The sequence below is a fragment of the Vicugna pacos genome, chromosome 25 (genome assembly GCF_048564905.1).
Source record: "Vicugna pacos chromosome 25, VicPac4, whole genome shotgun sequence".
In the NCBI taxonomy this organism is placed as follows: domain Eukaryota; kingdom Metazoa; phylum Chordata; class Mammalia; order Artiodactyla; family Camelidae; genus Vicugna; species Vicugna pacos.
The window spans coordinates 28,281,667-28,353,755 of NC_133011.1; the positions used below are offsets into that span (position 1 = coordinate 28,281,667).

At 40.2% G+C, this 72,089-nt stretch overlaps 1 long non-coding RNA gene and 1 other non-coding gene across 2 annotated transcripts; one reads left to right on the forward strand and one right to left on the reverse strand.

Moving 5' to 3' along the window:
* Positions 1-5,464: 5,464 nt before the first annotated feature.
* Positions 5,465-24,672, reverse strand: LOC116285389 (uncharacterized). The gene is made up of 3 exons (XR_012064219.1): positions 24,393-24,672; positions 22,239-22,429; positions 5,465-5,950 (listed from the first exon to the last, which is right to left on the reverse strand). It is a non-coding gene; the product is annotated as an uncharacterized lncRNA (long non-coding RNA).
* LOC116285430 (U6 spliceosomal RNA) lies at positions 7,483-7,585 on the forward strand. Its single transcript, XR_004195116.1, has one exon. It is a non-coding gene; the product is annotated as a U6 spliceosomal RNA (small nuclear RNA).
* Positions 24,673-72,089: the final 47,417 nt, after the last annotated feature.

Below are 72,089 nucleotides of genomic sequence, written 5' to 3' on the forward strand. Positions count from 1 at the left end.
AAGTCCCTCACAGCCCAGCACAGTTCCCTCTCCTCCTGCTCCCTCCCTCCTTTTCCAGAGCCCACACTTCACTGCGCGTACACTAGTGAACAGTCATTGTCACTTCATCAGTCGGCTAGGGAAGGAGAAAATCATTCTAATCTTAAATCTTAGTCACTGTTTTGACGGCTGTTATACAGAAAGCTGACATCTCTATTGAGTTATCTGCTTTGACATCTCACTCACTAGTTTTTGAGATATTTTAATTATCTCAAGGATGCCATGGGAATGCATGCACAGAATCATAAGCTCTTCAGAATCCACAATGCTCATGTCATTTATGTTATTCTTGACAACGCGAGTGACCTTATGTTCTTGTTCCCATGCTGTTTAATGTCTTGGTTTTCTTAGTTCTTCTTGTAGCCATCCTTCTTCCTGATTGACCTGAGTAATTTGGTAATCTGCAAATCAGTCTTATTAGCTACTGGCTCTTTCTTCCTGATAATTAACCCATATGTTGAACAGTCATGTCTCCCTTTTCAAGGTTAATGAGAATACTTTTATTTCCAGCTCTTAACCTTGCTTAAGTCTAAGACAGAACATTTTTTTTTCTCACAAATTTCCAAATATGGTCATCCTTCAGTATCCTCTGTGGGGCGTTGGTTCCCAGACCCCCTGACCACACCCCCTTACCGAAGTTCTGGATGTTTAAGTTCCTTAGTTCGCCATCTGTATCTGTGGGTTCTGCAGATTCAACCAACCGTAGGTGGTGTTCTAGCATCTTAGTTGGTTGAATCTGCCCCTATGGAACCCACGGATAACGAGAGCCAAGTGAACAGAATTTTATCAGACGCTCTTGTTGAAGGACCTGATCAGAAGTCATCTAGTTTAGGGAAACATAAACTATCTCAGAAGGAAGGATATTAGATACAGTATCTGAGGCATGGAGGTGTAATGAGTTTAGAATGGAGTTGTTTGAGAGCATTAATAAGGAACACAACTCAGAGATGACAATAAATAATAATATGAATGAAAAAGCCAGTACCTGCCACGTATTGAGTAATGAGTGTGTGATGAGACACTTTGATGGGCATTTTGACATATTAGCTCATTTAATTCCATATAAAGACAGAATTCTTAACTCCACATTTTAAATGAGAACACTAAAGCCAAGAAAGATTATTTAATGTGCCCAAAGTTAGTAACTAAAAGAGCTGGAATTTCAATGCAGAATCTTTAGTAGTGAAGTCTGATAAAAAAGAAATGTTGACTGAAGGATGTGAGAAGTGAGAAGAATGTTCTTGAGTCAATAGATTAATTATGGAATTCCTCCCTGTGGAAGTCTCAGGCATTTAGGAGACAGGCCATTGCTTATAAGTAGAAAGAAGAATGTAATTTACAGACTCTGATGTTGATATTTTATGACAGAACAATGCCACTGAGAAAACTCTCAAGACATATTCTTTTTTTTTTTTTAAATGGAGGTCCAGGACCTCATGCATGCTAAGCACACACTGTACCACTGAGCTACACCCTTCCCCCCCTCAAGACATACTTACTATTTTTAAGTGTTGACTATTTTTGGAATATCTAAGATGCATCAGTTTTGAACTCCTTTTACTCTGCTCATTGTATTAAGAAATCTGAAATGGTTAGGACGAGACTTCTAGGAGCTGTCAATACTTCCTCAGTGCAGGAATGATTCTAAAGATCATCTGATTCCATCTAGTTTTGAGAATGGGCATCCGAATACCACCTTTGTGGTGATGGTTCAAAGGAAGGTGACAGTTCTTTGCTGTTCCTAAATAAACCCATTTTGCTGGTTCTATTGTTTTAGGTCAATACTTGGGATTTTTTATATAAGAAACAGTGTCATTTGTGAATAAAGATAAGCCCAAGAGGTTGAGGACAGTGGAACAAAGAAGAAATTAGGGTAGAAAAGATAAGATGAAACCAGAAGTGGGTGATTACATAGGTCAGTGATAAAATTCTTGCTTCTTTTCTTACTTTAAAGAATTTCTAGTACATTAGTATAAATTTTACAGTTTTCCAAGTACCTTGCCACCCCTTATTTTGTTGTGTAAAGAGAATAACCATAATGTAAACATTTTAATTTTTTTTTTTTGGCAAGGTGGAAAGCCCAGATTCAGAATGTCCAGATACAGTGATAATTGAACAAAGAACGGAATCCCAGTGTGTGAAAGGTCAGGGTCATGTCACATATACTCCATTTCATTACAGGATTATAAAGTCTTCGTGGGGGCAAGGTGGGTTAATGAGAATTTAATGTGACAGAATAGGAAGACTCAACTTGTGTTTTGTTTCTCATCGCTGTGAAGATGTAGCTGTTCATCCTTGGGGACAGAAGACTAACTCACGCATTTTTCAACTGATCTTATTCTCATAAAAGATAAAAATGGTGTCTGTTAATTCTTGGATCTAAAATATTTTCTGCATCCTAGTTAATCATTAGATTTCCTTGTTAAAGGAAAAAGCATGGAGAAAGACAAGTGGACAGTGGTCCTACAGCTGAAAGTAAAGACTACTTTGCTTGATGGGTTAGGAGGAGGTTAGGGGAGCTCTCCTGAGATTCGAAAGAATGAATGCACTTCTAGGTTCCTTAAGTTAGTGAGAACTACCCCCAGTAGCATGCAGGGAGTGGAGCCTTAAAAGGATAGGTGTTCAGGATCACAGCCAAGGAGCCATAGACCGTCTACGGTGACACTGTGGCTTGTGCAAATGAGAACCAGTACAGAACATTGAGTAATGGTGATGACTGTAGGTAGCCTGAATAAAAGGCTCCTTTCTAATTTTTGAGTAATCCTGAGAGCTTCTAGCATGTTCCAAGGTCATACAAAATGGCTGATTCGCATAGTTAAGCAGGAGTTTGAAAGGACATAAATTGATTTGCAGATAGAGAGAAAAAGGATCATTCATGCTCCTTGGATATCAAGGAGCAATTCATGCCCATTACACCAGCTAAGTGCTGAATATGCCGGGTATCACGGACCTGAGAAATACGTGTCTCCTGAGGGGGCAGCGTGGTATACCTGGCTGTGCCTTATAATATCCCAAAACATCTGCTAAAGATCCAGAACTAGAGGCTCCATCCCAGATGTGCCGAGTCAGAATATTGGTGCTAGAATGGAACACGGACACGTGTATTTTCCGCTTCTTGTCAGCCCTGCTCTGATCTGTGGACCGCTACTTGAGAACTCCTCGTCAGGTGATAAAACATGGGTTTTGGGTTCAGACAATTCAGGCTTTAAAATGAAGCTCAACCACTAATTTTGGACAAGTTACCTAAATTCGATGAGCTACAGATGTTTACTTATACAGTAGAGATAGAAGTATCTACTTTTCAGATATATGCGGAGATTAAATGGGATATTGTATTTAGAGTTTTCACTTCAGTGCTTAGAATGTAGTAGATATTTCTACATAAACATTAATACCTCTGTATTTTTCTATTTGATTTCAGGACATCATTCTATTTAGGTAGCCAAGTATTCTTGGAGTTTCTGAGTTAGTCCAGGTCTTTGGTGTCTAATCTAAAAGCTATCCTTCATCATAAACCTACCGATGGCTTCATCTCAAGTTGTTCTAGATTCTGACTGCAGGTCAGAACACTGAGAATGACACATCTGAAATGACTACGTGTCCTAATCTTTGCTCCACTAGAAGCCGTCTTGGAGATAGCCCAACTGAGGGTGATTAAAAGATTGCTTTTTCTGAGCCTGAATCTTTTCTGACAGGCTTATATGAAAAGTCTCCTTTGTGTTTTCCAGAAATGATACCATAGACAGATTAAGCCATTAATCAGGTTGAGTCAGGAAGGAAATGTCTGTGTTGATTATGTTAACACCTGGTCCGGTGATCACAGATGGGTTGTTTCAGTGTCCAAAGATATATGGGGTGGTGGTTTTCTAAAATGGAAAGAATTTGGAGTTAAAGTTAGAGGATCTGGACTTGAGCCCCTTCCTTCCTTCCTTCCTTCTTCTTCTTTTCCTTCCTTCCTTCCTTCCTTCCTTCTTCTTTTCCTTCCTTCCTTCCTCCCTTCCTTTCTTCCTTCCTTAACTATATGGATTTGGATAATTAAAATTACTGCCCTTAGCTTTACTTTCTTTTTCCATAAAATGGAAATGACAACTCCTTCTTAAACTGCCTCTCAAGAACTTTTATGAGGATTAAATGAGATAGATAATGTCTCATTTTATAAACTATAAATTTCTATGCAAGAGTAAATACAGTGTTTATGTTTCACGTTTATGTCTTAGATGACTCTGGAAATGAGGATGTGTACGAAAGGGAAAAAAACATTTTTTTTTCTATTTATTGATTGCCTGTTCATGCAGTCATTTCTCATTAAGCAAATATGATCCTGAGAAGCCAGGATAAGAACATAGACTCTGTTAAGCCCTTACACTTGTACTGTTTCATTTAACTTTTACATCAGCCTTGAAGGTAGTTATTTTATCTGCATTGAGAAATTTGAGATCCAAAAAAAGATGAGTCATTAGACCAAGGTCACACAGCTAGTGGCAAGATGGAGACGCTAGCCTGGGTCGGTCTGATCGTAACAGGACCAAGCAGTATATGAACTAGAAGAGAAGTGATTTTTAAAATGTGTTAAAATCTTGAGGTGCTTTGGATGTCTCGGTAAGATCCCTTATTAAATAATAAGAATTTTTTGACTCTTATCACCTCTGCAAATTTGCATCTGGTAAAATTAGATATTTCTTAACCCTTGCTCTAAACCAGTGAAGTCACGCAGACCTATTTTAAACCTGTGTCTGATAAGATGGTAATTTAGATTCTTCTGTCAGTTACAGCCCACCCACCAGTCACGAAGTAGAACAAAATGTGGAGTGATTTAGTGAAGAGGGTTACAAAGATACCTGTGAGATGGGGGTAGCTGCTAAGGATTCGGTTGGTTTCTATCATCCTCAGAATGGCAGGAGCAGAAGCAGCTAGATTTTAAAGGCAAACATCACAGGATAATTGTGGCTTCATAAATAATTGTCACACCAAGGTCCTAGGAAAGTGAACTTCAGAATGACAACTTAGGTCCCAACCATGACCTGTACATCTGCAGAAGCAATTCTTTCTCTTCCCTTCTCGTCTAGTCCCTGTGTGTCTCGGGGTGGGATCATGTGGGAGGAGGTTCTCACATGAACTCATGTCAGTCTGCCCTGAATTTCCACTCTCACTTCTCCCCTGGGATCATGACACTGATTGCAGCTGCTTCTCTTCTAAGCTCTTAGCTTCAGCACCCTCTGGGCTTCTGACAGTAACAAAGTTGTCGCTTCTCTGCATGGGGTCTTCATGGTTCCTGCTTCCAAGGTCTGCCTCCTTTTCATCATCACTTAATGAATTTCTGGATGAATCCATTTATCCAAGACCCCATGGGTCTAAGAGAACCATGCTGGGGTTCTTGGAATTATAAGATGGAGGCAAAGAAAATGAAGCAATGGGTTCCGTCATTTATTTTTATTCACTTGATTGCACCTACTGAAAAGGATTCCATGGCATTTCTGCTTGAGTCCCAAGATTTTGTCACCCTTTGGTTTATATGCACACAGCCACAGAGGCTTGACTGTGATTACTTCCAGGAAAAATTCTCCGTACTGTACCCAGAAGCATTATTTTCTATTCTCTTAGGTTCCATAAAGTCACTTGGCTCCCATACATGGTGAAACAGAAAAGTGACATAGGTTTTAGAATGAGTTTTGACATAAGCAGGACCAGCTTCGTGGGTGTGCAACCTGTGTGGTAGACCGCGGCCCCTACTCAGAGGGGCCTGTGCTTGCTTTAATGCTCTGTGTATGTCTTGAAATTCTGCATAATCTTTTGACTAAAGAGGACTTGCATCTTCGTTTTGAACTGGGCCCTGCCAATTAGGTAGCTGATCCTTCTTTCAAGTTTACGACTGATTATGCTTCTTAACTTCTCTGAACCTCAGTTTTCTCATCTGTAAATCAGAAACAATGTCATCATACACATCTCAAAGTGTTCTTGAGCAGAATCAATCAGATACGATAGCAAATTGGCTAACAAAGATTTTGCCCAGGCACGAACCTCAATAAAGCATAACTTCTTTGCATCTAATCCAGGAGGGAGACATACTTATTAATATCATATTAGGTCAGCACTAAAACATTGGTTATATGTGTGCAGTTTCGCTTTGTGCTGGAGAAGATGATTATTTAGATTTTGCTGTTGTGAGATTAGATTAAATAAGAACGCTCCTTTTTCATGCACAGGTTACTGGTTTGAATCAATGTGCAAAGTGGTGAGGGAAACACTGCAGCAGAGGCAAAGGCCAAGATATCAGTCAGTTCTCATTATGGCCAAGCCAATACCAGGAGAACTCAGACTTCTCAGAGAAGCACTGAGCTTTATCAGCTGTAGTTGCCAGCCAAGGGTAAGGTGAGTGGTCAGAAAAAACTGTAGAGAAGAGTAAAGAATGAAGGAACGAAGGTTTAATGACATCTTAAAAACTTTGTGTCTAGTGCTGATCTAGCTGCTTCGAATGCATTATTTCATTTAATCTTCCTACAAATCCCATGAGGTAGATAACATTAGTAGTATCTTATAGATGAGAAAACTAAGCTCACAGAATATTTACAGTTCTAGAGAACACCCTGGAACTGATAATTGATGTCCGCAGTATTTAAAGACAGACCTAAATGGGGCAATGAAGATTATCTGGTAGCATGAGATTTCATCTCATGATGTAACTCTTAATTTTTTGGTAGGGCTGTGTTAAGAAGGATTCTGAGATTCTCATCTGAACTGGGAGGTATAGAGTGTCTTGCTCAATAACAATGCCGGCCTTGGGCTTTGGAAAAGTAGTGGTTGCAACTTAAGGCAGATATTTACCATCTTTGGTCTCATCTCCTCATTTTACAGAATACATCACGACTAAGAATATACTATAGTTACAATTTATGGTGTGAACTACTGCCTGAACCTGCTTTTAATCCTGAAGTCACTGACGCTTAGAACAAGGCTGTTTCATCAATCAAGCAACTAAATAACCAAAAAAAAAAAAAGCAAAATAAAACAAAAAGGAATAAATTTATTGACATTTCAAGTATTAGTAGGAAAAATATTAGAGCTAAGAGGGTTTTTTTTTTAAGATCCATAAAATCATAATGTAGAGAGTGTTTCCAACTTTAGTATGCATCCATAGCCCTTAGAAGGCTTTTAAAATACAGTTTGCTGGACCCAACCTGCAGAATTTCTGATTCAGTAAGTTTCTGGGGTGGGGCCTGAGAATCTACAATTCTAGAAAGTTCCCTGATGAGGCTGATGCTCTGGTATGGGACTATGCTTTGAGGACTCCATATTAGTAACTTTTCCTTCACCATTGATTCCTTTTAAAATGAAATCAACTATTCAAACATTTAAAAAGTAAATCTGGTAGACTCAGTCTGCCACCCCCATGGGATTTGTTAACAAGTTCTGAAAATTATCTCAGGTTTTAAAAAAACTTAATGGTTGCTTCAGCAGCATATATACTAAAATCAAAACAACACAGGGAAGGCAAGCATGGCCCCTGCACAGGGATGACATGCAGATTCTTGAAGCGTTCCATATTCTTTTGGAATCCCTCGTACACTGTTGATGGGAATGAAAAGTGGTACAGCCACTATGGAAAACAGAAGTGGAGATTCCTCAAAAGTTAAAAATAGAAATACCATGTGATCCAGTAATCCCACTACTGGGTGTGTATCCAAAGGAATTCAAAGTAGGCTCTCAAAGAGTTATTTGCATACTCAAGTTAATATTGAAGCATTATTCACTACAGATAAGAGGTGGAAACAACCCAACTATCCATTGATAGATGAGTGGATAACGAAAACGTGGTGTATACATGCAATGGAATATTATTCAGGTTGAAAAAAATGGAACTGCTGTCACACATGACAGCATGGTTGAACCATAAGGACATTATGCTAAGTGAAGTAAGCCGGTTACCAGAGGATAAACGTTTGCTTCCACTTACATGAAGTATCTAAAGTAGTCAAACTCATAGGAATAGAAAGTAAAATGGTGGTTGCCAGGGGCTGGAACGGCGGGAAATACGGTATTAGGGTATAGAGTTTGTTTTGCAACATGAAAAAGTTCTAGAGATCTATTGCAAAGCAGTGCGAATATATCTAACATTACTGAACTGTACCCTTAAAAATAGTTACAATGGTAAATTTCATATGTGTATTTTGCCATGATTAAAGAAAAATGGCTAATTTAAAGATAATATTTTCCCCAAAAGACACAGCAGTCCTTAGTTGGAGCAGTATCTACAGAGAAGTGGAGAAGCAGGTCTTCGTGGTTACTCAGATGCGAGCTGGGGACTTACCCTGGTTCCAGTGTTAGCAACTTTCCCCCTGCCTATAGATTTCTAACCTCTCATATATGATTCTTTAAAGCACTGGTACTTGTGTCCAATTCAGAGATTCTAATTTGGTCTGTGATGTGGCCTGGATGATAGGATTTTTGAAAGATCCTCAGATGGTTTGAATTGTAGCCAGAGCTCTAAAGCATTGCTTGGATCAATGATTCATAAATTACGAAAGGTTTAAAAGGATCTCTTTGAAAGTTTGTCCAACTATATATGCTCAGTACTCCTCCATCCTCTTCCTCACAGCCCCAGGTAATTCTGATTATCACCTTCCTCCCCAACCAGTTGGAGAAATATAGCATTAGATGATTTCTGATACCTCTTTCAGATAAAATATGTCGATGATTACTCTTTTCTATGGGAGATTCTTCTGCTCAGCGGACTGGGCTGGATCTTATTTAAAGACATTGCTTTTTTTTTTGAACTTTAGTTATAGGGAATTGAGTTCGTCATCAGCAGGGTTTGCACGTGGCCAAAGTTTCTATTGCTGTTAGTGGGACAGTCTTAGTTTCGGCTGTGTGTGTACACAAAGCCCTCCTATCCTTTTAAATCCCCCTCAGTCACACTTCACAGTTAAAACATAGCATTTCGGCGTAAATTCAAACTGCTGAACTACAACAAAATTCCAGTTTTTTGCTTATGCATTGTTTGGCAGGCTATGAATAATTTAGAAGATGATCTGAAGAACAAAGGGCTAAAATTTCATTGCGTTAACGTTCACATGGAGGGATTAGGCCCTACCAAGGGTGATTTTCCTTGACTCCCTAAAAACCAGTGGTAGCAAATCAGAGGATGCCCAGGCAATCCTAAGGAATCGTGGCTGAATTATCAGGGTGCGCACATTACCAGAGAATCCCAAATGGAAACAACGCCTCACATATTCAGCCATTTGTAAGCCAGTTTAGATACCCATGAAATCAGAAATCTGGCAGCACAGGAAACGGGACTTGCCAACTTACTGCTGTTTAATATTAATTAAACTTAACATAACTCAGTTATCTGTTTCTCAGATATTCCCAGGCAGAATGCCAGAGAAAAAGAAATAAAATTGCATTCATAATATGTGTATATTTAATTTATATAATCATAAATGTTTTCATAATTATATAATGTGAATTATCATATAGTCTAGATTTCCAAATACTTGTAGAATAACTGAATAGGAGGAATGGATAAGACAAATTAATCATTTCCATGAAATAATTGCCTGGGAAAGTTAACATGAGAATACACTGACACAGGTGTTATCCATACAAATACACATTCTTAGTATACTGTGAAGAGGGCTAATACTGCCATGTGCCCTGCACAGCAAGCATTCAGGAGTGAGAGCAATTAAAACTACCTAGAATTTTATGAGAAGACATCATGAGGGAGTGACTACCCAGCTGTGTTTTAAAACATGTCTAAGAGTGACCAGTGGCATTACTGTGGTGGCATTACCTTGGAAAGGTATCCAGTAACCCATGAAGGACAAAAGAGGATAGCAATCTTGGTGAATATTCACTGCATCCAAACTCTGATGTCTTTCCCTTTGTGAAGATGATTATTTATATAGTGGAACTATCATTGGCTTTTCCTCATCTGGTATAAGCATGCAATATTTAACGCAGGGCAAGAAACATCCAATTTCCATTGAGCAACCCAATTTATATTACAGTTAGTCTTTGGACTATTTAGATGTTAAGCGTTATTGAAATGTATAAAATGAAACAACACGGTTCTACTGTACAGCACAGGGAAATATATTCAATACCTTGTAATAGCCTATAACGAAAAAGAATATGAAAAGGAATATATACATATATATGTATAAATGAATAACTATGCTGTATACCAGTAATTAACACAAAATTGTAAATCAACTATACTTCAATAAATATAAATAAATAGATTTAAAAAAACAGAAATGTATAAAATTAAATTATCATTCCCAGAATCAGAGCTAATGTAGCAGACACTGACACTGGTTGTACATATAGGGAGGAGTAGAAGAAATCAGGGATAAAGGGGCAGAGAACCCAAGTTCAGAGTCCCAGTCATGCCCTGGAATTTACTCCACAGAGCTCAGGTTTCATTAGATATAAAGTAAGGATAAATCTGTACTCCCCAAGCCGAGGTTGTAAATAAATTCAGTGTTGGCAGGGGTGGGGGGGCTTTGAAAACATACATATTCTCAAGACCTAGTCCCTGAATTATGTGTCAAGTAAGGCCTAAGAATGTGCATGTGTGAAAACATCCCAGGAAAGATGGCTGCTTCCAATCAAGATAGAATAACAGGGACTATGTTAACTGTCCTGCAGCATCAGCTGAGGAACTGGACACAACATATGAAACAATGATTAAGACACTGGGCATCAGACAACAAAAGCCAATAATCCTTGAGAGATAGGAACAAATAAGGTGAGTCCTGCAATTATCCCAGGTTACTGCCTTGAGAGAATTTCCAGGTTGTGCTGCTGGCAGGAGAGACCCAGGCTGAGTCTGTTGGTCTCCCTGTGTTGGGGAAATGAACTTGGGAGTCCAAGGAAGTCAAAGCGGCTACAGTTTGTAGAGTAGAGAGCTGGAGAGAAAAAGAACATACAGAGAGAACTCCAAAACACTGCTGAGGGTGACGTCTTTACTCTTCAGCTGAGTTCTGACCAGTATATGCAAGTGAGAAAACTGCGCACGGCCAGAGAAAAATGCAACATCAATTCCTGATGAACACGCTCGGCAAACTAGGAAAAAAAGGGAACTTAACCTAGTAAAGAGCATCTATGAAAAAAAAATCTTACAGTTAACATTATACTTACTGGTGAAAGAATTATTTCCCCTTAAGATCAGAACCAAGACAGGGACATCTGTTCTTACCATGTCTAGTCAACATGTACTGGAGGTGCTAGCTGGTGCATTTAGGCAAGAAAAATAAAAATAATTGCATCCGGGTTGGAAAGGATGAAGCGAACTTGCCTTTACTTGTAGGTGGCCTTATGGTCTATGGAGAAAGCTTGATGGAATTTACCAGAAAGCTACTAGAACCAATAGATGAGTTTAGCGAAGTTTCAGGATACAAGATTAACAGACAAAACTAAATTGCGTTTTAATATATTAGCAATTAATATTTGGAAATTGCAATAAATGTCATTTATAATAGCATAAAAATTGGAAATACTTAGGGATAAATCTAACAAAAGATGGATAAAACCTGTACATTAAAAACTATAAAATATTTCTGAGACAAATTAAAGACCTAAATAAATGGAGAGCTATACCTTGCCTATGGGTTGGAAGATTCAATACTGTTAGGATGTCAGTTACCCTCAAGTTGATATAAAGATTAAACACAATTCCAGTCAAAATTCCAGCAGGCTTTTTGGTAGAAATTAGCAAGCTGGTTTTAAGGTTCACAAAACTAACGCAAAAGATCTCAAATAGCCAACAGTAACAATAACCACAAATTCTGGAAATGAAAAGCAAAGTCAGAAGGCTAACACTACCTGATAGGTAACAAAAACTTGGCTAGCTCAAAATTATATCCTGCATCAGACAATTAGGAATATCCTGCAACTATATTAAATCATTGTTTTCCTATTTAGTAAATGACTGGTTTGATGAGCTAAACGATATGCTGGAGATGTATGAGTTACAGCTTATTTGCCAAATTATATCCAGGAAGAGAGGAAATATGAAGTATAGGGCGCTAGAGTCGGGGTCAAACAACTTGTGTTCTAACAGAACTCATATTTATTAATGCATACAGGTGGAGAAGGAGTATTTACCTGCTTTCCCTTATTCTTTGTGAGGATTAAAGCATCTAATATTTTTTTTAACATTTTTTATTGATTTATAATCATTTTACAATGTGTCAAATTCCAGTGTTCAGCACAATTTTTCAGTCATTCATGGACATATACACACTCATTGTCACATTTTAAAAGGACAAAACACTATGCAATTTTGAAATTGTTAGCATGTGAATATAGATCTTTCATAATGTGTATTTGGAGCTCCCAAGGGATGCGGAGTATCTGATTATTGTCCATTTTGGGGGAAAAGAGCCCAAAAGATGGGGGATAAAATCAAACCCTAGACCACCTATAGGATGCAAAAGCTAGGTGCTCAACCCCACATCTTGTGGGTTTAGACATTAATTTAGAGGAGCAGCATGTGGGTAATATGGACGTATAATACAGGTATATACCAGTGAATACAATTAAACAAGACTTGTGTAGCACTTCTACTAGCCCAGTAGATATCAGGCTTTACTGGTGAGTGGTGAGGATTAAATGAGACAAAGCACATGCAAAGTATGCCACTTAACTTAAGAATTTTATAATGTTAATCAGAAATATACATGGCTTTCAAAAAACCCCACAAAACAATGTTAGAATTTAGGAGAGTAAAAGCATTCCTTTCTGTGAGGGATAAAGTACGCCAAGCAATGTGTTCCGTTTCCATTATTGCCATGGTTACCTGGAAGCTCAGAACCAATTATGAAACACAGTTCTAACAATTCTAAAATTCCCATCAACTTTTTATCTAATTTATCTTTCCTTTGATGGTAGTTTTCTGTTTCAGTTAACTTTCTCATACACTGCCTACTGCTTTTTGGAAAGAGGGAGAGAGCAGGAAAATGAATGAATGAATGAACGAATAAACTATATATATGTATATACATAACTTTTCAAATTCATTCAGTAAACACATATGAACTACTGAGGCCGACTCTGTGTAAACCCTGCCTGATAGTAAACTAGCTTCATTATATTATAATTAAATCCCAGCATCTGTGAGTGTGTGTATATGCCTATCTTGTGCGTCTGTGTGTACCTCGATTCTGTTGAATCTCATTCTTTAGGGACTTTGAGTTAAAGGAAAATCCACCCTTTTTTGGTGAAGGAGGATGAGGCGTTAGTTAATTAAATTCCCTGTAGGCATCTTTCGTGATGCAGTAATACTAAATCCAGAGATAAGTTGTCTTGGCAACTGCTTTGGTGACTGTTACCAGCCTGCTTTTTAGGCTTGTGGATAAAGATGTTTGAGAATGTAAATCACCAGCTGAGGTCTAACAGATTTTATCCTCGGTCTTCCCAGGGAAGCTGGACACTAATTGATAATACTGTACACTTTCATTTACGTTTGAATAATAAAGCAAAGTTCATAGCTCAGTCCTTGGACGATTACATATATTATTCATGCTTTCAAAGTGTAATAAAGATCCATACTTAATATCAGCTTTCCAATTAAACTTTATAACCAAGCTTGGTGATGGTTATAGTTTTTGGCAGAGATTTTTAATTTTCTTCAAGTGCTTTCTTGGGATTCACAATGCAGTTTGAAGCATAAACATGTTTAGGTTGGGAGAATGGGAGGGGCAGGAGTAACACACATGCACATGATGACAGCTATATGCAAAAATCTTCCAGGTGACGAATCTTGCAAAAACTGACGGCAGCCCTATTTTTCACAATAATTTCTTTTTAATTAAAAAAATCCTTTCAAGGCTCCACGTGCACTGGAGGAATTGGCTAGTGAGTAAATTTGTTAACTATCATTCTTTTTGGCTAGCTAACAGGCACTGATGTCCTTTCTAAGCACTAAAATAATATACGCCCATAAAACCATTTTTACTAGATAATAAACTAATCCTCACTTGGAGAGGCTTTACATTGAATACTTTACTTGATAGAAACCTAGGGTATTAAACAATTGTGTAGAGTTGAAAGGGGCCTAAGATCATTTGGTCCAACCTCTTTCCTTGACGGAAGATGACACTGAAATTCACAGAAACCATTAATGTGCTGAGCCTGTCGTAACTACAGTCATCGCCAAGGCAGTAGAGAAGGTTCTGTTCTTGTGGCTTTCCCTGTGCTTATGTCTGGCTAAAATAACCCTTTTAATGATATTTTTTCCTCATCATAGAGGCTGCATGGTATGATTTAAAAGTCTGGGCTTCTGAGTACATAGATCTGGGTTCAAATTCAGATTACTTAGCTGCTTTTTTCTTTTTTCCTAATCTCACCTCCACAATCTTGATTCTCTCATAATTCTTACAGTCAGGTAGCAGCCTCTCCAGCTACAGAATACATGGAGGGGTTCTTTAATCTGGAAGTTATAAAGATGACGAAGGAAATTTAGGAGAGGCTGATCCATCTCTGCCATGAGAACTTCACAGAGTGTACAACACGAGGTGAGAATCAGTTAGTTCTGCAGAACAAAGCACGTTTCAATATCAGTCTCCCTTTGGTGCCCACTGGCAAACGGTTCTCATTTGGGGTTGTTAAGGAAGAGGACTCTGGCTTGCCATGTCTGAGTCTTTCTCTGTGACCTAGCCTGTCCTTTTCCCAAACAGGTTAGTCTGCAGCAAAATACCTGCTTCTTGGTTCCTTATATGTCATAGCCAAGAAAGACTGCAAGATACGGTAGCTCTCTCTCTAGCACTATGTGCTCAGCTCTTTTTTTTTTTTTTTAAGCCCATCACTTCTGAAGCAGGTGATAAGGTCTTCTGTACGAGTCACTGTCAAATAGAAAATTTTTCTGGTGATGAAAATGTTCGGTCTACACTGACCAATATGGTAGCCACTAACATCATGGAGCTACTAAGCACTTGAAATAGGACTAAAGTGATGGAATAGCTGAATATTTTATTTTACTTAATTGAATTAATTTAAAATTTAAATTTAAATAGCCACATGTGCGTAGAGGCTGCCATATTGGACAGGCTGGTCTAGAGGATGGATGAGTAGGCACTGGGAGCCTGTCTGTCTGTCTTCCTTCTCTTTCCTCCTTTTCTTCCCACTTTCCTCAGTTCCTTCTACTTCAGGGTTTTTTCTCTGTACATGATAAAGTAACTCAAGCCGAGTAGAGCTTCTTCTAAGGAAACATACTTGCTTTTTAATAGATTCCTTTTGGGGACAACCTTTAAACTGGAGAAAAATAAGTATGTTAGACTTCATAGCATCCTGGTAGGGAAGTCTTTGAGGTTAAGGAGGTTTGTGGTTATCCTGTGCTCTTCAAACTACCTCATATAGGTAAGTATCCAGTCTGCCAGTTTGGAACAGAAGGCATCGTTGAGCATCTTTTGTGTTGCTGACCTTGACATTTCCTGATATGCTGTAGCAATGTCTTATCCCCTTTATAATAACCCTTCATAGAATTTAATACCAATAAATTTCACTGATCTGGGTAATTAAGTCTAGACTTTATTCTTAAAACAGGTAATAATTTCATTTTTAAGGACTTTGCTCATATATCTCTAGTCCCCCCATCCCCATGCGTTGTGTAAGCAGAGATAATGCTCATGTCACAACAGTTTCTTTATATTTTGTGTTCATTCATTGCATGAACATCATGCTTCCTTCATTCTACTAAGTCCTGGAGGGGAAAAAATGGAATATGATGGATACAAGCATTTATATCCTAAGATGGAAGGCAGACATAGCCCTTAGGAAGATTTCCTAGTTTAAGCAGAAATTTCCCTTTCCAGTATCCAGTGTCTAGTGTCCGGCTTGGAGATGTTTGGGGAAATCTTTGTCTCTCAGCTTCTGAAGTCAACAGTGATTTCTGAGTGCCTGGCCTCTGGTCACTGAAGCCCAGCTTCTTTCTGGATACCAGCTGACTCATGACCCAGTCAGGCAGAAACCGAAGAGCAGAGCCTTCTTGGCAGCTGAGTACAGGGCTGCCTTCTAAAGCTGTTGTTCCAATAAATTACTTCCTAAAACTGGATCCAAATGTGAAATTCAACCTACTATGACAATTGCTCTGATCCATTTAGCAAAGTTCTCAACTCCCCTGAGATCCTTAAAATATCCCTTGCATTTTTTTTTCTAATGATGTGAATGGTTTGTTTTTGAACCCTTATTAAACCCTGGACATCTGGAGTGGTGCAGCACCAAAAGAATTTGTATCCCTCTCATTAGCAATCTGATCAATGAGCCAAACATTCTAAGAAAATCATGGGATGAGGAAAATATTTTGGTGCTTCCTGTTTCAGGACCTCTGTCTGGGTACAGTCTTTCATATAACAGCAGTGAGAGTTATTAGTAAGTTGCCATTATAACTCTTTCTTGTAGATGAGGAAATGGAAGCTTAGGGTGTTAAAGAACATTCTGTAAGATTTCGCCTGTCTTTGTGGTAGAGCTGACACACAACCCCAGGTCTGTGTGTCCCCCGATTCAGCTCTTGCCACTTCTCATATATTTAGTGTGCTTGAAAAATCAGGCTGGTGTGAAGTAGGCAATTCATACTTCATATTTAGACCCCAGGTATCTTTACCGGTGAGTCTTATCTATTCATTACAGCAGGGCTGACAAGACTTGAAAATACAGATGTTTGCCTGAATCAGTTTATGTCTTTGAAAAAAAATGCATTTCTTTAACAGTATTACAAAGTATAATTTTTCATGAAGTAAAAATTCCTATCATCCAGTTGGTCCTCATTGTGAAGTTTTTGGGTTATTTTTAATGTGTAGATTATGTGAGTCTTGTTTCCCACAAACACATACTTTAGTCCAGTCTTGAAATCTGGCTTTTGTCCCTGAATTTTTCCTTCTAGGACAAAAAGAAATCTCATTTTCCGAAGCTGTTGATTTAAAAAGTTGCTTCCCAGTTTGGATTCATTTAGGAATTTGCCCTGCAATGTTGACAAAGACAACTCCTGGGGCCTCAGTCCCTTCACCTGTGAAATGGGAACTATGGCCACATTACTGTTCTACTTCTTTTTTTTTCTCATGGAAGCAAAGAGTTATAGTGGGTTTGACAGAACCAGTACTTTTCCCCTGGAAATGAAGCCTGGTTTCTTATTGAGTACACTGTTCTCTCCTGACCTCTGTCACTTGCTATTCAACAGTGACGGATAAATTACCTGCTCTCGTAACCTATATATCATGCCTGGTGTTAATATCTACAGCATTCTCTTCACCATGGATCATCCAGAACCCTCTCTCCCTTATCTCATGTTCCAGAAATATCAGAAGATATACCACTAGGATTTGCAGGTCATTTGAGGAGAGAAACCTTTGAAAGTCTCAGATGAGCCAGCTTTCATAAAGTTGCTATAAGGGTCAGTGCAGAGCGACCACAAGGGGGCAGCCTCCTAGGATATTAAGGCCAAGCAGAAGTCCTGAGCAATTTCTTTGGTGGTTGACCTTGCATTCATAGCTCAGCCACAGCGAGGTCAAGTGTCTGCCAAGGTGATAGCTGCCGAGAAGTCCCTCAGCCAACAGTCTAGAAAACCACTTCTTGACAGTGTTTTCTAAAAAGCGGTAATGACACCGCTCTTCCATTTTAGAATGCTGTAGGATTTTAGAACGCTTTATTGCACTCAAGGATCTAAATCCTACAGTGGTTAAAAAAGGGAAGGTGATGTCTTCCTTAGATTTTCTTACTGTTTAAAGTCATTGTTTCTCAACCTTCACCGTACATTAGACTATCCTGGAGAACTTTTAAATGTGTGGGGCAGAGTCCCAGAGACTGATTTTTAAAGGCACCCCAGTAATTCTAAAGTGCACTCAGAGTTGGGAACCATCTTTTTGGGTCTTCTCAATTTATTCATTCATTCACTCACCACTTACTGAATACTTTCTCATGTCAGCTTTGAGCAAGGTGACATAAAGTGAGATTCTATAATTGCCCTCAAAGGCCATGCCAGTTAGCAATTCAGTTCCATGGAACTCAATTCAGCAAACATGTGTCAGGTCCCTACTGTGTGACAGGTACTTGCTGGATATGGAGGAGGCTGAGAAGACAGCGGTTCCTGCTGCCTGGCATTTGCGTTCAAGTGGGCAGTGTGTACAAGTAATTATGAGAGACGGAATTTGGTATTATTAACATCTTACCTTTCTGTGACATTTCTCAGTAACACAAAGCATTTTCACCAACCCATATAACTTGAAGTTCGCTCAGTAATTCTTGAGACTGGTACACAGCCAGCTCTCGTTATAGGAAGTTCAAAGAGGAGACTGATGTGCTTTGCCAATGAGAAGCAGAGTGAGTCCTGACACCCGCATCTGTGGACTCTGTGGTCAGTGCTCATTGCCTCATTCCATGCGGTGTTGGGGGGCTCAGGAAAGAGTGTTGATTTTGACTGCAAGAGTTTTTGTCCAAGGGTGTATTTGTACATGAGTCTTGTGAATTTTACTTCCTGCAGAGTGAACAGGGGGCCGTTTCTGTGCACACATTTTCTGGGCTTCTTCCTCCACCCAGGCAGAGGCCTCTTCTGAGTCTGTCTTCATGCTCACGTCCTTTTTATAAATGATCTCCTACTTTTGTCAAATTTCTGATCTGTACAATTGTTCTGGATGTCTATAGTCTTGAAGGGAAAACTGAAAATACTTTGTTCCATCAGCAGATCTGCTTGTCACAAGCTTCTGTCAATCACAGAAAGATCTAATTAGGGGACTGTAAATTGGTCCAAACGTATATAAAGGAGAAGCCAGACAAGTCTCACTTTCAGAGATCTCCATTCTGTCAGCTAATAAAGTGTTAAGCCAAATGCCATCTGGATTGGGGCTGGCACATAAGGTGATTAATGATGAATGTGTGTTAGGAATTCACCTTATGGCTGACTTGGAGAGTTGACTCTTAAAGGAGTAAGATGTAGGTGAATATCTTCCTTATGTGCAGAAACAAAATGATATTAGCATCCTTCAGGGTCAGTAAACATAGCAAGATATTCCTGGGTCATTGTTTTATTTTCCCGTGATAGTAAAGAATCCACTAAGTGGATTCCCAAAGGACCCATGGCCTTTTCATTGCACAGAAGACTTTGTTACTGAAAATTCCACTGTGAGACTGTGGAATTATCTATCCTTTCCTTAAAGGCTTGGCACTGTTAAGACTGTCCAGATTTAGGTGCCAGTGCCTAAGAGAAACACTGAGAAACTGGAGTACATTCAGGAGAAGACATTCATATGATGAGGAATCTGAACATCATTTTAGAGAAGAACAGTTGATGAGCTGCAAAGTTTTAGGCTGAAGAAGCAAAGACCGGCAACACAAATGGAAGCATGAGAAATCTTTGACTATGCAGACATCTGTCTGTGGACGTGGGGTTGTGGTCACTCTCTCTAGCTCCAGAGACAAGGACAAATGACCAGAGGTGAAAGTGATAAGGGGAGCACATTTCAAATTACCCTGATATGGAAGAACATTGAAATTATTAAGCAGTGGTAGCAGTTGCTTCATAAACCCCCTCTTTTCAGGGATATTGTAAAACATTATGTTAGGAATGTGGAAATAGGGATTTTTCAGTTGGTTGAGAAGTTGGTTTTAGTGAACATTTCTGGGAATGTTTAACAGTTCTGGATATCCACCTGAAGTTTAATCCTCACATCTCTAATTATGCTTATCATGGTGTCTATGTCATTGAACTTCACCCTCTTAGGTGGGGGAAGACAGTTCACTGATGTCAGAAATTAGCCATGAAGGTAAAGTGGACAGATAATCCACTGCCCACACTTCTAGGCACATAGAACACTCTACTGTGTGTGACTGTTAAGTGAACATATGAGCACAAGTTAGGCTACCAGTTAGGACTAAAGAGTGAGGACTCTGGGAGAGCTGCCCCAGTTCACAACTATGGGCAGGACCGATATGGACCCTCAGGGAAAGGAGGTGCTGGGACTAAGAGCTGTGGGGTGCTGAGTACCAGCGCACAGTCCTAGTCACGGCTCCTGCCATCTGGAAGCTCCCCACTGAGAAAAGATGCTCCTCCCTTGGACTTCCATCGCAGTATGTTTGCAAGTTTCACTTAAAGGACCAGAGACTCAAAAGTGCGAGTGGACGTGTGGGAAAGACCTATCGAGTGGGAAAGGGGTTACACTTACTCTGCCCAGTTCCAGAGAAAGGACAATGACCCAAGGTGGGATGGACATTTCAAGGGGACCGGGTTTCAGTGTCATCACTAGGAGGGAGAACTTTAAAGCTATTGAACAATGGAAGCAGCCGCTTCACAAAACTTAATGGTTTGTAGAGATGTTTAAAGACAGGTTGTCACTTCATGGAAGAGGGTTCATCATTTGTTCAGCATTGAGGTGAGAATTTAGATTAAATGAATCCTTACATTGAGTAGGAAGTTGGATAACATGTATTTTCCTGAGACTTCAAGAACTGCAATATACTTTGTTGCTTCATTCAACATGACCCAGATAAGAAAAGTCTCCCAGTCCACACGTATCTAAGGATCCTCACTCTATTGTCTGTACCCGAAGGCACTGTCCATACTATTGCATCGGCTGAGAGCAGGGACTATGTGTTTTATTTACGTCTGAGTCTCCAGAGCATAAGACACTGCCTTCTATAGAGTAGTGTGCAATACATGTTTGTTGAGTGAATATCAAATTAATTTTGTTGATTTTAGGATTTGCACATGGACTGAATTCCTTTTGTGTACTAAGTATGCCTACTTGGAATAAATGTCACTAGCTATTATTTCTCAAGCTCCATTTGATTGTCCAGGTGCTAGGCCTGATACCTTACACGCATTGTCTCATTCAAACCCAACAGACAAATCCATTAAAAAGATCAAGCAGATGTGCTCATCACACTGTTTTTACAAATGAAGAAACTAAGGCACATAGAGATTAAATCGCTCCCCCATGGTTCCAGAGAGAGTAATTAGATGGCGCAGGATTGAAATTTAGGTTGTAGGATGTCAAAGCCAGCACAGTTCATCAGCGCACTAGACTTGAGTGAGGGAGTGATCATTAACAACCATTAATAGGGCCGTATGTGTTTAAAACTTGGCTGATAATTATTGAGTGCTTTCAACACACCGGCCCTAAGTATCTGCTCACTTAATCCTCTTAGCAGCCTCATAATGTAGGTACTAATATTGTGCTCATTGTATAGACAAGGCACAGGGTGCAGAATTTTTGGATCTAGGTTTATCAAACCCTAAAGCTTATCCTCTCAAGATTGTGTGGTCTTATTTCTTCTTTTGTGATACTGGAAGGAAAAATAATAGATCCCCTTCCATGAAGTGTATGTGTTGTTCTAAGAAAACTGTAGTTGGTTTGACCTCAAACTTGATCTCAACTCACCACATGCTTTGTTAGGATAGTAGTATTTCAAAATGTCCTTCCTGTTTGCACACTGGCCACCGCGTAGGTAAAGGTTTAGAGGCAGCTTAGAAGGTGGCAAAGAAACTCATCATAAAGGTAGTGATAGTAGAAAAAACTGAGAATTCAGCATCAGGTAGAGATGATTGCAGGGCTGGTTCACCATTTTACTGGCTATGGGATCTTGGAGACACTTAACCTCTCCATACCTTAGTTTCATCTTCTGTAAAGTGAGGATGATAATTATGTCTACTTCGTAGTGTTGCTATAAAGGTTAAAGGCTAACACCCGTGAAGCACTGGATTCCGTGCCTGACTCATGCTGCTGTTGCCTCTCCTCCCCAATCCTCAGCCTCCTGTCTTCCTTCTTTTCCCTTCCATGTCGCTCTTTCTGTGCCTCTTCATTCTCCCCTTTCTTCTTCTCCGTCATCTAATTGTTATTCACAGATTTTTAATGGGGATTAAATTCGTGCATATGGGATATAATTTGGTCCTTTTTTCATATTTTCACCTAATCAAAACCAGTCATATTCCAAAAATAACTCTAGACCTTGTAGTTGGGTTGAAACCAAAAGTTGTGAACCGTGTTCTCATTAAAGCAAGTGTGGCTTTATGGAAGGAGGCATAGCTGTCTCTCCCTTCCTCCTTTTGAGACCAAATGCCCTCCTGCTGGGAGAAAGGGACAGGGCTGACATGTGCAGGAGTGTAACACGTCTGCCTGAGACCGCAGCTCAGAGGGGGACGTTCTCAGGAGCAGCCAGGGTGTGAGACTCGGCAGGGGACCAGGAGGAAGCCCAGAACTCACCGCACTAACCTGGATGTCACCCGGCAAGCCAGACACTCGTTAAGGAAAAAGTCCCTCTCCCCTTGCCTGGGGATCCCTCCTGGATGCTTTTAGGTTGAGATCTTCAAACTGTCCTTTAGAGACGCTGAGCAGAAAGAAGATTTGCCATTTCATTTCTGGGCCATTGTTTCTCTCTCCGTGAGGCCCAGCGCTGCCTCCTCCTGGGGTGTTGTGGGGAAGATTAATGAGCTAATATTGGTAAAGGGCCTTTGATGATGACTGCTAAGTGTCTGCACCATGTAATTGCTATTTTCCCCAAGAAAATGTTCATATTGTTACTAATTAGGCATTGTCGAAGCACCTCATGCCCCATTATTTTACAGTTGTCATGCAATTAACTGGCATCAGGACCATTTCAAGTGACATTTATTGCCCATTTCCCTGGTTTAATTTTTGGAAATTTTATGGGAAGCCTGGGCATTGTTTCTTATTCACTGTAACTTAAATAATTAACGTAAATATGGCTTTGGGTGGTGATATTGTCAACTGAGGGTTTTTTAGAGGTTTTAATTAAGAAAACTGAACTTTATGTAGGAAAGCTTTTTATAGTGCCTGAGCCCTTAGGCACGTCCTCCCTGTGCGTCTGTGGCTCATACCTGGGTGTCTGCATGTGTGAAGGCATGTGTGTGTGTGGTTAACATGTGTGCATGTGCAAATGGATGAGTTTTGGAACCAATAGTGTCATATGAGATACTGGGACAAGAGCAAAGTCCTTCTTTGGCTTCACCTTCTCTAAGGCACGGACTAGAGATGCTGATTAATTAACTTTGCTCCATATTCTTACTACAACCTAGAGATTTGCATTGGCTTAGATCAAGCATCATTTGTTAAATGTCTACTGTGTCTTCCAGTATTGGACTAGATGCAATTTAAGCTTTGTAACAAGTCAATGAGGTTTCTCCCATTGATGAAATGAAGGTTCAGAGAGGTTAAGTAAGGTGTCCAGTGTCACACAGCTAGTAATAGATGAAGACAGGATTAAACCCAAGTCTGCCAGACTCTGGAGCTGAGGCTCCTTCCACTCTCTCGCAAGAACAGAATTGCTGAGCTTTCTCTCTGGCAGTGAGTCTGGGCACTCCAAAGGCCAACTCATGCCTTCTCCAGAGCCTTGCAGGATGCCCTGTCTCAGTGCACCTTCTCTCCTGGATCTGTTTTTACTTTCTATCCTTCTCATAGTCTGACTTTTATTTTAGCCGTGTACCAGCTGGGAGGACAATATAATATGACGGTTAGGAAAGCCCTGGCTTTGGAGACACCTGGAAGGTCTTCTCACTCTGCCTCTTCCCCTCTGGGTCATCTTAGACTAGGGGCAGCACCTAAGCTTCGTATTGTCAGTGTGAAGATGAAAGGAGAGTGAGTATGAAGAGTGCGTAGAAGGCCTCATGGCACAGAGAAAGCACCCAATCCCCAGTGGTTGGATGGATGGGTGTATTGGGGCTCAAGGTCACCTCCAAATAGGCCACAGTGGCGTGTTGATTACTTTGAATGGAAGTTGATCGAGAAACAGCCTCTGTCTCCCTGAAAGGCAGGAAATACACCTCTCACATGACAGGTGCACTCCCTGCATCTGGAGGAAGGAGGACACCCTTATCGGCAGGGACAGAGTTCGGAGCCGAGCAGCCTGTATAAACAAGCCTCGTCCCTTCTTTAATTTACTCCCCCAAGCCCAAACTCTGTTTAGAGTCTTCCCTAATCCAGCACCCAAAACCTAAGTTTCTTTGTTCTGTCAGTTCCTCACAGACTTATTGTTTCTTTGTCTAAAAATGATAAAAGCTGCCTGCTTGGACCACGTCTTAGGTCCATTTCTATGGAAGCGCCACGCATGTGAACTAAAGTTTGTTGCTTTTCTCCTGCTCATCCGTATTGTGTCAGTTTTATTACTGGTCCTGCCACAAGAACTCAGGAAGGCTAGAACGGGAAATTCCCTCTTCCCCAATGGATGTATGGATATATGGATTTTCTTTAAAAGTACGAATAAATGAAACCCCCATGAGGCTTCTTCCTGTGGCAGGGCTGGTCCAGGCATCCACTCTGTCCCCCTCTCTGACCCTGTCTGTGGGAAAAGGCAGGGCTGAACTCTGACCACCTCTCTCCCCACCTTTTTAAAAAAATACTTGCTCTTACCTGCCTGGGTGTCCTCAGGGTCTGTGTGCCTCCAACAGGCACAGACGATTCCCACGGTTCCTTCTAACTGAAGTGAGAACAGGCTGGCAGGGCACTTGGTTAAAATAACCATTCCACACGGTGGGGGAGAAAGGTATCACTCAGAATGAATGGCTGAGTTAGGATTAAATTGTCACTCTGGGGCATATACCAAAGGGTGGGTGGTGCTGGAAACATCACCTCTGTTACCTTAGCATCCACTGACATCACAGTTCCCTCCCGTACAGTGGCATAAACAGAGGCTCACGGCGATGGTGCAACTTGCTGGAGGTGACCCGACTACAAAGCCTCGGCTGAGTCCAGACATCTAGTTTCACACAGATTAGAGGCTGCCTGGGCCTCAGAGATGGCAAGTTAGTGCTTACCTCGTGGATGATGCCACTGGGTGGTGTCTGAGTCCCTGCCGGCGGCAGTGAGGTTCCTGGTCTGGGTGGCTTGGTGAGGGCCTCTACTGGCTGAATTTTGTCTGCTGGTGTGAATGCAGTGGGGCTGGAGCTGGGGAGGAAGGATCTGGGTTCTGTTATTTGTTTACTCCCTCACTGGGTGCATCGGGTGTTCCTTGTTTCCTGCCTCTGCTCTGTGAACGTCCTTCAGCGGCTTCCTAGCGCCTGTGCGCAAAGAGCACGATGCTCTCAGGTGCTGTACCGCCTGCCTCCGCCTCCTGCCACAGCCTCCCGTCACCCCCTCCCTGCTCCCTGTCTTGGGGCTGGGCACATCCGGCAGCTTCCGAGTCTGCTGCCTCTTGTCTTTGCAAGTGCTGCTGCTTCTGCCTAGAACTTTCTCCTCATCGCTCTTGTGTCACCTGACTAAAGCCTTTTCATCCTTTGCCTCGTGGCCCGAGCTTCTCCTTCTCAAGGGGGGCTACTCCTGCTGCAGGACCGGCTCAGCTTCCTCGTGTGAATCACTCACCTGAACCCGTCTTTCTCTCCTTCCGAGTGCCTCACCCGCTTTGAGGCTGTACCATCTCTGAAGGCTCTGTTGATTGATTGGTGTTCATTTCTCCTTTTAGATTGTGAGCTCTGAAAGAGCCAGGACAATATAGCGTGGCTGGCACGGAACTTAGATGTCTTCTAGTTACAGATACCTACTAGGTAGATATTCTCTAAATCCTATTCTGTCTCTAATCTATGAAACTAGCATTTAGTAGATAGATGCTAAATAAATATTTATGATGCACTTCCCCCTTCCATTCCTTCAGAGTGCTAACCTAGTTTATATCTATGCATTCCTTAATGGCTCAGATAACTAACAAATACACAGAGGAAGGAAGGGATGGGAATAACTGGTACTTACATTACACATAACTGTTTGCAAGGCTTGAGCTTCACTGAGCGTCATTATTTTTTTGCAAGGTTTCAACTCCTGGAAGAGAATTCAAGGGCTGGTCTGCCTAACTAATCAGGAGCTCGTGTCCATAGTAAAAGCAATTCTTTGTGGGGTGTGTGTGTGTGTGTGTGTGTGCTGGGGGTCAAAGCATGAGCTTTGGAACCAGCCAGCCTGCACCTAAAGCCTGACCCCACCCCTTATTAGCTCTGTGAATTTCAATGAGTTTCTTTGACTCAGTTTTGCCATCTGTAAAATGGGGGTAATAATACTACTTATGTGGGAGGGTTGTTGTGAAGATTAAAGAATTTAATATTTATTCCACAAAGTGTTTAGAACAGTTCCTGACATGTAGTTCATGCTATATAGGTACTTACTATTATTTTATTTAGGAAATAGATCATGTTATATGTTTTCAGATGCCAGCCCCTATAACTACTTTTTCCCTAAGTCTCCTACCATTTCTCTAATAGGTCTGGCTTCTTCTGCCTCCCTCTGACCTGAGTTGCTAAAAAATATGACCCTTTGTTGCATCTACTTGGATTAGGACAATATTTTTTTTTAAATTCTGTGATTTCCATTGAAAAGGAAATTTCCTTTAATTTCAAAATTCAAATTTCCATTTCAAATTCCATTTTAATTTCTATGTGATTTCCATTGAAATTTCTCCACTGGGGCGAAAACAGTTGATGGTCTCAATTATACTCAATTCTGTTCCAGGAGAATTTGGTTCAACAGGTTCAATCAACCAGAAGGAGCAGTGCTGGGGAGGCGAGAGCGCTTGAGGAAGGTGACTTTCCCAGCGTGGATAAACACAGTTCAGCTCCACTGTGCCGCCTGGAGCTGCAAGTTCCAATGTTAGTTTTTGTGCCCGTTAACTCTCCCCTTTCTCACCTCTCAGTGGACTCCTTGGCTGATAATAAAGAAAAAAGAAATGTTAGTGAAATGCCTTGGTAAGATGAGCTGCCAGGATAATTAAAAAACAGAACTAGTTTTTATCAGGGTTCATTAAAGGCATAGAGGTTTGAAACAAAGTCTAGTTTGGAAATTCTGTGAAAAACAAATGATTGGGCAGGTAATATGGATGATTCATAGAAGGCACTGAGGATTGGAGTGAGCTGAGAAATCTTTTTCCAGAAGGACTGTGTTGTCAAGGAAAGTTTTCCAACGTCTGGATACTTATCACAGTCTTAAAATATCTTGATGCTTAAACCCCATGATTGTGTTTATACATAAAGGTTTGGAAGGCTCTTTGGGTTTTGAATTGTGGTAGGCAGAGCTGTCTAATCTCATACTCTGTCTTCTCACTGAACGTATAGTCCACCATCCCTGTGCTCTGCTCTCATCTTCCCAACTGAGAAACGTATCTGCTTTCTACAGCCCCATCTTCCACTTCTGTTGTTGCCTCCTCATTAGTGATGCAGCCAGTAATGGCACTGGCTCCAAGTTTCAGGCCAGCATGGCTCTCTATGCCCAGGTCATAAGTGAATGAGGAACAACAGACCAGGAAGGGCATCTAAACACAAACATAGCTATAACTGAATTGTACCTTGGAACGAAATAGTTGCAAATACAGTTCTGTATGCTATTGCTTTGAGGCCAGACCTGAGCATCTTTCCTCCAGCGAGGTCCGCAGGGACAGTACGTGGGAAATTTAAAGAAGAATTAAAGAAAAGCTGTCCCTGTTTTTAGCTGTAGGGATCACGTTCTAATTGTATCCTTTTACTTTCTCATATATTATACACCCCTCTTTTTCTTGGAAAATGACACTGAGGCAGTTGATTTTGTTTTCATCATCAAGGTGAGCCTGTCTATATGGTTTTCAAGGCGGGTAAATAAACCAGGTAGAAAGACTAAAAGGCAGCCCTGCAGTTGTGAGTAGGGGGAGAACCGTGCACACTTCCGGATGTTGTGTTCTCCACACAGAAGCTACACACTAGAGCTGGACTTACTGCTTCAGCCTCCGTATCTCTCTGGGAACACTCTTTATCCTTGTTTGAAAACACAGACTGAGAAATGAAACTTAAGCTCCTTTTACAAAACCCTGTTTAATCAGGCCTCTTGCTTATCTGCAAGGCATAAGCCAGCCTCCCCAGAGCTGAAGCTTACTTTGTTTGCCGGGCAATAGAAAGGTTTACCCTCCCACTTCCCACTTCCCAGGGACGTGGTCCAGGAACTGAAACACACTGGATCTTAAATGATGGATAGAATAAATGTTATTGCCAGAAAGAGCTTCTCTATCCCAATGTTAAATAACTATTCACTTCATATTTTTCTTTAGCTACTTTTATTAAAAAAAATTTTTTTTGAAACTTTTCTTGAATGAAATGAGGTTCTAACTCTTATTCTTTGCAATCCATCAATGGATCCATGAATAGTACTGAATACTTCACTGCACTGGTGGGACATTTTTTGGGGGGATGTTAACACCTTTATGTACACTTGAGACTGGACTTGGACTTTCCAGTCTGCTCCAGCATTTGTCTGTTAGCCCCAGTACCTGCACCACAGTTTTAATACTTTTAAGTCCAGGTTCTTAACCTCAGCACTGTTGGCATACTGGGCTGGAGAATTCTTTGTTGTTGAGAGAAGTCTTGTGCATCAAGGCTGTTGAGCAGCATTCTTGTTCTTTTACCCCCTGGATGTCAGTAGCACATCCCCACCTTCATCCCAACTCAGTGGTAACAGGCAAAAATGTCTCAAAGGCATTATCAGATAGCCTCTTGGCGGCAAAAATTGCCCCCAGTTAAGAGATACTGTTTTAGCTTAATAATACACTTTTTATCAGATGGGACAACCAACCCTTCTTCTTCCTGTTTTTCCCCCCAGATATATCTCATATCTCAGTCATCCACATACATTTATATTCTACTTAAATTTTGGATTCATTCTGCAAATATACTTAATTTATGTATTAATTTGGGGGAAATGGCATGCATAAATATTAATTATCCAATACAAACCTCTTTCCATTTATACCACTTTTTACATTCCAAATTGCAGTTGGTTATACATTTATTATTAAAAATATTTTCAGATCGTCCTCTTGCTTAATTCACGTTATCACCCATGGGGTGTGTATGTGTGTGTGTGTGTGTGTATATATATATATCATATATATATATGATTATTTACATATCATAGATGAGACCGGGATGTTGAGTGGGAGAAGGCAGAACCCAAGGCTGTCAACCTGGATTCCAGGGCCTTTTCTTTCACCCTCTGCCTCACTTGAAGATCTAACATCAGAGAACAAGACAGGGATGATACCAAAGGTCATGTGAGGCATTTGCTACTTTTAAAAGAAGGGTTGAAAACAAAACTCTTATTTTTCAACATGAGGGAAGGTTTCCCCCATGTCCTAGCTTTCGTGCTTTCCCTCCTGGGCCAAAAATCCCATAAATTTTCTTCAACTGATTTCCAGTTCGATTTTGCAAATTCAAGCGATATGTGCAGTTTGAATAAATTTAAAGATTGCCCCTTTATTAGCGATGCTTGGGGGAAATTCTGAGGCATTGGTATCTCATTCATTTCAATAGGGCTCTGGTACTTTCTGTTTAAAGGAGCAGCAGTGAATAACAAGATGAATTATGTGGTCACAGACTGAAACTCACCATGATGGTAAGATGTTTGACTCTCCCCTCTCTCCCTCTCTCTGCCTCGATCCTTAGGAGTGGAGGAGTAATTTGGAATATAAAATCACTGCACCCTTAGGTCTTTTTTGACAAAAATCCACTCCATAAATATTACCCATGCATGATCATGAAGAAGAGACAGGTTTCTTTTTCTTCTGCCTTAAGATGTGTCTACAAGGGACTCAGTTTGCTGAAGTCGGATGTGGAAGACTAGGTGGTGTCAGAGACAGTAGTGCACCTCGCCCACTGAGAACAGGGCGAGCTTGGGGCGGACAGATCAGCCACAGAGGACAGAAGATGGTCCAGACCAGATGGCAGTGTGGCATCTGAGAACATGTGGCAGACTACAGGGAAGTTCTGACAAATGGCTCAGATTAGATAGGATATAAGTTCAACATAGGTTAACAAGGGGTGTGCTAAGAGAAGATGATGGAAAATCTAGTGGTCTAGCAGCATCGGGGAAAACGGTTCACAAATAAGCAGGCTGCAGTCTCTTAAGTTCATGAGCAGAGAGGGAAAGGAGTCAGGAAGGACTGAGAACAATATGACAGAGCACTACAGCATTTGATGGGAACCACGTGATTGAAGTGAGAAGCTGGCTCAAGGAACACGTCAGAGACTCAGTTATCTGCAGTGGAAAATGAGATCCCAGATCAGTAGCAAAAATTTCTTTATTCTCTGTGTGTTAGATGAGCTTGCTTTCATTACACCACAGATGATGGTTTATGCATTAAACTGACAAATGCTTTTTGAGCACCTACAGTGTTTGTACTGGGTAACTGGAATTTAATAGACAAAACAGAAAAACATCCTACTGTCATGTAGTCTATATTCAAATGAAGGGAGACAGACAAGAAACATTATAAAGGGATAAAATATACAGGGTGTCAGAAGGTAATAAATGATATGAAACAAATGGTTTTGGTAAAAGGATTAGGAGAGCTAAGTGTCAAATCAAAATAAATATGGACTTAGATATGAGAGAGGACTTTATTTAAAATAACTCTTCCAATAGGGAGAATGCTTTGGTCCCAGAAATATGCAAATATCTCAAAATTAAACCAAAAAAGGCTTTTCTTTTATGGAGGGTGGGGAGGAACTAGCAGGAAATTTGTGGGAAAGCAGGGCAAGTGGGTGAATAGGATGGGGTGAACAGGTGGCATCTTCGGGGCGTTTTAATGAGGAAGTGTTTTGCTGTGTGGTTAGCAGATACTCAATGTGTTGTTAAGGAGGAGACATTCTGTGCCTTAGCCGTTTGGTACTTGTTTACACTTGAGGGCAAGCTGAAGTTTTAGGGTCTGTGGGGAGAAGAGGGGGGCTGATTAAAATTTGGTCAAGCCACAGTGCCAAGGGTATGTCATGGGTCACTGTGAGCACTCGGTCATAACAGAGGGTGATGATGTATAATGTTAAATAGGGTGGTCACAGATGGGCTCATCAAGAAGGTGATGTATTAGCAGAGCTGAAGTAAGTGAGGAAGCAAAGACTTGAAAGCAATGAGGGGGCAAAGCATGCGGATACTGGGAGAGAAGCATTGCTGGCAGAAGGAAAGGCTACTGCAGAGCACCAAGGTCAGAGTACAGACGCTGTGTCTGAACAACAGCTCAACAGATTGTATTTTCCAAAGACTGCCCCAATGAAATCTCCCATCCAACGTGCTCCTTCACAATTAGACACTGCAGACATTTCCTTAAACAGGTAGAGTTTATTTCTCCATGTCCTTAAATCCTGCAAGGCTCTGTGACTGCTTAAACCAACAGAATATGGCTGAAGGGTCACTGTGAGAGTTCCAGGTGTGGTTCTTAGCTGGCCTGGAAACTTCTACATCCTACCTCTATAACACTGGCTCTTGGGACACTGACTCTCAGAACCCTGCCACCCCTAGCTGTCATGCCAAAAGAAGTCCAAGGCACATGGAGAGACCACATGGAGGTGCTCTGGTCCAAAGCCCCTAGCATCAACTGTCAGCCCACAAGAGTGAGACATCTGGGACCTCTAGCTCATTAAGCCTTCAGACCCAGCTGACACTGAACTGCAAACCCATACGAGAAACCTTAAGCAAGAATGCCCAGCTGAAGTCAAAGAAGTACAACCTACAGAACCACAGGGCTAACAACAAATTGTTTTAAGCCACTTAATTTTGGGATAGTTTGTTATGGAGCAATAGAGTACTGAATAAGGAGGGCATTGTAGCTAGAAGGGAGTGAGCAGAGAAAAATTAGTAGGAAATGAGGTCAGAGAGGAACATGAGAAGTCCAGTTGTATACTTCTTCATTAAGACTTTGGGTTTTGCTCTGAGTGAAGTGGAGAGCCGTTGCAGGGTTGTGAAAAAGAAGTGACATGATCTGACTTACATTCTAAAGGGATCTCTCCGGCTGCTGTATGGGCAATCTGTTGCAGATAGCATTGTAACAATCAGATCAGGTTGGCAGAGGAGTGGGAGGTGAGAAGTTGTTGGCATCTCTACATATTTTGGAGATAGAGCACAAGAGTGTTTCCTGATGGATGGAGATGTGAGAGAATGAGATAGTCAAGAATGCCTGGGATTTAGGAAGAATGATGTTTCTTAACTGAGATGAGGACTTTTGCTGGAGGATCAGGCTCAAGGAGAAAGATTCAGAGTTCAGCTCTGGATATATTAAATTGAAACACTTACTGGACATCCCAGTGGAAATACCAAGTAGGCATTGGTCATTATAGGTGTGAGTTAGTGAAGGTGTCAGGACTGGAGGTGTATGTATATATGGGAGTTATCAGCATATTTTTTAAAAGCCATGAATTAATGAGATCACCTAGGGAGTGAGTGTTAGAAGAGAACAGAAAAGAAGGGGACCAGGGACTGATCCTTGAGGCATTTCATGGTAAAGAGGTGGGGAGAAGACAATGAGACAGCAAAATTGCCTGAGAAGAAATAGTGAAGTAGTAGGAAAACCAAGACAGGGAATGTCCTAGAAGCCCAGTGAAGGATGCATTCCCAGTAGGAAGGAGTTACCAGCTGGGTCAAAAGCTGCTAACAGGGCAAATAAGAAGAGAGCTAAGAATTGACCTCTGTATGTAGCAGTGTGTTCTCAGCCAAAGCACTGCACTCTCCTTTCTCTCTGGTTCTCCCCATACACAACTCAACATTTGCTGAGCATTTACTATGTCAGATACTTCCTAGGGCTTGGGGTTACTAAATTAAATGTTTCCTTAAGGAGTTCACAGCCATTCCAGTTGGTTAAACAATATTTACAGCATAATTACTGTAAGACATTCTGCTAAATACAATAAGGATATAGATGTTGTAAAGGACACATGTTTAACTTAATTGAAAACATTAGGCAGAAACACACAGACTGTTAAATTGCAGTACAAGAAATGTCACATGGAGTATAAGGTTTCAGTAAATGACAGCATATACTGTAAGACTAAATGCTGTATGATGAAAGGATAGATTGCCTAAATTGGAAAAATCTGGATTTGTGTGAAAGGCACACAAATTTTTAAAAATGCAGGGATGGGGAGCATGTGGCACAGGCATTAAAAAAATTAGGTAACTTTGGAAAAATCAAAAAATAAATGTAAGAAGTAAATGCGGCAACACAGATGAACCTGGAGGACATTATTCTAAGTGAAATAAGCCAGTCACTGAAAGGACAGATGTTGTATGATTCCACTTATATGAGAAATTTAAAACAGTCGAACTTACAGGAGCAGAGAATAGAATGGTGGTTACCAGGGGCTGGGGAAGCCGTTAGTGGGGAGTTGCCACTCAAAGGGCATAAAGTTTTGGTTACTCAAGGTGAGTAAATTCTGAAGATATGTTGTAGAGCACCGTGCCTACAGTTAACAGTACTGCACTGTACCCTTAAAAATTGTTGAAAGGGTAGATCCCATGTGAAATGCTCTTACTACAATAAATAAATAAATAAAAGCAATAAAAATCCAATTACTATGAATTTTAAGAAGTAAGTGGAAATACATCAAGAATAGGTGGAGGTAGCATACGTGACTCTGGATTTTGACTTTTTTAGGGGTCTGGTGGGTGAGGAAGTTTTGGACCATTGGATGCGTCGAAAATACCCATTTTAGGATAATCAATCTGGTGGTGGAAGTTAGTGTGGAGTGTGGTTGGGGGATGGTGGGGCTCAGAAATGGTATCACTGAAATGGATTGCTGCTCAGGATAATATAGATATTCTCAAGTCTTTTCAACCTTATGGAGACTTTCCCTCTTCACTGATGTACGTGTTCTTGTACATTTAGGGTGTGTGTGTGTGTGTGTGTGTGTGTGTGTGTGTGTGTGTGTGTGTGTGTTTCGACGAACATCTATTTCTTAATCCATTAACTCATAAGTACGCAGTTTTTGCTGCCAGGAGCAAACTGCATTCGTTTCACATTCTAGTTATCACCCGTACTTATGAATTTAATTGCAGTGCTTGGGGTTTTCTGATCTCCTACAACAAAAGAAGAGCTTAATTTGTTTTAGGATTGATTTTTCTCGTATTTTCTAGTGACACAATCACATCATCAATCACAAGCATTGATATTTTCAGTGTCTTCTGAGCACGGTGCCTAACAGACATTATCTCCCAAAAAATAAAAGTTTATTCTGATTTCTCGTCTCCCTTTTTTAGGTGCCTGGAAAAATGCCCAGTAAATATGTCCGATTTAGGTGCTTTTATTTTTTAAGTCACTGTTAAACTTTTATATAGTTTTCAATCTCTTGATCTTGTCCTGTAACTTTAAAATCTCTTTTTCTTCACATTCTCGTCTATTAAAAAACATTTACTGGGTATTTATTATGTAGGTAACCAAAACCTGGAGATAACCCAGCCACCATCCCCACGAAGGTCTCAGTCCACCAGGGGAGCCAGACACTGATTTACATCACTGTAGACACATAAAAATAGTAGATATTATACAGGTACAAGTAAGTTGCTAGATTTCTCATTTCTTATTCCAAGTTTTATTAATTGTTATATTTTCTGGTTTTGATAAATTGGCTGAATCCAAACAGATCAATTTTATGAATTTTTCCAAAGCACTAGTAATATTGCTGTCATATTAGCAGAAATCAATTTTATTTTATTTTTCATTGTTTTATTCATGATATTGTGCTGCCATCTTTTCTCCCTTGATGGATTTTAACTGTTCATCTATTTAATACATACTTGGAGGTAGTCTGTTGTGTTCCTATTCCCATAGTCAGAGTAGCAGCATTGATAACTACATTTCTGCTGGTTAATTACTCTTTTGTCCCTATTGCCTTTACTTTGAATGCATGTTTTCATTTTGTTGTATTAAGCCTGTCTTTGTACGCTACAATTTGTTGTATTTTATTTTGAAATTTAGATGAGACCCTTTTACTGGAAACCACTAGGATATTCATAATCAATAGTATATCAGGCACATGTTCGATTTTTTTTTCTTTTATCCTACAAGTGTACGGTTGCTAGTGCCAGAGTTCTCTTTTCAGGCAACTATTATGTGTAATAGATGCTTTTAAACTCTTTTTTTCCCTTTTAAACTAATTTTAAAGATAACTGTAGCGCATCTAATTTTCCTCATATTGTAATAGTAACATGAGCTTTCAGAACTTTCTATTTGCCCTTCTTTTTTGTTTGTTTGTTTGTTTGTTTCTAAATTAGCTGACTCTTCTGCTCTCTGGGAAACAGGAATACAGGCAGCCTTCAGGCCTAAACCTCTGGCAGAAGATGATGCCCTTTTTAACAAAACTGACTACAGGTGTCCTGATGGACATGTGGGCTATAGATCAATGGAAAGTGGGGCTCGGTCAATGATTATTTAAACTGTCTTCCAGCTGTTTTATCTAACGTCTGGAGGACACATTAGTATCCCTTCCATTCTGAGTTCCTTTACAAAATATGTAACCTGAAGCATTAAACTGGACATTAGCACGTACATTTCAGCTCACAGGGTGGACAGAAAGAAATTCTGGAGGAAGAACTGACCGACAGCAAGATGGACCATATTCTGACAAAAATCTCTTCTTGAAGGATATAGAGGTGAAAAAAAAAACCACAAAACACCTTTATTTTCTACTAGTAGAAGGATCAGTCTAAAAGTGCAGTGGTCCCCGCATCTGGCAATAGACAGAGGCTTTATATCTTATAAGTGCTTGAGTCCTGGGATGGGGTCATAAGACAAGGGGACTGAGAAACAAGAATGTGGTGTGGGGGGCCGGCAGATGCTCTCTAAGGTCAATTAACTGTTTTCAGTTTTCTGAGAAGTGAATTTGGAAGTTAGTCTTTTCCTCTTTTCAGAAAACGTGACAGAAACATAAACAAATCTGAGAAAGTACCTTTTGTACTTCTGTGGTTTAGAGCCAAGCAAGATAAACGCGTGGTGTAAGCTTGAGGCTTACAGGTCTGTTTCTGCAGAAAGATCTTAGCCCTTTACAGTCTTGAGCACCTCCAGTATACACCAGTGTACACATATTCCACTGGGAGTCCGCTTGGCCCTACCTGGACAACAAATCGCATCCATATGATAAATGACACCAAAGCAGGGGGTGGGGGGGTGATGCAAATCACAGGTGGCACTTTAACTCCCCAAAGCATAAAAGGGTCCCCACATTTTCACTGCCCTAGAGCCTTGAAGTCATAAGGAGAGGTTATCCTGTGGTGTCTGTGAGTAACTGCATGGGCTCTAGAGTAAAGTTTGGAAGAATTATGTGGAAATATAAGAAAAATAACTTCGGGAGAGTTGGTATAAACGAGTGAACTACTGACCTAGCACTGGCTGTAGGATTCCTGCATTTATACCTCGTTTATTGTTCTAGCTCGCAGCTGCTAAGCGGAAAGATGGTCTTTCCCTTTCTCTCAGCTCACCCACCTCCTCTAATTTTTCTTACTGTGACAGTGAACAATGACAATTCCTGGAAAGTTAAAATGATAGCCTAATTGAATGTGTGGATTTGTACAACCCCAGAGAGGGGAAGTATCCACAGCATCTTTCTGACCAAATATAATTTTATGACATGCTTCTCAAACTACCTATGGAAAAGGACAGTTTTGTCTTTTAAATTTCTAATCCATCATAGCCTGATTGTTCTGTAAAGTAGAATAAAAAGGAATTACTAGGAAAATTACAGAAAGGCATAAAATGAAACTCTAAACTTCTTTGTTGTTTTTTACTAGCTTCCAAAAGCATGAAATTTATCTATCAGAGTGCTATACGTGTTTCTAAAGACTTAATTTCTGTGTTCATCTTGTCACAGATGGCTCACAAAAAATCACAGAAGTGCTTTGGTTTTGTGGATAGCCTTGGAGTGTCACTTTCCCAAAGTTAAACATTCTGAGGAAATACTGTGATAAACCTTTTTAAACCCACATTTATTGAACTCTCTCTCTCTCTCTATCTACCTGTCATGTATCTATCAATTGTCTATCATCAGTTTTCACCTTGTATATTATTGCTCTAGTTTCAAACTATATGCTTAAATTCTGTTCTTTCTATTCTATTCTTTTTTGTTTAACTTGTGGTTACAAGAACTAATGTTTCTTGCTAGTGGGTTCCAAAACAATTGCTGGACATCTGGGAAGAATGCGTGTGTGTATGACCTCGGTTATGCCTGCAGCAGTGAACTGTGATGTGTTAAGAACTCGTGAGGAAGTTGTCACTCAGTATGTTCATTTTATATTTCCTGATTGCAGATTTTTACAGAAATGAAAAAAGTCACCTTAAAAAGTGAATATGCTTACATTGTAGGCTTGCTTTCCTGTACTTATAGAGGTAAATATTACAAAGTTATCAATTTGGGGGGCTTGTTTTGATTATCATAAATTCTTTTCGACATTGTTTGGTTATGCATTAAGGTTTTCACAATCAAAAGCCTAGCTGACCAGTCAGTTCTCTTCAGATACTTGACTGCATCCTTTTTTCAAAAAAGAAATCATAGGGTTTTTAAAATTTAATTTAACTTTATTTTATTTTAGCTTAGGGTGCCATTTCCTTTCTTGTTGTCGAAGCATAGTTAGTGTGTGATATTATATGTTACAGGTGTACAATATAGTGACACAGTTTTCAAAGGTTATACTCCGTTTATAGTTATTATCAAATATTTGCTATTATTCTCCATGTTGTATAACATATCCTTGTAAGCGTATTTTGTATCTAATGCTTTGTACCTCTTAGTCCCCCACCCCTCTACTGCCCCTCCTCTCTTCCCTCTTTCCGCTGGTGACCGCTAAGTTGTTCTCCGTATCTGTGGTCTGCTTCTTTCCTGTTACATTCACCAGTTGTATTTTTCAGATCCCACATAGCAGTGATGTCCTACAGTACTTGCCTTTCTCGGTCTGACTTGTTTCACTTAACGTAATGCCCTCCAACACCATTCATGTTGCTGCAAATAGCAAAATATTTCACTTAGTTTTATTCTTGAATCATTTTGTACTTTTATTTTTTAAAGATGAAGGACGTTGATTTTCTGATTCTATGTATTATAGCTGTTTTCTATGTCCTACTCGGCCGAAATTAGCATATCTGGGAACTTATGCCCACTGTGATTACTGTCTTGGATTTGTGTTGACTTTCTAAACCCTAGATGTCTCAGAGTCTAAGAGACAAAATTTGCAGTAATTCCTATTCTTGTATCTTTAACATTATTTACTTCCTCCTGAACTTGAACTTGTGTAAGAGTGTGTCCTTGCATTTATAGGAAAGGAGGGGAAAACATCTTCTTTGTCCCCTTCTGGGTTTTCTGCCAGGGCTCTGCAACAAAAGACAGATTAGCAAGAAGAAAACAAACAAGCTTATTAACATGTTTATCTCATATATACTTAGGAGAAACTCAGGGCGGAGTAACTCAAAGGATTGGTTAGAACTTGGGCTTAGCAAGCGAATAATAAAGTTTCAGAGAAGTGACAAGTCAAAGGAAAAGGACTTTGGGTCTCTAGGGGCAGTAAATTGTGCAAAAGCAAATGTAAGGAAAACTAAAGATAGATAAACGTGCGTGAATAAAGTTTGTTCTGTACATGTCTCAGGGGCTACCACTAGACTGATAAACTGAACTTTCTCTGGTGATTAACTTTTGTCCTTCCTGGTAGACAGGATAAGGGAGACACCTGTGTAAATTTTTGTCCTGCTCTTAGGCAGATAAGGGGAGGACAGAGAGCATTTTTGTGTCTGCATCTCAATTGCTCTCAATTCAAAATAACCCTTATGCCAAAATGGCATATTTGGGGGTGGCCAAATTTTGCTACCCTTCACACTTAAGGTTGTAAAACTTGAAAATCAGAGGAAGGCTTTGCTCTTTTAGTATTGCTCCTAAGAACTATCAGTGATAAGTTAATGTTAATGTATATGTGAGATTTAATATCTGGGATTTTTTTAAGAGTGCAGTGAAAAATCACACCTCCAGTTACACAAAGTACATACAGGTCACAGAACAAGAGTTAGAGTCAAGGAAAAGGGAGAGGAAAAATGTATATAAAACTCTATCCTGGATTTAGGAAGAAATTAAATTACTTTCTTGTATAGCATAGTAAGTAAGAGTATGGATTCTGGAGCCAGACTACTTAGGTTCAGATCCATCTGGCATTATTAACATAATTGTGATTGGGGTCCAGTAACCTCCTAAGTGTGTAATAAGTAGGGGTAAAAATAAAACATTCTTTAGGGTATTGTGAGGAGTGAATGAGCTGATGCATTTAAAGCATATAGAATAGCGGTCTGGGAACTATGGATGTGAAGATGAATGGGATATACTGTCTGCTCTTTGAGAGCAACCTGTAACTCTTATAAACAAAATACAAAACGGTGCAAGTTAAATGCTCTAAGATGGACAAATGAGAGTGTGGATGGATGGGAATAAGCAGTGTGAGCACTGGGGGTTCTGTTCAATAAAGGAAGGAACTGGAGCTTAGAGAGTTTCTGAATTTCTTTTGCTCTCTTGGCTAGCAAGACCAGGGCTGATAAAACAGCTTGGTTAGCCACCTCCCAGTAAAGAACCAGGACACTGTTCTCTGTGCCGTATCATCTCAGCCTCTCTACTTACTGGCTGTCTGATCCAAGGGAAGTGAAACAGCCTCTCTGAGCTTTCATTTCTGTATCTATAAAGCAGAGGTCATTATTGTACTCTCTCTGGGAATTGCAATGAGTATTGAATGAGATGATGTGTATTAAGTGCTTTTCAGAGTGGCTGGCTCACTGCAAGCATTCAATGTATCTTAACCTTTATTAACAGTCATATAAATATTTTATTTCATCCCAGTACTGCTTGTGGAGAGTAGATTACATTCGTGGAGTAAAAACACAGTCAGGATTAGTTCTATTTTTGTATTCAGTTTTTGCTTCTGAATAGAGTATATAAGACAGAAACAATCAGAAATAATAAATACATAGAGATATATACTTTAATCACAAGGCAAAGCCTTCCCAGAAGAAGTAATTAATTGCAAAATGAATTGACTTGAGTTTTCCTCCTTTCTCTTTAAGCTTCCACAAGAGGCTATGATATGCTTCAAAATACATCCCTTGCATTAGAATCTTTGCCTCAGGGTCTGCTTCTAAGAGATCTGGGCCTAACGCTAAAGGGCACTTAAGGTAGATGGAATCAAAAGTTTAAAGGAGAGAATAAGCATGTTTAATTTGCTTGAGGAAACTAATCTCATTTACAAAAGATGTAAATGAAAATTCTGGAAAAGAGTTTAGAAATCTGGTTATTGGATAGCGCTTGGCAGAAATTTAATGAAGCAAAGGAAATTCATAATTCTTTCTTGCCTATGTATCAACTGAGAGAGCCTGTTACAGGTGCAACTGCCTAGATTCAACTGAAATGTAACAGAGTCCATGTTCCATGAATGCATCTTGCAATTTAGAACTTGACTATTCATAATGTAAGTAAGAGACACTGCTCATGTCTCCTGAGGACTCAGTGGTTCAGAAAACTGCTTCATGGTACAAGAACCCGTCACTTTCTATTTAAGGGCTCCCTCTGGCAAGGTAACGTGCTTGACCTGGTATGAGGTGGGCTGTAAATGCCAGGGAGTTAATATCCTCAGAGTAGTTCTCAACTAATAGGAATTAGTGCATTAAACACCCAGGATTTCTCACTGCTCAGGTGAGTCATCCCTGAGTCATGTTCTACATCATCTCCCAGAGGTTGAGACCTAGTCTCCCACAATGGCATTCTCTTTTGGCTTCTTTTTATTGCCTGTCCCCATTCTCCAGCCCCCTACTGATGTTTCCTGGGATCTCATTCCAAATCTACTTGCAAAAAATCCTTGTGTCATGATCTGCTTCTGGAGGAAATCAAATTAAGACAGTTTCAACCTCAGAACTTTCATATTCTCATGAATGTCTTCTCCTGAGATGCAGTGTCTTTAAAAGGCAATTTACCCTTGGCTCTGCTTTACAGGTTCAGAGTATACTCCTTTGGAAAATGTTTCAGACTCTGCAGCTCATGTTTATGAATATGGTTGATAAGGATAAAGTATTATTGTTTTATTTTGACTATGGTCTGAATAAACACGAGTGGTAATGCAAGCAGAATGCATTTAGGGAGAATTAAATCAAGGTTCATATTAAGGAAATCACAGTCATCCCCAAAGTGGGAAGCTACTCCACAAGTCACTGATTCAGCAAGTATTTATCGAGTCTTGTTTATGCACAGGGCATGGCGCAGTGCCAAGATCGTTGTAAATGTGGATTTGATTTTGGGCAACGCATCCCATAGTCATGAAACCCAGGAGGATATTCATGTTGGTTAACTAAAAAGGAATGAAACTGATTTGAGGATGCAGCTTGCTCAGATGCCGTCTCAGGAATCAGGTTCTAAGGAGGAATTCCCTCCTGGTTTGGAGTGAAGAAAGGCAATCCTGAAATAAATGCATACCAGACCCCGAGATGTCTGGGATGTGGGTCCTAACATGCATTATGTGTCGTGAGATGAGACACATTTGTTTACAAATAAATCACTCTATTTCATATTCTGCCTCATAGAGTCTTCAGCTTTCTCTCATCACTCTATGTGAGCTTGTTTTGTTTCCACAATATAGTTCTGAGCTGTGTTGTGTCATCCCAGCATATTGTATAATTTTGAAGACACATGGTTAATTTAAGTTCACCTACATACTGATTTCTCATGTGTCCACTGAGTGTTCCTTTATTGTGTACCTTCTAGGAACTGCTGCCCGGTCACTACGGCAACCCCTTGCCATGAAACAGCAATGAAGAACATACGGTCTCAACTTACAGGGAGTTTCTGGCTTAGCTGCAGAGACAGGCAAAGAAAGGGGAATTTTCTGAATGGTGTGGTAAGTAGAATGAAAGGAGAGAGTACGGAAGGGGGAAATTTCAGCCCATTTAGACTCAAGAAGGCTGAGAAGTGGGGTCAGGGATGGTTCCCAGAGCAGGTGTCATCTAAACTTCATGTATATGGGCACACCTTGTTTAACTGCACTCTGCTTTATTGCTCTTCCCAGGTATTACGATTTTTTTACAAATTGAAGGTTTGTGGCTACTCTGTGTCTATCAGCACCAGTTTTCCAACAGCATTTGCTCACTTCATATCTGTGTCACATTTTAGTAATTATCACAATATTGTAAACTTTTTCATTATTGTATTATTTGTTATGGTGACCTGTGCTCAGTGATCTTTGATAGTACAGTTGCAAAAAGATTATGATTCACTGAAGGTTCAGATATTGGTTAGCATTTTTAGCAATAAAGTGTTTTTAATTTAAAATACATACATTTTTAAAGACAATGCTATTGCACACTCAAGAGACTGCAGTATAGTATAAACATACATTTTATATGCACTGGGAAACCAAAGAAAACATGTAACTCACTTTATTGTGACATTGAGTTCATTGCGGTGGTCTGGAACTGAACTGGTGCTGTCTTCAAGGTACGCCCATACAGACATTAAGGACTCAGCTAGAAGGAGAGAGGCCATTGGAAGCAGAAGAAAAAGCAGAAAGCATCTATCATGGAGAAGAGCATGGGGTGTGGGGTAATTGCAAATGGTTCAGTCCAGCTGGAATGCAGAGTCCTTTAAGGGCTGGTAGGAGGAAGGAGGGGAGCCAGAATGTGAAGGGGTTGAATGTTATGCTATGTGGTATAGACTATTTATGAAGGGTAATGGGGAGAGATTGAAAATTTTTGAACATATCAATAACAAAATCAGATTTCCACTCTACTTCACTCTGACTGATCTATAGAAACTAGATGGTGGGAGAAAACCCTAGAGGGAAAGAGACCATTTAGGAGGGTAGTGCAGTAGCCTGAAGGGATGAGGTGATATAGTGGTTGGCCAGCAGCAGTGAAAATGGAGGGATGTGGACTGAGGTATTAAGGGACAGAAAGAGGCTACGTGTAAGGAGGTGGGGGCACGTGTTTCAATAACTGCACTTCGTGCAGTAGAGCCAGCAGGGCTGAGGAAGGAGACATGATTTAGCCTAGTTTCCGGGGTGACTAGAAAGTTTATTGCTTTTGTCGTGTGAATGAAAAATATTGCCAGCCGTTATCAGTAAACAAAGATTGCTGTGGCCATCAAGTCAAGCTACTGCCACCGCCCCCCCAACCCCCCAAATGTGAGCGGAGGAAACTCAGATGCACACAAGCAGGCAGCCACCCCCAACGGTGCACCCTGAGGGAACTCAGGATGTGAAAGAACAGGACACTGGGCCTGAAGAGCCAGGTGCAGATCAAAGGAATGATTTCAATGAGCCAAAACCTTTGCACCTTCTCATACATAGAAAAGCGCTCAATTCTTTAACTTGAGTTATCTGGTTTTCTTCAGTTAACGGTAATCTGATGTTCCGACTACCTGGTCGTTATTGCAAAAACTCCTATATTCTGGCTTCTACCTTGCCACTTTGGAACAGCCTCTTAGAGTGATCTGAGATGCTGTGTCCCAGACTCGAGTCCTAAGAAAATTCGCCAAATAAAACATAACTCTCAACTTTCAAGTTGTGCATTTTATTTCAGTCAACACTTTTCACCTTTGCTTGAAACTCTTCCCTCGAGACCTTTGTTCCCACGTGAAAAAGACCGAACAAAAATTTCTCCTTTTGTCTGAATCTGCTGCAGCACAACAGACACTTCAGCTTCCTGTTCTTTGTCTCATGGTTAACTAGCTGAGATGAAAACTCTGCTCGCAAGCCTAGCTAAGCTAGAAAATAAAACCCCAGCATTTCCTGTTTGTATTGCTAAGAGACTGCTGCCATTTGCACTGCAACCAAAGTGTAAACCACATCCTTTGGAAACTTGTTTATTCCTCTCTATAAAAGCCGAGACGCTGCAGAAGATCTTCAGATTGGGGTGACCTTTCTATTGCAATAATCTCAACAATACCGATCTCCTAAATTGTCTGGTTTTTGTCTTTGACAGTTTGGTGCCATGACTCAGGATGGGAGCTTGCCTTCGGATTCCCATCGGTTCCAGCCAGGTAAGCCCACTTGGAGCTTCTTGAGCTCCATTCCTGACTGGCAGTCTGGGATCTAAAGATGAGTCCTGATCCTGGTCCTGTGTTCTAGACTCTTGTCTGTTGGAAGCATGGTAAGGATTTGATTTTGATTCCTTTTGACTATTTAATTAATCTCTGGTACTAGGTTTTTTAATTTAAAAAAAATTTTTTTATAGTTTTAGTCAGACCATTTGGTAATCCCTGTAAATGAATTAAATGGTTTGAAGATTTCATGCTTCTTTATGTGAAAGATGACAGAAAATGGAGTTTGTTACCCTTTTCTGCTTATCTGTTTTCCCTGTTGTGAACTCAAATCAGTTAAGAATTTATATCCACTGGGAAAACAAGAGCTCTTTTATAAAAAAAAAAAAAGTAGGTTTTGTTACTTCTGGGTTTATGCCTGACCTATAGACTACAATTTTAGAACTAAAGCTATAAGTTCTCTATGTCTGTGTCTGTGTGTTTTTGTGTCTGTGGGTATGTAATATTTCCCTACGTCCAAAAGGTACTACTAAAATAAATTTTTAAAAGAGCTCTATTCTGGTTGACTTAGAGCTAAATAGGATCTTATACAAATGAAATGTTCCTAAAATTCTGAGATATTGAAAAAATTAAACTTCCAATACTTTTATGTACTAAAAAAAATGTATTCTCATAAGCACCAACTCAAAAGTTCTAAGAATTCAAGTTTACATAATTTAGGTAAATTTTGGCAAATGAGTCTAATTTAATAGTGTTGGTTTCATTAAAACAGCTCTATCTTCTGAGTTAGCAGCATTAAGTATAATACAAACACACATTTTTATTCCACTTGGGCATGTTCTTCCCCAATGTACAAAGATACGCTGATTTAATAAGCTATCATATCAGTTACTACGTCTTTAAGATTATTAAAAAATATATAAATTTGTATTTAGTCAAATTAAATCATTATTCTGACAAACTTTATTTCAAAAGTAATTATGTTTTGTAGTAGGGTGGCTGGAAGATAGTTCCCGAAATCTTTTGGCAACTTACAACCTTGGACTGATGTTAAATTGAGTTAATTAATGAATATTCATTAGATATCTAGATCCTAGCTAAGTCAGATAGCATCCTGAAGCATTAATTACTAAATATACTTTCATTTTTACATACTTTTTGCCTTAGTTTTATATAATACAGAGAGGCTATATATTTGGTCTGTTAATAAACATGTTCATTTTTGCCACACTGAGAAGCTGTAATGAAAGGAATGTTCATGGCTATAAAAAGTTATGAGATGTATATTTATAAGCTCTGCTTGTCTGCTAGAAACTATTGGTGTATGAAAGATAGTTTACAATTACCTAATGCAGAGACTCCCGCCTTGGCCAAACTTTAGTCAGGCTCCTGAAGCCCTCTGTAGGATAAGTCACGGCCGTGGTCTGCTGCATTCAGTTTATTGGGAATCCCCCCATTTCTGATACCTGATCATCCCTGATATCTGATCAGATTGTTCATCCTCTGCCCTGGATGTCTAAGTCCTAGGCCTCTTTTTAGGAAGAATCCTGTTACGCAGGGTTAGCAAGAATCCCCCTGCTCTTGACATCTAATCAAGTTCCACTTAGTAATTTTTCACCCACTGACTTCCTCACTCTGCTACTTGGCTATAAATCTCCAGCTGTCTTGGCTGTTTTGGGAGCTGAGCCCAGTTTTACACTGAAGTTCCTCTCCCCTACTGCGGTAGCTCTGTTAAGATCTGTCTTGCCATTTAAACACAAACGATGAATAACTTTTCTTTCACATGACCTCCTAGTTTTCTCTATGCAACCAAGGTCAACTGTTGTTAAAAATGATAATCAATATATGTGAATGAGACACTAAGAGGAGTGATAGTGGCAGAGAGGAAAAACTTTGCATGCAAAGTATGCAGGAGACATTTTGTTCAGGAAGAAGAGAGTAATTAAGTAGGTTTGTTCTAAATTAAGATGGTCTTTTCAGAACGAGAAGTAGAAAAGTATAGGTCAAAACCTGCCTGGATAGAGAAAGCTGCAGATGGTTCCTGAAGAGGGAATTTTATTCCTTGTAATTACAGTTGGCTAAGGTTTAATGAGTTTATTAACAAGAGTTTTACTAAGAGCATTAGTATCAAATAGACTGTTTCAAAACTGTGATTTGGTTTTCTCTATTAAAATGACAGATTTGTCTTGGATTATTGGTCTTCTCTTAATATGTGCTTGTGAAAGGGTTTTCTTTACCTTCTGAGTAATCTGCCTAGAAGACAACTACTCAAGGTCTTACCAGAATAACTCCTTGTGCTTTGTATTGACTTTATCATATCCTTGATTATTTAAGAGAATCAAGTCTCTTCACTTCAAAGAGCTGAAGGGCTCTGTGTCTACTCTTGAGACTTTTTTTGGTCATGCTGGTTAAATAGAATTGTTTCTCAGTAATCCACGATCTTATTTAATCAAATATTTAAACGTTTGGACTACTTTTTCTGTTTTCCCTTCCAAAAACTAAATCCTAGACGGTATCTTTTGCATTGTCAAGGAAGAAAAATGAAGTCTGGACTTGAGTAAGAAAAGACATTATTGCGAATACTGCAGTATAAGGATGCTGAAGGCCTAAACCAGAAGTTTCAGACAAGGGCTGGGCAAGCAAAGCTGTCATATGCAGAGACCCCGGGACAGGCGTCTACAGAGAGTGGAAGGGGATGCAATGCTAAAGGCTGGTGTGTGGGAGTGGCCTTGAAACTTATGAAGTGCTGAAAATACTGTACTAATAGAAAAGTGAGGGCAAGAAATTTGGTTTGTGGTTAGGCATGTGGGGTTGGGATTCTGGGTCTGCCATGCAACAAACCAGAGTTAAAGTACAGGAAGTTCACGTACAGGGCCTAGTGGTCCTCAGCTAAGTCGCCTAAAGCTGTGTTAAGCACAAAGCTTGATCAGCCTTGTCAGCCCCTCTTCTTGTTCAAGGCACATCAGAAAGACACCAGCCCTGAACACTAGAGGGACAGGGAGCATCTCAACAGGGGATGGCCAAGTGCAACAGTCCTCAGGGTCAGCTTAGCGATGGCCCAAGAGGACTAGCTGAGCCATCTGTCTAGTGTGCTGGCAAAGGTCAGTTGTTTCAGTGACCCTCAGATCAGATATCTTAAAAGTTGGATGCCTGAAATGAAAAAGAAAAATGTTACTATGAAGGGTGTTATTAAAGTAAAGAGCCAGAAGTTTAACTCTAAGGGTATCTAGTCCAGTGAATTTCAAGAGGCCTGTGGATGAAAATGTTTGATTATGCAGCGCTGCTCTTTGAGTTTTATTACCTCCTAACTATGTCGTGCAGAGTCTGGGTTACTTGTCTTATGAGGGCAGGCATGACTGAGCATTTTACCAGACTTCCTTAGTGACCCACAGCAGCTTGCCAGGGGAGAAACCGGGCCACGCAAGGTCGGCTGCAGTAATGAGTCCTTCTAGGTCTATGACAAGTTCAGGCTTGAGCTGGCAGTGACTCCTCAGATCCTGGGGACAAAGACCAGCTACAAGGCAACCTTAGAATCCTGATAAAGATCTTGCTTTATTTCTCAGGGACTCCAAGTCAGAGAGGAGGGAGAAAAATTAGAAAGCTTAGTTTGTAGCCAGATACTGAAGGAAAGTAGAAGAATGAAAACTTGGTAAGGGCTGACAATCTGTGCAAAGTAACAGATCCAAATCCAGATCCAGATCCAGACAAGACAGAGTTTGCATAACAATGAGTTACCTGCAATTTACAAAAAGGTGCAAAATAGCTCAAAGACAATGAATAGCTTCACAATCTGGTAACTCAGAAGGCTGTGCAGTTTCTCAATGAAACACGGAATTTCTCCTTACAGTCCCTCTTTCCCTTTTGATCAAAAACAATCTCAAAGCAAGATTATTCTTCATCACAACATAAGGCCACTCTCATTAGATGTGGCCTGGTTATTTACATAGATGCAGCAATAATGACAGTTTACCACACAGGTCTTGTCTTTGCTTTGCTGACAGTTTTCTAAAGCATCTCAGATTGGACTTTTCTAAGCCTCTTCCTCAAGAGGAGAGGAAGCCAAGCCAAGAATTCACCATTGGTTTTCACCTGCAGCACCCAGAGATTTGGTGGGCATTCCTCTCTTCTTGAGATCCCCACAATATCTTAAGATTCCTGATCCTTGCTCACCTATGAGGCTGGGAACCCTATAAAGCCAGCTGCCAGTCCAGCTTTCCCAAGAGGGACTTAGTAAGCATTGGCCCCACAGAGTCAACCTTAGTTCCTCAGAAGCGTCTGGTCATATCTGATTAAATGAGCATTATCCTCAAATACCACGTTACAGGCAAAGCTAGGCTGCATCACCAGTGTTTCCACTTGTGTCCAAATAACAACTGAATCTATGTAAATAACCATACTGCCATGAAAATAAGAATACTCAATAAGATTTTCCAAATTTTAGAAGGGTGAGTCAGGATATAATAAAGAAAGGTTTCATTTCTGTTTACAAGAGCACCATCTACTTAACAGTTGTGAGTGATAGGTAGCTTAAGAGAAAAGAGAAAGAGGTTCCTTGTTACCAGAAAATAGAACATTAAAGGATCAGCAATATTCCAAACAAAGTCCATATTCATCCAGTTCATCCAGCTCATTCAATCCTACATAATCAATTCTTGTTTCATCTGATCTTGGCATAGTGGTCTCATGAATGCATCTGGTACTTGACTAGATGTCTGGAACTCCTGCCGGGCCGCTGGCACGATCTGATAGTTCTTTAAGCAGTGCTGTCAGTAGCCTGTATCCAAGAGTACCTGGCATAGTCCTTTTCCACTAGGCTCTAAGATAGTCCTTTTTGTTAAAGATGGAACATTCTGCCCTATAGCTGATTCCAGGTGATTTCATGGAAGCATCAGGAGTAGAAAGCACAAAAACAAAACTATGGGTAGATGACTAAAGACTACAAATGGCCCTGGTTAACATATTTTTGATTGTTTTCAAAAGAGAAAAGTCTGACGAGTGTTCACTATACAAATAATTCAATTGCTAAGAAAATTTGGTTATTTGAGACAAAGTCAATTCAAAAAGTTTTAGGCAAAATATACATAAACATAATGATTAATTCTATTTTAAAAGAAGAGCGGATATTACATCTTATTTATGAAAATTGATAAACATAATTTCTAGAGTGAAAAATGTCAGATATAATAATCCTGAGACATAGTATACTGTGAACGTATTGTGCATATAGTTAGAATAAAGCAACAATATATCTAGATTATCAAGCAAAGATAGTCACTAAACCTCTATAAACTTGGGAAGAATGTACCCAATTAGAATAAAAATGAATTTTTGCAAGGCTGATAACTCAGAAGACATAGATGTAATTATTAAACCAACAACATCAAACTAGTCTCATTTGCCAAAGATTTACCTATATCAAGTTTGTCTGCATTTTAAAAATATTTGGGTAAGCTTCTATAAAAATACTCTTTCTCTCTCACATTAAACACACTAGAAATTTAATTTCCCTTAATTAATTTCCCTTAATTTCTGGGAATTTCAGGAACATTTAAAATTATATAAAATTATATAGGCTCATTTATCTCTTAGTCAGTCAAATCTTAGCAACCAAATGGTGTTCCTTTAAAGAATTTTAAAGTTTAATGTGGTAATGCCATTTGGAGGTAGAATAATATTACACATACATAATACACACACACACATATACACACACACAGACAGACACAAATAGAGAAAGATCTCTAATTTTTCATTTTAAAATTTTAGCCATGGTTCAAAGGCATAAACACACAGACACAAAATTCACTGGTTCTTTAAAAGACCTGACTCTCATCGTCGCCTCACTTACATTTTTATAAAAATTATATTCCTGGCAGATGGGGCAAATTGAAATAATTTGCTCAACATAAGAGCTGAAGCATCTTCACCAGTGTTTGGGAAAGAGACCCTTCAGATGTCCTTGCCCTGACGTGTGGTCTCATGGAGTCTGCGGACTGCATTTCGGGAAGGGGGCAGAGAAGAAACCAAAGGGCTATCCGGTGTCTCCGAAGTCCACATGAGTGGGGGAAAAATCCAGCCTATTTCCAGTTAGCTTTCCCACCCTCAGGTTGTTACCTTTGGTGTCCCTGAGCTCCTCCAGAACCCTAACAGTGGTGGGAGACAGGGAGTTGAGGGAGAGAGTCAGGGGCTTAAACCACACTCAAGAAAGCCAGAAGGAGAAGACAGATAAACAGAAGAAAATAGATAAAAAGAAAGAAAAAATAAGCCAAGTTTTTATCATGCTACAACAGACAAATGTTTAGAACCCTGGATTAGGAGTTAAGACTCACCACTGTGGATCTTGATTTCCTCTGCCAGGAAAGGACAAAGTCTGATAAGAGGGAAGTGACACTCGGATAAAGAAAGCAGTGTCCGACAGGTAGTCACAGTCCGTTGGAGCCATGGCATCATCACTGTCAAAGAAAAACAATACAATCTGGACATCAGTATGAAAGATTTTATTAAGGGGGATGTTGCAATAGGAGGAGGGGAGTGTTATAATGGAGAAGATGCTCAGAGACTAAGACATGAATGTCTCAGGGACAGAATGGGTGACCAAAGCTTTTAAATGTAGAGACCCCTGGGGTAGGTGGATGTGAAAAGTAGAGGGATGGCTGGTGACAGCTGGTGGTAGGAGGGGCTTCTTGAAACTTAACAATCGTCCTCAAACATTGTGCTAACAGGAAAGTCGAGGCAGGAAATTGTGGTTGGACACATGAGGGGGGGGTCTGCATCTGAGGGAGAGCAAACAAGTTGAAGTGCAGGAAGTTTGCATAGCCTTGAAGGCTCGAGGTTCTAAAGTTGCTTCAAGGTACCTCGTTAGCGCAGTAGGTAGCGCGTCAGTCTCATAAAGTTGCTTCAGGGTCAAAGTTTGATTAGCCTTGTTAGCAACTAAAATTGCCTTTGAGATTTCCCAAGGGGTCCCTGGAGGATCATAAAGATTTGTTCTCTCGCCTTGTAGAAGAGACTATTAGTAATAATTAGGGTTATTTGATAAATTACTACTGATGAGTTACATAGGAAGAACTGTCAAATCTGAGGAAGTGCTTAGACTTCTCTAAGTTAAATTTGTACAGGTAAAATGTTATTAACATAAATACTTAAATAATTGTATTCAGAGAATTGTCAGTGTTTTTGCTGTCCATGATGTGTTTCTATTTATCAGTCCTGGTATTGCTTATTAGATAAAAGCAGGATAGTGCTATCAGTCATAATTGCAATTATTTTTTAAAGCATTAACTTGGTTGCAACTTAACCGCTCTAATTTGAATCTAGTATATTCCAGGCCAGTGGTTTTCTGCTGGGGATTCGCATTATTTATCTATGGACTTCTATTAACCTACCAATGTTTAGAACCTACTCCAGGTTTACTGAATCTATTTACTTGATTATCTTGATTTGTTCTTATAAATGATGTCTGTTGTCTCAGGATTTTTATATGTTATATCTGAAAATTTTACTCTGTAAAGGTTGTGTCCATCCATTTTCATAGATTATATGTAATACTCACTTTTTTGAAAACAGGATTAAAGCTTTTTATTTATATGTATTTTATCTAAATTTTTTCGGATGGGCTTATTTTGTTTTTCATGCCATGTAAATAAGCAGGTATGCTTGTCAATTGCATTATCCTTATAATGAACACTGTTTAGATTATTCCCGTTAGATAAATATCAATAATAAGTGAACAATAGCTATTTTTAATCTTTTGTCATCTACAGATAGTTTTGTTTGTTTGTTTGTGTGTGCATTTTAAGTCCTGGTGTTTCCATGAAATCACTTGGAATCAGCTATAGGGCAGATTGTTCCATCATTAACAGAAAAGGACTATGCCAGGTACTTTTGGGTATAGGCTACTGATGGCATTGCTTAAATAACCATCATTACATGCGAGTGGACTGAGTCAAGAGTTCCAGACGTCTGGTATCTCGGAAGTGTTCATGGGACTACTAACCCAAGATCGGACAGAACAAGAATTAATTACATAGATTGAATGAACTGGATGAATATGGACTTTGTTTGGAATATTGCTGATCCTTTAATGTTCTATTTTCTGGTAACAAGGAACCTCTTCCACTTTTAAGCTATCACTCATAACTGTTTAGTAGACGGTGCACTTGTAAACAAAAATGAAACACTTATCTTTTGTACCCTGACTCACCCTTCCAAAATTTGGAAAATCTTATTGAGTATTCTTATTATCATGGCAGTATGGATATTTACATAGACTCAACAAGGGTCTGACCACCTTGTTATTTGGACACAAGTGGAAACACTGGTGATGCAGCCTAGCTTTGCCTGTAACGTGGTATTTGAGGATAATGCTCATTTAATCAGATATGACCAGACGCTTCTGAGGAACTAAGGTTGACTCTGTGGGGCCAATGCTTACTAAGTCCCTCTTGGGAAAGCTGGACTGGCAGCTGGCTTTATAGGGTTCCCAGCCTCATAGGTGAGCAAGGATCAGGAATCTTAAGATATTGTGGGGATCTCAAGAAGAGAGGAATGCCCACCAAATCTCTGGGTGCTGCAGGTGAAAACCAATGGTGAATTCTTGGCTTGGCTTCCTCTCCTCTTGAGGAAGAGGCTTAGAAAAGTCCAATCTGAGATGCTTTAGAAAACTGTCAGCAAAGCAAAGATAAGACCTGTGTGGTAAATTGTCATTCTTGCTGCATCTATGTAAATAACCAGGCCACATCTAATGAGAGTGGCCTTATGTTGTGATGAAGAATAATCTTGCTTTGAGATAGTTTTTGATCAAAAGGGAAAGAGGGACTGTAAGGAGAAATTCCGTGTTTCATTGAGAAACTGCACAGCCTTCTGAGTTACCAGATTGTGAAGCTATTCATTGTCTTTGAGCTATTTTGCACCTTTTTGTAAATTGCAGGTAACTCATTGTTATGCAAACTCTGTCTTGTCTGGATCTGGATCTGGATTTGGATCTGTTACTTTGCACAGATTGTCAGCCCTTACCAAGTTTTCATTCTTCCACTTTCCTTCAGTATCTGGCCACAAACTACTCTTAGCCTCTGAACTAAGCTTTCCAATTTTTCTCCCTCATCCTTGACTTGGAGTCCCTGAGAAATAAAACCTGACTGCCAGATCTTTATCAGGATTCTAAGGTTGCCTTGTAGCTGGTCTTTGTCCCCAGGATCTGAGGAGTCACTGCAAGCTCAAGCCTGAACTTGTCATAGACCTAGAAGGACTCATTACTGCAGCCGACCGTGCGTGGCCCAGTTTCTCCCTTGGCAAGCTGCTGTGGGTCACTAAGGAAGTCTGGTGAAATGCTCAGGTCATCTCTGCCCTTATTGGAGAAGTAGTCAATGCTATGGACTTCATCACCAATTCCATCGACATCTTATCTTCAAAACACTCAGTGAGTAGTGCGTCACATGCAAACAGGCAATGGCCAGACCACATTTAAATCAGAACTCTGACACACAACCTCTATAGCAACCAGCCTAAGAATCCAACCACAACTTCAACATTAGCCCCCAAATAGGACCTGGTCAAGAATTTCCAGCTTTGCTCATTTTTGCCCCCTCTTCTAACTTAGGACCAACCACAGAAAGCCAAATATATACTCCTAACCCATCCTCTAGGGTGGCCCAGTTTTAGTTAACCTGCTTCCAGCATCTGTAGGCCAACAGCTTCCAATCTGGGCAAACCTGAAGCCTTCACCTTTATTTCATTCTAGAGCTTTTCCACTATTCTGTATACATTTGAGTTTCCGCCAAATTCAAATAATAAATTTTAAGTAAATAACAGTTTCTTGTTTTCATTTGAGCATTTTTCACTTGTTTCCACAGATTTCTTGGACGTTCCAGTAAGACACAGTTTGCCCTGACCATCGTCATGGACTCCAGTCTTCAACTAGGTGTGGCGCCCCTTGTGCCTTTCTGCTCACCTCTTGTCAAGACCTCAGCCACGTGGTGAATCAGCACCAGGTCTGAACACCATTGCCTTTGTGCTGAGTTCCTTGGTTATTCATTCTCAGTTTGATACCCAGATTTTGTACTCATTTCTCATTTGCTTCACATCCTTGATGGAATCAAGTAATTCTCTTCATCCCTTTTTGCTGCATTTGTGTTACTCTTTTATGGTGTGCTGTCTGAGAGTGTTACTTGTTGCAAGAAGGAGACAGGGAAGAGCACAGCTTATAAGCCTGTTTTTCACGGCAGCCTCACAGACCAGTGAGTCGGTGGTTCTTATCAGACTGGTGTGCATTGGGATAAACATTGCTGTAGGTCATCAGCAAAACTGATGAGGTTCCCTTTATGTCCCAAGTTTTTGTCCTGAGAGATTATTTTGATTTGGAGAGAGTGTTCTCTGGTAGTCTGCCTGCTGAGGGGCACGGACTGTTGGGTCTGTGTTTGGAGGTGGCCGACCCTCAGGTCAGGGCCTGACATACGGAGGTACAAGCATTTCATTTCTATTAGCCGTTGCCAACTCTCATGGATTCAACCAAATCTGAATCTTATTCTTTTCCAGGAAAACTCTTGATTCCTATATTTACTCTCGTTAGTCTTAACTTTACACCTGTCTTTCCAAATGACATAATTTTCTCAAAAATGACTGAGGCCTTCAGTGGGCAGTCTGGGGAACATTTCACTATAACAACAAATTTGTTTGAAATGTCCTTGAAAAAGAAAGGAAGATTTCTCAGCTTAAATGGGTACATTTTTTTGATTGGTGTGCAGAGGCCTCCAAAGAAAATTCTGAATAAAAAGTTGCTTTGTTAAGAGATTATTTGGCCAAAGCAATGAGCAATTTGACAAATTTAAGCAACAAGCTGGACTAACTTCCCTAGTAAATCTTTGTCTTTGTCCTGCTGTTGCTTCCCTGTTTCCCGCTCTCCTCTTCCTTAAGATCCTTCAGACTTCTTTCCTTCCACTTCTCTGTCAGCCCTTCCCTCCTGCTCCCCTTCTCCAGACCTTACCGTTTCCCAGTTCTCCTAAAACCCCTAGTGCCAGTTGCCTGTGAAAATTCATCCTTTCCTCTTGCTAGGTATGCAGGGAACTGTAGAATTTAAACTTTGAACTTAAGCTAGATTAAGAGCTGTGAAGATTTCTCTGAACCTTTATAAGACCAGCAAATATTCATACAATAATTTAGAATTCTTTTGGGTGCATATAACCTAGACTTACTTGATCTATATCAACTTGCACACAAACTGGCTGGTACTTCACATGCTAAATCCTATGGGGTAAAAGCTGGTTGGCCTTACCCAGCTTTGACCCATCAGATCCTTCATTTCACAACAAGATTGAGGGTCAGCAAGTGGCTTGAAAACTAGAGCACAATCTCCTAAAATCTGTACCTGAAACATTTCTAATAAAAGTTGATTGGACTATAATTCACTCATGTAAAAATGTGATAGGAGATTTTTCAGGTAGACTAGAAAAGATCTTCCCAAAACACCTGAAAGTGGAAGGAGATGCTGAGGTAACAGCAGCCCCTTCATCTCATTTTATCAGTTGATCTAAACCTGAAATTAGGCACCTAATTCAAAGAAATTAGAGGGAGAAATAGCTCCTTAATCTGAACTAAAACATCTGGCCTAACACTGTGAAAGGGCTTTAGGATAAAAATGAGACAAGACCCAAAATAACCTTGTGTCCCTAAAGATCAAAACACTAAGTAGACCACTCCCCAGCCAACTACCTGTTAATAAACCAAAAGGATGAAGATGTCAATTTGTTCAAGACTTCTGGACCATGGACAAAATCGTTATCTTTTGTTTCTCTGTAGTACCTAACTCAAATATCATCCTGTTAACTGTTCTGCCTAACGCTACTTGCTTCACTTTGCTTGCCTTTTTCAGTGTGTCTCTAGATCAAGAGAATCAATATCCTTTTAACTTCTTCTGGGGAGGACAACAATATACCCTGGACAGTCATGTCTGAAGAGTACACTGAAACCCCTTCTAATTTTTCCCAGGTCTTCTTTATTCAAGATTTATAAGATCTAAATTTCCCTTGTGAATCAGTTCTGATTTAACATTTAGATGATTTTCTACCTTGTTCTGAGAATAAGGAAGTTTGTCAAAGAGGTTTAATTTAGCACTTACTCTCAGCCTTAGCAGAAAAGAGACATGGTGTTTCAAAAAATAAATTACAAATATTCCACAACACAGTCCAAAACATGCTCTATCTAAGGAGAGAAACCATTCTCTCCCGGTAGATTGAAGACTTATCGTAGAACTCGTTCAAGATGTTACCCTAGAGCTCTTTCAGGGTGACAACTGAGAGGCTTTCTCGGTTTAACTAGATACAGCAGACAATGGGTGACAAGTTCTTCAGTGATTGTAACACTTCTTTATGGATAAAGTCTTTAGAAAAAGACCCAGTGATCTGGACACCCAAACATGAACAGACCTCCTGTAACCTAAAGGCGGCTCTTCAGGTTTTTCCCCTAGGCACCCGAAACTGTAAAAGGCCACTTCATCTAATTGTGCATGAGCAATATGGACAAGCCCTTAGAATTTTAACTCAACTTCATGCAAATCAACAAAAACCATTTATTTATTTATTTGTTTGTTTGCTTATTTAACTATAGCCTCACTCTTGACCTTGCAAAAGCTTATCTCCTTTGACCCTCTGACTCAGGGAAATAGGTGCCACTGAAAAATTTGTTGATGCTTCTGCTGAACTAGTTCTAGGCTCTTTGCTTAACCCCATGATTCCTCAAGCAGGATAGACATTATTACTGGCTGAGAACATGCAACACTTTTCAGCCAACTGGATGACCTCTGATGAGACCGTTACTCTCTCCCTCTCACACTACCATTCACGCGTGCAAAAACCTGAATCCGGCCACTCTCCTGCCCCTCCTAAAAGAAATGCGTAATTATGATTGTCTTACTTCAGTTAGAAAACTTTCTGAATCTCACTTAAATGTTTTAGAGATTCTATTGCGAAACCTGACCTAATATTATGGTTGACGGATCATACCTCAAAACTGAGATTATTAAACAGAAATTGCTATCAATAATTTAAGAAGATAGTTTAGAATACAGTCTTCTGCTTGAAGTAAAATCATCCGAGAGAAGAACTTACTGCATTACTGGAGCTTCTCAACTAACTAAAGATCAGAGGATAAACCTACATACAAAAAGCAGATGTGTTTTTGGAGTACTCCATGACTTTAGGATACTTTTGTCATAAAGTGGTTTCTCATCTCTGCTGGGATTCTCCTAAAAACAGACAACAAGTTGAGGGATTTTTCCATGCACTCCTACTTCCCAGAGAGATGGCTATTAGCAAGACTGAGGTCCATGTGAAGAGAGACAATGTGGAGCCAAAGGAAATGCTTCAGCTGATCATTATGCTAAATGAGCTGCCTTAAGCAAATTGTAATCCTATCTAAACCCGCAAAGGATAAAGCTAAGGAGGGATTCAGAGAGGCCATTAAAAATATCAGCATTTAGCCCCTGAGTTTGAAAAGGAAGAAAGAAAAAAAAAAATTTGGTTGTACCCTTCACTCAAATGATGACTCTCAATATAGCCGCTTGGTGATACCAGGTCATTTCAAATGGATATTAAATTTCTCCATGAAACTGCTCGTCATGGCAAACTGATTGTTATTCTGAATCAACACTGGTGAAAACTTTAACAGCTGAGGTTATTTGCAGGACCTGTGTCACCTGAAGTTAAAACCTTAACCCTGGAAAAACTTGTAAAGATGGGAAATGGTCAGGACTCAAAGCCTCAATAAAACTTTGAACACATTCAGCTGGATTTTGTCCAGCTTCCAACCTCTACGAGATTTGTGTGTATCTTAGTTATTGCATATCTGTTTTGAGGATGGGCTGAAGCATTTCCTTGCCGAGACGCGTATAGCCCTGGTGACCACTAAAAAGCTGCTTCAACTTGTGTTTTCAACCTGGGACACCCCAGCTTTTATATCAAATGATTGGGGGCATACACTTAACAGAAACCCTTATGAAAGAGTTCTGTAAGACATTACCTCTTATTCAAAAACCATATTGTCCTTATTACCCACAATCTTCTGAAAAGGTTGAAGAGACTAATGTCAATCCTTAAATTCAAATTAGTAAAACTTTTAGAAATGTTTGGACTCCTTTGGCCAAAGGTACTCTCACTAGCTCTTATGGCCTCTTATACCCACTCCCTCAGGGCCACAGCAGTTATCCTCCTGTAAATTGCTTACATGAAGGTCCATGCTTTTGGGGATTTTACCTCCAATATTAGACTCCACCCTACTGCATGGTGACGTGGCAAAATATTGCAAGGGACTCTTGTACTATAACCAGTTCTTTCACCAATGGCTTAGGGCACCTGTCCAAGACATTTTCCTAAACCACCTCTTTATGATCTCCTGCCAGGATATTTCATCTATTAGAAGAGACATCAGAGGAAAACTGCTGCTCTTGACCTCACTGGAAGAGACCTTATCAGGTACTATTAATAACAAGTACAGCAATGAAATGCCAAGGAGTCAATGCTCGTGTTCATGTTTAACAATTAAAGAAAGAATTCAGAATCCCACATAATTGGAAGCCTACTCCAGTAGGATCCAAATTGAGGATACTCAGAAATCTTAGAGACACAGCTGATGTTTAGAGGAAGAAACTTGACCTAATATGTTTGGAACAAGCAGATGACTTCAGACAATGGACAGCTTTGAAGGAGGAGTAATAAAATGGCCGCACTTAGGCTAACAGATTGCTTATTTTTATGCTTGCCCTTAAAACGGTCAAGTGATCTGACCAGTTGCTACTCACAGTTCCAGGTCCATTGTTAAAACTAAAGCTATTGATCTTACTGTTTCTACTTTATTCCAGTAATCAAAAGCTATAATCATGCTTGGTCTCTGCGTCAATTTCCAGGGAGAAGGTCACAGAACTGTAATCTTACAGAATAGCCTGAATTACCAAGAAGACCACACCTTGAGTGCTTACGAGATAAAGAGATCTAACCCCTGGCCTCTAAAGAATTGGTCGCCTGGAGGCATCATGACGCCATTCTGTCTTCTGATGAGAAAATGGTTCTGTTGATTGCTATCAATGCTTCATTGTTTGAGCTCTGGCTGTATAACCACCCCACCCCATCCCTGAGGTGGGCTCACAGTTTTGAAGGCACCAGCCTGCTGTGAGGCCCCTGTGCCCGGCAAAGCAATAAAGCTGCCTCTTTTCTTCTAAGCTCCAAGACCTTGTCTCTGGGTTATTTGGCTCATCAGGGTCGGGGGTGCTGATCTTTCGGCAACAGCTTCTGCACAAGATATTGAAATAAGACCACTATCTGATTCCTGTTGTGTTTATTTTCTGCTAATAATAATTATTCTTACTTTCTAGAGATCCTTGATTGTCATCTATATATAATGGACCTTTCTTTTCTTTATATAGTTGTTAGGTCAGAATATTCTAATGCCATTCTTAGATTATCTCAAACAGTAGCCTTTGCTCTCAGTCTTACTGACTGCTGAGCATACCATCCATCGCTACATCCCATAATAAAAACCTCTCGGCAACTCCATTTTCATCCAATGAGACCATACGGAACTACAGCTGATGGTGTTTCTACTTGGACCCACATGGAAAAATGACACTAAACAAATCAACTGGTAAATGGCTTTACCAGTGTCCATCTCTCCAAAAAAAAGAACCGTTATTACATTCTATTGATCACATCCTATCTGATTCTAAATTTTATTTACACAACATGCTTAGGGTAATGGGCCAAATACTTCCCATCTGGAAGAGAATAATAGAGATCTAAATATATAATCCAACTGACGTAAGACATGGTTCTGACCTCACATCATGATTAACTCCTCTTTTTTCTCCTAGATCTCCACGTGTCCTTACTGAGTATGACTTCCTTTGTAGCCAGAATACCTGCTTCTGTTTGTTTCAGACTCTGCCAGTTGTAAGCAAGTTCTGAATAAACAGCCCCTGCCCATTGTCATTGGGTGATTTTCACTTATTTCCAAAGCAGTGCTGCTTAATTAAAATTTTTCCTTCCACCAACGTCTTGGAATCCACTAGACTTGTGACCCACAGGGTGTGACTCCTAGTTATTTGCTTTAATTAAACCTCTTATATTAATAGTTCTCTTTTTCATTTCTGGCCTTCCTATTTAAGATGCATGGACTTCAAGATTCTCAAACGACTGACCTTTGCTATCACCTCTCAGCAGATGGTTCAGTTTTCTTTACAGTAATAACACCAACGAGAGTCCTAGAGAGACTATTCACTAGATCCCGCTTCACCTCATTCATGAGTTTTACGGTTGTCTCTTACTTGCTTAGGAACCTATTATAATCATTCACAATGAACAAAAAGAGGGCCTGACAATGTTGATCTTTATCTGAGCTCTATGTTCCCAAAAAAGAGTGATGGTTAAGAAATCCCCATCCTTTGTGTTCTGGGGAAGCACTCACTGAAAAGAACAACCCTTCTCCATAATTTAGATAAAACTCCCAGTCCACTCTTCCTTTTATAGCACAGCTTACTCTACCATGACCATATGTGTATGTGTAATAAGTTATATATCACATATTAAATCATTTATATGTGATTATAAATTGTATCAAGTGAAAACAAGGGAATAATGAGTGTAGAACTTGGGATGATGACTATCTTAGCTGAAGACTGTAAACTATTAGAAAACTTGGGGGTTTTGATCGGGTCGCAGGCTTTATACTTCCTTATGATGTCAAAAAGAAAAAGAGAAAGGAAGCTAGATGGTTAGAGACCAAAGATGAGGTTATAATCTGAAACAAGGATTGTTTTGTATATCTGATCCTTGAATGAAAAAGGTAAGGCTAACCTGTCTCGTGAGTCTCCAGGAAGCTGAGTTAGGAGGCAGCACTTTCCCGACTGGTTGCTTGAGCATCATGTGCCCACAGATACATTGTGGGAGGTGCCAGGGCACTTCTTTCTGTTCACAGACATGAGAACTCGGTTTAAGAGATGGAAAACAAACTTGCTCTTCTTTCTTATTCTGAATTTTATCTCTTTCTTTCATCTTTTAGTGATTTTCTATAATTTTATTAGCTCATAAGCAGGCAATGACATTGAATGAGGACTAGGTACTTTCCACGATCCTGTGACTACAATAAACAGAGTGAAGCCCATATTCTACTCCCCAGAGGCATGTTGTCTAACATGATGGCTAGACGTCACCCATGGCTTTAAGCTGTGGTGGCATGTGGATAGTATAACCAAGGAACTACATTTTTTTAATTTTAGTTAATTTTAATTACTTTTAGTTAAAATTTAAAATATTTTTCCATTAAATAGAACTATTGTTTTGATAAGACTACATTTCACTTAAACTGTTGAAAATTTAGCATCCAAATTGAGATGTGCTATAAGCAGAACATAGGGTTTGAAGGGCTGCATGAAGAAAGAATGTAAAATACTTCATTAATAATCTTTTATACTTATTACATGTGAAGATGATAATTTTGCTATATTAGGAAAAGTAAACTATATTACTAAAATTAATCACACTTGTTCTTACTATTTTGAATGTAACTACTAGAAAATGTTTCATATGTGGCTCATATTTACTTTTATTTGACAACACAGCTATAGAATCTTACCTCTTAGACAAAAATACAAAGCTGAAACTTTGAAGCACTGTACCTGCTATGTGACCTTATGATCATCAGGAAAAAAAAATCCTTTCTATGTCTTTCTGACTTTTAAATTGTTGGCCACTCTCGACTCTTCCTAACATGGGTGGTCACAGTCTGTGAGGTCTAGTCACACTGCTGAGAGGAGGCTGTGGGTGGGAAGCCAGAAAAAGGCTGTCTCTTTGTGGCAGTATTATCCGGACAGATAGCCCTCATGACTGATTAGAGGCCTCTGCTTGACTTGTCTGTTTAATCAATCTTGGCAGCCATTTATTGCTTGTTTGACTGAAATGTGGTGGCGATTATTGCTTAAAGAACCTTTCTCTGTCAGCTCTTCCCACAGCGGAGAATTCTCCTCAGGGCCACATAAATTACCTGTGTGTATGCCAGTGATGAAAAAGGTAGGAGAGATGGGTGGGAAGAATAAAGCTAAAAAATATTAGAACTCGAAAGCATCCCATGTCTTCTCACAATGGTGTCAGGGTGTCACTCAGAGCATTGGGATTCTCTTTGGAGACCCTGGAGTTCATCTTTTTTGGAGGGGAGGTCTGAGCCTCAGAGCCATGTTGGAAGGATAGAAGAAGCCATCCAGAAAGGTGTGTGCGTATGTGTTCACACACACATGCAAAATGTACGTGATTTAAAAATTTGTACCCTTACAAATGAAGACCCACGCTGGACCTCACACAGTAACTGCATTTTTTCATTTAACAAACATTTACCCAGCACCTGACACAGGCTGTTGGATTGGATGTTCATGGAAGGGAAAGAGAGGAATCAAGGATAAAGGTTAAGTTTCTGATCTGAGCAACTTGGTGGTGTCCTTCACTGAAATGAAAAATTCGGATCTGAGCATGGTTTTGGTTTCTTTCGGTGGAGGAGATGGAAGTGATGAGAGCTGCTGTGTACGTGTAAATTTTGATAACCCTATAATACGTTCAAATAGAGGCTGTGTGGAGTCCTGGTTCCATTCCAGAACAAAATATATAAACATTTCTTGAGTGAGACTCTGGTTTGGTGCTTAAAAAAAAAAATCTTCCCCAAATGACTCTGCAGCAGAGCCAGGGTTGAGAACACTGGGGCAGATTGTGCTGCTGCTCAGGTGGCCTGGCATATGGTTGGACAAACAGATCTTAGAGGCAAAGAGGATCCATTCCATTCTGGACACATGAAAAGAAGAAGTGAATGATGAAACACTCAACTGAGATTCAGGAATCCTGAATTCTAACCTCAGCTCTCCAACTTTGCAGCTGTGCCTTCTCCATTTTAGCCTTAGTTTCTTCGCCTGTGAAATGAAGAGGTTGGGCTGGACGAGCCATGTCTTTGTCTACTGCTGCCTAGATGTCTAGGGACCCTCAGTCTTTGTCAGTATCCTCTGAGTGATACAAGGTATGGCACGCTGGTTAAAAACATGGACTTGAACCCCAGCACTGCCACTCTCCAACTCCGTGACTGTGGACAAGTTACTCAACCTTTCTGATGATTTATTTCCTTGGCTGAAAAAAGTGGCTCACAATACCAACTGCCCTGAGCCATTATAAAGATTAGATAGATTAGTATCTGTAAAGCACTTAGCACGATGACTCACTGGAAAGCTGGTCAATAAACATAACTATTATTACTGATAGTCTTTTATGTTATTTATTTTGCAAACCAAGAATTCCAGGGAAATCAAGAGAAGAGCATATAGAAAGTAGCCTATTTTACGCATTTGCCTAATTTCTCCATCGGCTCCCATGACATGCCCCATCGCTACCCCCGTGCTTGAACTGAAAGATGAGATTACAAAAACCTTCACAATCAGCAGAGCTAATTATCATTCATTCTCTACCCTCAGAATCTGTAATACCGTACTTGAATTGTGGAATTCTCCCTGAGAGCTTTCCAAAACATTTTCAGTACAGGATCTTTACTTGTAAAAGGGGAAAATAAGTTTCCCTTAAGAATACATTGCTTTATTTGGAAAATACAGCAGCAGTAATTGTTTTATTCACTTGTAACATCTCACCATCCCAAAACGTACCCACAAAAGCATCTTTCCGTCTGGAAGTCCCCACTGCCAGGGAGCTTGTTTACACATTTTGCAAAGAAAGGAACAGAAGGGAGTGGATGTTTATTGTGTCAAGTTCTGTGCTGTGCTTTTTTATTAAATTTTTAACAGCCAGGAAACATTTTAAATGCATTAGATTCTTTGACCCCTTTACAAATCTATTTTAGGTATATGTAGTAATTATTTACATCTTAAGCTGGGTGTTGGACTCACAGATACTTATTCTGTTAGCTTTTTTGTATGCCTAAAATACTCCATAATGCTTTTCGTTTTGACAGTGCTGAACACCCTTGGCTTTTTTTTCTAACCACGTTTTTCTTTCTTGCATTCTTTACTTGCTTGCAAAAGGATACTCCGCTTCCCTTTTCACTCCCACCTCCCTGACCTAGTTCCTCATTGCCCTCTCCAACCTTTGAGAATTGACCTCAATGGGGTATTTCTAGGGTTCGATGCAGTGAACTGGAGGACTGTCATCAATCCCTAGGTGGTGAGAACTGAAAAGCATCTTTGAGAGCAGCTGTAGGGTGGTTCTCAAACTTGACTGGGCATCAGCATTGCCCAGAGAGCTGGTTAAAACACACAATATGGAGTCCATGCTCAGTGTTTCTGATTCAGTTGGTCTGGGGTGAGACCTGATAATCTGTATTTCTAACCAGCTACCAGGTGAGGGAGGTGGTGCTGCTGGACCACACCTTGAGAACCACTTATCAGTGATTTAAGGTATCACGGCTCTTCCACTGCCTTGCCTGCTATTTTTTTAAACTGAAGAAATGCTCATAGAGCACTTCAGATGTATCAGACAATAAGGTCATTTAATTGTCATAGCACTGCTATGATTTGAGTCTATTATTCCTATTCTACAGATAAGGAAACTGGGAAAGAAAAAAGTAATTTGCTCAAGTTCACAAGGCCAGTCAGTGGTAGAGTCTGGGCTGAAGCTCAGTAGGCAGCCTTCAGATTTGGGCTTTTCACCCAGATGCCTTCCTGGGCAAGTTTAATAGAATAAACAAGGTGCAGTGCAGGGAGACAGGAGGGAACAATTCATTTAAACAAGAAAGATGTACAAAAGAATTTGAGAATGTTGGAAGCATTTTCACTGGGTCATAAGGGAGAGTAGAATTTTGGCAAGCCAAGATGGCAGGAAGAACGTTCCATGGGCAGGAAAAATCATGCAATGTGACACCCTAAAGAAAAGTGCATGAAGTGTTCTGGAATGAGGGGTCTGACTTGATGGAACCATAGTTTGCCTAGAGATGTTGAGTAAGAATCGACAGATAATTGGATAAAGAAGATGCCGTATAAATACACAATGGAACACTATTCAGCCATAAAAAAGAATGAAATATTGACACTGGTAGCAACATGGATGGACCTAGAGATGATCATACCAAGTGAAGTAAGTCAGATACAGAAAGACAGATATCATATGGTATCACTTATATGTGGAATCTTAAAAAATGACACAAGTGAACTTATTTACAAGACAAAAACAGACACACATCCATAGAAAACAAACTTATGGTTACCAAAGGGGAAAGAGGGGGAAGGATAAATTAGGAGTTTGAGATTAGCAGATACAAACTATTATATATAAAGTAGATAACAAGGTCCTACTGTATAGCACAGGGAACTACATTCAATATCTCATAATAACATAATGAAAAAGAACATATATTCGTATGTGTAGCTGAATCACTATGCTGTATACCAGAAATTAACACAACATTGTAAATCAACTATACTTCAATTTAAATAAAAGAAATAAGACTAGAAGCCATTGAGGGACCAGATTAAAAGGCCCTGAATGGATAGCAAAGATTTTAGATTTACTTTTTCCTATTGTAAGAGATGGACAAAGGGGAGTCAATGAAATGTTTTAAGCACAGATGCAGCAAAGTTCACTTTCATTTTGGTATCAATGTTGAGAATGGATGGAGGAAGATGATACTAATTAGAAGGCTGCCCAGTTGAGGGATGATGGTGGCCTGGACTCAGGTGTCAAGAGAGAGAATAGAGCTGAAAGGGGCTGGATTTGAGAATTATTAAAAAGGTTAAGTTACATAATTTCAAACATTGATGAAATTGAAACAGGAAAGAAGGGAAGAAAATGAGGCTAAAATAGACGAACCTTTGTTGGATAACCACCTGTGTTCCAGCCATTGTCACAAGCACCGGAAACACAAGGATAAAGGAAACACAGGAGAAAGACTCTGTGGCAACATCAGTAATCATTCGTTCAGTTAAAAACACACTGGGAAGTTGCAAGACCCAGAGTGCAATTCTCCATGCTGAAGCTCGGCTGGCCTAAATAGCTTTGGATCCAGGAGGACCATTTCCCATCAGGAAGAATGGAATTAACTAGCCACAGCCAGCATGTCCTGCCGAAGACAAATGCCTCACCAGCAACAGCCCTTTCAGTCCGTAAACAGATCTGACATTTAGGTAGCAGTGCTCCTTGTGCACTAATAAGTCTTAACTTGAGGCCCAGAAATCATTAGAGGAGTGAGAGCTTTTAATGAGCTCTAAAAGAAGTATACAGTCAAAAAAAAAAATTACCTGCAGTTAAGCAGCACCAAGGATGCTAATGTTAAAATTTATGAGAAAAGTGCTTGAGGAAGGCTGGAGCCATTATAAAAGCTTGGCATAATTTCTATTTTAGAAAAAAAATTAGATTATTCTTTTAAAAAGGGCCTACCCTAGAATTTACTAAAACCTCATGAATAGGTTTTATCCTGTATTTTTTTCCCCACTCTTTCATGCCCACAATGGTTAAAGATTAGGCTGAAGAACTGGCAGTGGGATCCTATCATAAGTTGATAATTGAATCCACTGGCTGGTTTTTCGGCCGAAGCAAGCTGCAGTGGACAGTGGGGTGTGGTCTCTCTGGCTGTTGATTCTCAACCTTTAACCCGTTCAGGTATTTAATTATTCATGTAACAAACTCTTTTTCACTAAACACTTAACGGGATGTGAAGAGATCAATAAAGCATCTTACTTTCCGAGGGAGTTTACACCCACACACCACTTGATCTCTTGGATCTTTACAGCTAAAAGCACAGACAGACCTGGGTCTGAGTTCTGCTTGCACCAGTTATCTGTACTTCTCCAGGCTGGATTAACCGTGCAATATATTGTCCACGGCAGAACACTTTTGGGAGACGAAGGGGGCACTGCAAATGACTGCTTTTATTATCTATTGCCATGGGATACACTACCCTAAAACACAGTGGCTTAAAACAGAACTTATTAGCATCTCTCATGATTCTCTCCATTGCCCAGGATTCGCCCGATGATTCTTGCTTGTGGTCTTTCATGTGGTTGTTGACTGGGGGGGGGGGGGTGTTATCTGAAGATGGGTTGGATGTCCAAGGTGACACCCTCATACAGCTGGCAGTTGATGCTGGGTTGTTAACCTGAGCACCTCTACATGGCCTCTTCCTGTGGTGTGGGTTTCTTACAGCATGGTGGCTTGGTTCTGAGAAGGGACTTCCGCACAAACGAGTATTTTACAAAATACAGGCGGCAACTGCAAGTCTGCGCAAAGCTGATGCCTGAAATGGCAGTGTCACATCCACAACATTCTGTTGCCCAAAGGAGTGACAGCACAGCCTGGAGTCAAGGGGATGGATGAACAGACTGCCTTTTGATGGAGGAATGGCACTCACGTCCAGGAGGAAATGAATTGACGGGTGGCCCTTTTACAGAGAAGCTACCGCAATAATTACAGTAGGAAAAGAGAAAGAACCCAGGACAGTCCCAAGGACTGTCGTCCAGCCTTAGTTGCAGTCTCCCCATCTGTAAACTAGGGTAAGAATAATATAACCCAGTGTCTTATGATGAGGATCTAATAAAGTAATCCAGGTGAAACTTGAAGCTGTGTGTCTGGCGCTGAGTAACCCCTTGATGTGCTCCAGCTGTAATGTAGTCCCAGGTTGGTCACACTCTGTTCCATCTCCACTGCCACTGCCCTAGTTTAGGTCCCTGTCATCTCTTACCTGCTAGTTACAACAGTTTGGGAGAATTCTTGCAATTTCCACTTTCAGCCCTCATCTATCTAGCCTTTAGATGGTCAGTAGTACTATTAACACGGCACCATTTCTATCACGCCCCTCCTCTGCTCTGACACCTGCAGCAGGTCCTGGTCCTGTCCAGCAAAGTCCAAACCTCTGTCTGCTGTTTGAAGCCCTATATAATCGGGCCTGCGCTCCCAATAAACCAGCCGAGCTAGAGTTGCCATAAATGTGCTCTTCCCTGCTCTCTGCCTAGTTCCATGCTGCTCTTTCTGCCAAGGATGCCCTTTTCAAAGTCCTGCACCTTCAACTTCCCATCCTTCAAGGTGTCTCTGAAAGCTGATGATGCTCTCTCTCTCCTTCATCTGCCTCCCCATTTCAGCTGAACATGGCGTGAGGCACCTGGAGCTTTCTACCTCGCATTATGGTCTCTGGCATCTATACATGCTTCAAGGGCTGGAAGGAGGGAAAGAGGAAAGACAGAGATTCAAGTGGGCAATTTTTTGATATAGTCACTATTTTTTATTTCCATTTCTGTCATCAGTTGTTTCTCTCTAAGCTAGGCTGTTCATTAAGTGTCTTTAAAGGATGCAGCATCAGAACAATGGTTTTGAGATTCAAAATCCTAAAAGTTAGTGTTCAACAGAAAAGTACCAGGTCATAGACAACAAAACTGGAATATATGAAGAGAGGGGCAAGGCTTCCATCCATGAGATGAGAAAATAATTTCCCCAGGATCTCTTGAGTGGAAGAGGGCACAGACAGCGGGCACAGGGGGAGGGAGGTGTGTGACCCCAGATGAGGGTCCCAGAACTGGAAGGACTGTGGAAGGGGAGAAGCAGCAGCCTTCCAGGAAGACTCCGCTTCTCTTGAGTGAGCACTATTCTTGCCCCATCCTGCGGGGCTTAATGATGCTGGCATTAGTGTCCAAGCACAGCCAGCACTTGCCCGTGGACCCTTCAGCTGGGCAGATTCCCATGTCTGCCTTAAACCTTTGCGTGGCCCTTGCCTGAGTTACCCTGTGAAATGACGACACTCACTGTCCTCAATTTCTCCTTCATCCACAAGAGAGAGGGTAGACTTTGGTCACTGATGAATGGAGGATGTATGGAAAGAAATGGCCCTATGACTGTGCTTTGGTGAGAACAGGCAGATTCAGCCTGAGAATGGACTGAGACGAGGCCAGTCTCAGGGCCGCAGCGTCGTTACTGTTGTGAGTAATAATATGCAAATACGTACCGAAAGAAAGCCTATGGCTGAAGGCACAAACGGCATTATCTGGGAGTCTGCACGGAAGATCTGCCTCTTCCCTCCCTTTCTTTTATGCAGTGAATCCCTTGTTTATATTTAGGTAGGTTTATGGACATCTATTCTATGCCTTGGCTTATAATCCAGTATTTGTTTACTTTTTTGCTTAAATTGTTTTAGCTTTGGCTACTGGAAGCTCCGTCAGTTGGCTCCTTGGGTCCCTTTGGCAAGCCCCCATTGTTGTTGTTTTGGGTACTTCCTTACTTTCTGGCACAAGGTGCTCCCTGCTCGTCTTATATGTTCCCTGCCCCAGTCCTAGAATAAGCCACTGATCTACAGAACTCTGGTCTCTTTTTGGAGAGTGGCCTTAGAAACCAAGATCTTATTCTTTTGTCTTTTTATTTAGGAAAGGGAGCTCTTCTTAGAAGTATCCTATTTCAATCTCATCAGCTGGCCAGGAAGAAAAAGTATTTAGCCCCCTCACTTCCTATGATAGATGAGAATATAATTGAAAATAGGTGTTAAGTAAACTAAGCTACAAGGTTTGCCACCATGAGAGAGACAGCCATTGCACGTGCAAATTTGCAAAGCAGACTACAACAAACACCTCCCTGGCTTGTAAATTTGAGATACTCCATCATTGCAAAATTTTACGTTCCTGTTTCATCTCTAAGTGTAGATTAGTAATCAACGTACTAGAAATACATATGAATTTTAGCCACTTATAACAATAGTGATGATGAGAATAGCCAGTGTTTGTGAAGTTGTGAAGTGCTTAGATCAGCCAGGGACTTTTAAGTATTTCGCATGCATTATCAGATTTGATTCTCAAAAAATCCCTATGGGGTAGGCGCAATTATCATGGCCTGATGAGGCAGCTAAGGCTTAGAACCATCAACAGCTTGTCTAAGGCTAGCAGTTAGCAAGGAGGGGAGCTGAGATTTGTGGCCGAGCAGCCTTTAACAGGAGTCTTAGCCTCAATTTCTTTGTTACTGCCTTGGTCATCTTAAGGGAAGACATTGCTTATGAGGGTAGCGTATCTGCAGAATCTATCAAAAGACACACTGCCAGATATTCATGTTGAACACATGAAAGCTGTCATATGCTCTACATAGCACACGATGTCCATATGTTTATACCTATCAGGCCACAGGTGGTTTCAGCCAAACAGAATTCAGCCAGACTCTGCTCATGTGTGACTCACGCACTGAGAGCGGTTTGTTTATGAAAGTTATGAAAACTCAGGATTCAAATCCAGTGGAAGATAACAGAAATTCATAAGCAACATAAACTGATTGGAAAAGCAAAGAATGAAATCAGGTAGCGACTACTAAAATGAGGTTATACCCGTCACAAAGTTGTCCACAGACAGCAAAGAATATGGTAAGAGCAGAACATTTGAATGAGGCTGTGCAGAAAATAAAACAAGCAATGGCAGAGGACTGCAACTCATTTCATGCGTGACGTTCACTTAAGACCTCTGTAACTCTAGTAGAGATGCCCCTGATTTTGTACACTTGGTTTCGGGTCTAACTAAAACTAAAATCCATGGGGTACCCACGTCATTTGCCTTGGTGGCCCGTCAGCACATTGTGACACACAGGTGTACATAACCATGCTCCTGATTGAACAGCCTGAATTTGAATCCTGGCCTGACCAGGTGTGCCACTTTGGGCAAGCCATGTAACCTCTTCCACATCTCAGTTTTCCCATCTATAAAATGGGGATGATGATGGTTTCTACCCTGGGGGATTATGGTGAGTATTATGAGATATAATATTTTGTCAAGTTCTTAGAACAGTAGTCAGTACATATTAGTTTTAATATAAATTTGATTCATTAAATACATGAATTACTTCTCTATGGTTTACATATAATAAAATTGTATTGTAAATTAATATTCCAGGTCATTGACACTGTACCCTTTAAGTGAATTTCTTCAAGTAGAATATGCCAAACATGACTTTATTTAGCCTTTGTTTGAAGATGCCATCATCATCATGAATTTTGTGAATTTTCAGTTTCAAATATGCAGTTTGGCCAGTCCTGACCCACCGAGGCGCAACCCTCAACTGCCATTCTGATCTCATCTCCTCCCTCCACTGACCCAGGCTTCAGAGAGTCTGCACTGCTTGTGTGTGGTTCCTACCTTTACCCAACCCTCTTTTATCTCCACGGGACCTTATGCAAGCTCTCTTCTCTACTTCAAATATCCTACCTTCTGTCCTTTACTCTTCTCATTGACCTTTGGACGTATCCAAGGCCCTCTCAGATACCACCTTAACTGATATCCTTTCCCCTGACATTCAGAGTTAGATACACTGCCACCTCTGTGCTTCTAAGTCTGAACATATCTATACAATGCCATTTATCACAAGTGTCATTCTTGGCTTAATTTCCTATGCCTATCCCCACTGAATTCTGAGCTCCATGAACCATTTCACATTAATCTTTGGATCTCCAGTGCTTACATGAAAAACTGCCATTTGATAGACTGTATACTTATATATGCTTGAAATAAATGAATAAACAGTCATAAAAGTAAATGCACATTGAGATTTCCTTTCTATCTGAGTAAAACTCAGACAGAACTGGGCTTGATAAACTGATAACAGTAATATATTGTACATGTTTCACTTGAACTGATTTTGTTGTTTCAATAGATACTGATTGAGTGCCTAACTATATGCAAGGGGCTGGTCCAATTTGAAGAGCAGAGGAAAGAAAACACTGTGTATTCTTTTCCACGATAGGAAGAGTCTACTTCTGCCCTTTTAATCCCTAGCTCCCCTCCAAGAAAGAGGGAACTGCTCATTCAATTGGAGCCTAAAATTTGTCTCTCTTCTTCCTACCTGAAGACTTAAACTAAGAGGGAACCAGAAGGTCCTACCTAAGCCTCAAACCTGATGTATATATACACTTCCGTCTAATTTTCATTAGAACCTTCCTTTAGAGATTAATATGTGCTATGCCATTCAGTTATTTTCTAGATGACCATGGTTCTTTCTTAGAGATCTCTAAGAAATCATTTTTGGCTAGGGTGAGGGGATTGGAGATTGGAGAGAGGATGGAGAAAGTAGAAATGAATTATGCAGCAGGATTCAAGTTTTGGGGCAGGGGGTTCTAGCCATACCATCAAAAGACTACCAAAACTCATTCCTCCAAAATAGAAAAGATACACGAATAAACCTGATTTTATCCTTGCTCTCTAAAGATTACAGCTTCCTGTACCTTTATGAAATTTATGTGAATGAGAAGGACCCTTGTTTTATTTTCTTAGATACGCTGTAACAAAGTACCAAAAATTGGGCGGCTTGGAACAACAGAAATGTATTTTCTCACTGTTTAGAAG